We start from the raw sequence: 65,066 nt of genomic DNA on the forward strand, positions 1-65,066 counted from the left end.
CCACGTCACTCAACAATAAATTGGACGAGCTATACGCGAACATACTGGAGTATGCCCCTGACGTTGTTTGCATCTCGGAAGTCTGGCAGGTCGATCAGGACAAGGCAAATTTCCCCGGCTTCAGCTTCTTTCAGCGACCCAGACTGCATCGTCGGGGAGGTGGCGTCGGCTGCTACGTCAGACAGTCTATTCCAGTGAAGCTACTGAATAGCCTCCAACCCTCTGAGGAAGACGTTGAAGTGATATGGCTTCAATTACGGCCTAAACACCTTCCGGCAGGTTCATCTAATATCTGCATCGCCACAGTCTACTTCCCACCAGGCTCGTGTGCAGAGCTGCGAGTGAAATATGAGGAGCACCTTCAGTTCACCATTGATGAGCTCCGTACCCTGTACGACTGCCCTCGATTTATCATCTGCGGTGATTTCAACAGCTTTCCAGTTGAGTCCCTCTGCCGGCTCAATGGTTTGCATCAAATTGTAACAGCCCCCACGCACGGGGACTCAGTTCTGGACCTCATCCTGACCGATCTGGGTGACTATTATCACGAGCCTGTGATGCTGTCGCCCCTCGGGCGCTCCAAGCACGTCATCGTGCACGCTCGACCGCGCACCATCCAGCCGACACCGAGGGAACGAACGACCGTGCGAATGCTGCCGGACTCGGGAGTTAGAGCATTCGGCAGGTGGATCACAGCACATGACTGGACCCCCGTATATGAGGCGTCTTCCCCCGATGAACAGGTGGCGGTGCTGCAGTCAACGCTCTCCACTGCTCTAGACCGGTTTCTGCCTACCAAGACATTGCCAGTGCGACATCGAGGGAAGCCTCACATCACCGCCACTGTCCGACACGCCATTGCCCAGAAGCACAGAGTTTTCCGACTCGAGGGCATGTCCGACCGGTGGCGACATCTACGAAATAAGGCCACTCATCTGTGCCGCAAAGCCAAGGCGGAATTCTACGACAGGAAAATACGAGGAATGAGGACAGCAAAGCCGGCTACTTGGTACCGTCAAATCAAGAGTCTGACCGGCCGAGTAAAGAACGAACAGCTAAACTTCGCTGAGTATGAGACTGGTGGGGCGCTGGCGGAAGCGGTCAACCAGCACTTCGCATCTATCTCATCCCAGCTGCCGGCACTCAACCTGGAGGAATTCCCTGCCTACCTACCGGCGGACGCACCCCCACCGGTCATCCGACGAGCTGACGTCCAGAGGGAACTGAGCAGCATCCGCTCCAACATCTCCACCACACCGAATGAGCTACCAGCACGGCTGGTCAAGGAGTTTGCCTTCGAATTATCGCAGCCACTCACTCACATCTTCAACTCCTCGCTATCCTCCGGAAAATTTCCGTCTGCTTGGAAGCTATCCTTCATCACCCCCATTCCCAAGGTCAACCCTCCAACCTCTTTCAACGATCTTAGACCCATTTCACTCACCCCGCTCTTCTCCAAAATCTTTGAAGGATTTTTGACAACCTGGATCATGGCTGACATTACCCCATCACTTGACCCACACCAGTTCGGAAACAGGCCAGGCTACTCTACGGTACATTACCTGATCTCGCTATATGACTTCCTGGCTAAGAACACAGACAGCTCTTCAAACGCTGCGGCCATCCTGGCGATCGATTTTTCCAAGGCCTTCGACCTGGTTAGCCATGATGTCGTGCTCAGGAAACTACTGGACCAGCAAGTTCGTCCCTCCATCGTGCCTACAGTAGCCAGCTTCCTCAACGAGCGGAAACAGGTCGTTCGACTTGGTGGCTCGAATCCTGTCTCATCAGAGCTCACTACCACGTGTGGAACGCCCCAAGGGACAAAAATCGCCCCGATTGCATTTTTGGCTCATATAAATGACTGCGCAGTTACCGAAGATCATCGATGGAAGTATGTGGACGACCTCAGTATCGGCATCCTGTCTCCTGCAAGAGATGCAAACATTGTCCTTCAGAAAGCCCAGACGGCCGCATCCACTCTGGAAACATGGTCAGAGAACAATCTCATGAAGATCAACGGAAAAAAGTGTCATATACTCATCTGCAACTTCTCTCACAACACGGATATGGACGGCGCAGTAATCATTAACAACGAACCAGTACCTGTCGTCTCTACCATGAAACTTCTCGGAGTCCATATTACTTCTGACTTAAAGTGGACGGCAAATACAAATCATATCACAAAAAACGCCTCTCGCAGGCTGTTCATGCTCACAGTCCTCCGTCAGTTCCATGCAGATCTGAGCGATATCCGCGCCGTCTACATCAGCTTCATTCGTCCATGTCTGGAATACTGCTCTCAGCTGTGGCACACGGGACTGACACAGCAACAAGCACAAGCAATCGAGCAAGTTCAGAAAAGAGCTTGCAAAATCATGATAGGATACGAAAACTACACCGACTACGCCTCTGCCTGCCAGCTCCTCAACCTCGAAACTCTGAGTGAGCGTCGCGATGCTGTCCTCTGCAAGCTGGCGGCCGACATCCTCGCCAACCCCGCCCACCCACTGTACCCGGGCGAGCAGCTGGCAAATGTGAGGCGCCCTCATGCGCCGGCAGCGAAAGTTTGTCGTACCGCGGGCCAAAACTGAGCGGTATAAAAAGTCCACTGTGCCTGTACTCATAGATCTAATGAACAGGATGTGATCCCCACGTAGATATGTTCGGAGCTCTTTTGAAATGCACTGTGTTTTTAATTTTTGTGATGCTTTTCACTTCTTCATGTGGTGCCACCATTGCACAGCTCATGTACGGCCTTTTTACCAGTCGTTGACTGTCACGTGGTCAAATAAACCTTTATGTATGTATGTATGTAACGAGTGCCCATTTACATAAAAGATATAATACCAGCAACAAGAAATTCGGCGCTAACACGACAATTACGCTGTACGCAATACAACAAACGCACTATTCCAGCGTCTCGCTCCGCGTCGTATGCAAGGTCTCTCGTCCCAGCTACGACCAGAACATGGAACGAACTGCCTGACACCATGCGGACAGAACACAGCATCAGACAGTTCAAGACCTCGTTGCACGCATATATAGGAATCACGCCACCGCGTTTTTCTTCAATGTAGGGTCCAAAATAGGAAACATGTTACATACACGAATCAGACTGAGGGCCTCGGATCTACACGAGGATCAACATAAATTTGGAAAAAAACAATACAACAGCTTGTAGATGTGGAGGCGCTAAAGAAAACGTGGAACACTTCTTACTCGTATGCCCACTATTTAATGTAGAACGAACGACATTATACGACAATTTATCAGCAGTGCTTGGAAACAACTTTAGAAATATTCCGCGGGAAGCCCAAATTGAAATTCTAACGAAGGGTCCATCTAAAACAAATAGGGACTCTGAAACTAACGTTGCGCTGGCTGTCCAGCGCTTCATTCTCCAAACGAAGAGATTTTCTCACTAGAATAGACATTAGATAAGCTGACGATCGAAGGGAGAACTGACTAACAAAAACATGCGAAGAAACTATTCTCTGCGCTAGCCGAGGGGCAGGGGGACAGGCGCTTCGGCTACAGGTTTAGGGTCGGCCACTTTTGCGAATGTGACATATAGTAATATGTAACAATGTGTAATGTCCATTGTAGGTACATTATACTTGTACACTGTATTGTGCTTGCAATTAGTAGTAGTAGTAGGAGTAGGAGTCGTAGAAGTTAGTTACCGTCGTTAATTTAGTGTGGTGCGTTTCATATATCGATGCTTTTATAAGTGGTGCAGAGTACAAGTGGCGCGCATTCACGTTTGAACATTTACTGAGGAACATATGCAAATGTGTTGTGTGTGAGTAGTGATGTGTGTGAGGACACAAGAGTGTTTTAGATGCTGTACAAAACTTTTTCTCGAACGGCGTCTCGTATTAGGCGCCTCGGGCGCTTTTACGCCAATCGTGTATGTTATCTTTAAATTTGTGTACATAGATTCAATAAAATTGTCTCTCTCTCTCTCTCTCTCTCTCTCTCTCTCTCTCTCTCTCTCTCTCTCTCTCTCTCTCTCTCTCTCTCTCTCTCTCTCTCTCTCTCTCTCTCTCTCTCTCTCTCTCTCTCTCTCTCTCTCTCTCTGTCTCTGTCTCTGTCTCTGTCTCTGTCTCTGTCTCTGTCTCTGTCTCTGTCTCTGTCTCTGTCTCTGTCTCTGTCTCTGTCTCTGTCTCTGTCTCTGTCTCTGTCTCTGTCTCTGTCTCTGTCTCTGTCTCTGTCTCTCTGTCTCTCTCTCTCTCTCTCTCTCTCTCTGTCTCTCTCTCTCTCTCTCTCTCTCTCTCTCTCTCTCTCTCTCTCTCTCTCTCTCTCTCTCTCTCTCTCTCTCTCTCTGATAATATGCCAGTGCTTATATCGGGGGTCGGCAACCTTTTTGGGGTGCGGGCCAGATTTAAGCGATTCAGAAGCAGCCGGCGGGCCGGAGCATGGCATGGTTGCATTTTGCTACAGTCATAGGTACGCAATATTGGAGAAATATGACAGCGTAATTAATAGACTGGTGTACGGAAAACAAAATCGATTAATGAAGGTACCGCGGGCCGGAACGCAATGTTAGTTGCTGTTACCAGACGCGAGCCGGACGTCAAATGGTCGCGGGCCGGATCCGTCCCGCGGGCGGTAGGTTGCCGACCCCTGGCTTATATAGATCACCATCGATCTGGAATGGTCATCTTTTGCCACCTGAGTAGGAAGTGGGTACGTTCCTGGTCATGCATGGCCTTACCTACGGCAGGTAGGCTCTCCACGTTTCGGTATGCTTTGTAACGCCAGCGCGTCCGGGTCACTTGAAACAATGCACTTTATTGCACGGCTCGAGCCGGGAGTTGGCCGTCTAGGTTACTATAGAGGTCAATGATTGTCCCTACCAGCCGCTAGACCAGGGGTCGGCAAATGGTGGGGCATGCCCCCTTTGGGGGTAATGGAGCCCTTTCGGTGGGGGTAATGAGGGATTCTGAGAAAGCGTATCTTTTTAGAGTTTGTAGCTCCAGTGATGGAGCCATCGTGACTGTTGCATCCCAGGGTTCAAAGATTAGCCCAGGCCAAAGGCACAGCACACATTGATTAGATACCAATTTTCACGCACCTGCTCGCCTCACCATCTCACCCCTCCGTACAGTCGTTCAAAAGCAGCTGCAACTTTTAACCGTCGCCCGTCTGTTGGCGTTTCAACAGCCGCTAACGTAAGGGGGAGGAGTCGATCGGACCCCCGCGGCCTCTCGGACTCTGATATGGAGCTGTGCATAAAAAAGACGAGCGTGCTACCCGTGACCATAGGAAGCCGCTGCTGCCCATTTTTAAGGTCCTTGGTCATTCCGTCTCATTCAAGAGGGCAATGATAAGTGTCGAGAAAATCGGGACCCGCTATAACTTCTTGAAGTGAGATTTTATGGCTCAAGATGATCTCCAGAAAAAGCTCATAAGCCAACGGTCATTATGGGTCCAGAGGCCAGTTTAACCAACAGAAAAATAGCCGCCTGCCGGAATTTTTGCCTAAAGATCGTTTCACATATGGAGCGTAAACGGTAAAGCCCTATCCGCTTACGAGCCCGTCGCGTTTACGCTCGGTATGTGAAGCGGTCTTGAGGCAAAAATTCCGGCAGGCGGTTATTTTTCTGTTGGTAAAACAGGTCTCAGGTCATGATATTTTCCGGGCTGGTGAAAAAAAAATGATGGGCTCGAGGATACAATTTGGTCGTGATCCAATGCCTTTTACGTGAGCTTTTAACGAAAAACCACCCGCCGCCCCTATACGTACAAGGGTTAAATGGGATATAGCATAGGCGGCGGAACGGGGAGGGCACCGGGGCACCGGGCACCCTTTGATTTTTGCATTTTAACATTAGCCCAGCCCTATGGGCGTTGCATGGAAAGAATGGGACCAAAAGTCGGCAGTGTTCCCCCCTCCCTCTTAATTGAAGGTGTTCCGCCGCTACTGGGATATAGGCATTAAATGTTTTGTGGAGGAAGTGTCATGTTTTAAATTTGATGCATTGGAAATGCACAAATACCCAAAGAGTTCCAGGACGGTAAAGAATTTCAGTAAACTTAGTTGTGTCAGCAATGGGGTCTGGTAGGTGGGGGTAATGGCCCTGCCTGGCGCCCAAAAAGGGGGCACGACCCCGAATGACCTGCCGACCACTGCGCTAGACGCACTCAGGGGGGCTACACGGCTATTCGCGCAATGTATTCAGTTATGGGCCGCGCGGGACCTCGCGATGACGCGGCTGGAGGCAACAGCTCAGCGCGCTAGGATACTTCTGGCGGGGCCGGGCGCTGAAAGGTGTGCAATGAATGTGTTATGGGCGGGATGAGGTGTTGAATTTGAATTGACATCAGCAATCGGGTGGGGAAGGAGAACGTTTCTAATCGAGCTTGGGATGGGGAAAGCCGAAAATGTCACGATCTGCTCAAAGCTCCGACAGGGCCAGGTGCCGTACCATGTGTAGCATATTTAGGCGGGCAGACAGAGATGAGTTATTGAATTTAAATTCACCTTACCATCGGTTTCTGGTGGGGTTTGAAGACGTTTTTAGTCAAGCTCGGGATGGGGCAACCCACTGGCGGATCCAGGGGAAGGCATTTGGGGCAAATGTCTTTCCCCACAACCAGGGCAGCGGCCGAAACCGCTTTTCGAGAATTAAAGAAAACTTCACAACTTTTGTGAGGAAATGTTGGTTAATCACACTGCACAGCAGTGCGCAAGGAATCGAAATCCGAGTTTTTAAATTAATTCGGAGAAACATGGGTGGAGAATGTTTGAAAAAGTTACCCCGGCCGGTGACCGAAAGTCAGAAAGACGATGATGCACAAATATTTGTCAACGCAACGGTTATCAACAAACCCCTATTCTGTGGCATGGAACAATGGATGTCTGCCGTTACGAGTTATCCAATGTTTTATTTGCAGTGATTTAGCTCGAATTTTTGAATGGACCGATTGACAGAGCCGGGGGCCCACGCTAAGCAGAGCTTGTTGCGTAGGTAGACCCCGAACCCTACCGTCCGATCGCGCAATTCCGGGTAACGGGATAATTTAGATGCCAAAGTTTAACGTGCCCTTCAAAGCCGGACACGGGCTGTCCCACTCAACTGACTTCAACTGGCTGAGGCTGCTCCCACCAACCGCAGACCATCACCGTCAGGAGTCTCAAATATCGAGCGCCGGAGCGACTCGAACCCGGGCTCTCGGGAGTCCGTTGCCTCTACCAACTGAGCTACGGGACAGGCTTATGTTATGAACTTTGAGAAAAGTCGTTGGAGAACGCTAAAATCAGAGAAATTTGGATTTTATTATCCATGGTGATTTTATGATTGAGCTTGCCTAAAACTTGACCAGATTTCTCTGATCACGTTTGTCCCTCTTTCAAACGTCGTTCCGCTTTTCGCCTCGTAGCCCAGAAGCCGAGTTAGAAGGAGCGTGAAACGCCGACCGCTCGACTCAACGTGTTAGGTACGATAGAGCCACCACCCTGGCGCGGGTTAAGTTGGAGGAGCCTTGAACCCCAGCCCCCAACAGCTCGTCCTTCTATCTCACTGATATTACCCTCGTCCTCTCTTGTGATGATATTGCAGTGCCATCTTACGATAACGGCCCTTAAATATGATTTAGGTTTGTTATATGAAACTTGTCGGGCTGCGCAATGAAAAAAAATGAGAGCATAGAAGCTCCAAAATGAAAATAAAGTAAATTTTAAAAAACCTTTCAAGGTAGATAAGAATAATGAGAGACACTTATAGGTGGCAGTTTTTCGCATGGAGATAGCTTTTAGGATTTACAAAAGTGGACAAAGTTACCCCGGCCGCGCCGGGGTAGGCTGAAAGTTACCCCGGCCACGGCCGGGGTGGCCGGGGCAGGTTCTCCACCCATGCGGAGAAACCTTTTTGGGGTAAGCCCCCGCAGTGTCCAAGACCGCTTCCTGGATCCGCCAGTTTTGGGCGCAAATGACCTTGTAGTCGGCGCGCCCTTAAAGGGACCCTCCCACCTTCAAAAAAGTTAATGAATTGGCATGAAAGTGATGTCGCTCGGTTCAGAAAGAGCAAAAACGAATATCTACCAAATTTCATCGAAAAATATTCACCGGTTTTCAAGATATTAGACTTTTACTTTTGTTTACTTTTTGGGATTCCCGCTGTTCCTAGCGACTTTATTTGAAAGTGCGGCATTTGTTGCGCGCAAAGCAGCGTATACCACCACGTGCTACAAAACGTTTTAGTCAAACATTTAACGGACGTTCGAAAGCTTGATGACGTCATCAGATTCCCGTAATGGTTAAGAGATAGGGACCACGCTGGTCCCACCCTGCAAGTAAAGGGAAGAAATTTCTTGAACACCATAAAGCTGCGGGGGTTGCGACCAGGATAAATGGTGGTTTCTGAGCCTGGCCGCAAACTTGGCTATCTCAACTCAAAACTAATGTTAAGGTGGGAGGGTCCCTTTAAGCCCCAATAAACAAACAAGGATCCGCCAGTTGTGAATAAGTCACGGTCGATACCGAGCTTCGGCGGGACCAGGCGCTGTATACGTTGTACTTACAATGAAGAGGTGGACAGACACCTAGCCCCACATCCTACTGCTATGCCCGTGCTTCTGTGGGTGAAGCACTGAAGCCAGGGGCGGATCCAGGAATTTTCGGGAGGGGGGGGGGGCGGCAAGTTGAAATAGGGGCGACCTGGCAATCCGGGGGCGCCAAACCGTCGTCAAAATCGAGAGTTTAAAACCCACGCCGTGCGTTGTCACGTCCCCCTAGGTTTTTCGCAAATATCTTTAAGACGGCTGCGCGCAGCGCCGCCGTTTTAACCCGCGCCCAGATGGGGTCTGCCGAGCAACGCGGTCTGATGGGGGGGGGGGGCATTTTGGCCCCCCCCTCAGATCTCGAGAACCACGCAACATAGCGACAAGCGGTAAACGGTGTTGGATAACCCCAACGGGGAACTACCTTGTGACCCAATTTCATTGACCTCGGTCAAACCGATGACGTCACAGGTCAGGTCAAAGGTCGAATTTTCACCGTTTACAGGCATTTCAAGAAATGCGTTGTAAAATCGTGTAAAATGCATTTCATTGAAAACCATCGATGGGGCATTGATCGTCAAACACATATTTACATATTTTGCTATTTGAGGTCACTGATACCAGGTCAGGTCACAGAGGTCAGGTCACTGGGGGGGTCACAATATGAAAGTGTCGTGTGATACATGTTTTATGGTCCATTTTACATGACAAATGCGATTATGTGGGTCAGACAGACTTAAGGGCCAGCTTAGGTCACGTTTTGGTCAAGGTCAGGTCAAGGTCAGGTCAAATTAGGTCAAATTTCAAAGTTGATATTTTTGCATAAAATGGGTATCGATTCGATGCAGCTCGTCACGGGGAGTTCAATGGTGGTCTCCGTTTTGCGCTACGAGGTCTAGAATTGCTAAAAATTGAGTTCAAAAATTTGACGTCATCAATTTTTAACAGTTTTTTTCGCTATAACTTGGCCAAAAAAAGAGGTATCGATCTAAAATTTGGTATGTATATCGAAGAGCGCAGGGACTATCACATATATTCCGGTTTTTTTCGAAATTCGATAAAAAAAATTTGGAATTTTTTTGAGTTTTTCTAAAAAAATCATTTTTTTTTGATTTTTGGGGGTCAAAATCCAAAAATTTCGAAAATTCGAGATAGCAGTTTTGTAGCGCCGTCTTTTCTCTACACAACCACATAAAGAACTTTAAAATTGCTTGTTAACTGTAGAATTGGTGAGCGTTTCAAGATGTCATAATTTTTGCTCATTTTTACTCGAACATGACCTCAGTTTGACCTCAATAACTCCTGACCTGAGGTGACCTGTGACTTGAAATTTTGTGTGAAGGTGTCAAATTGATGTCCGGTAAGGTACCCAAAATTTGGCGCCGCTGCGCGCCGCCGTTTTCTCGCTATTTAAGAAAAACCACAGGGGGGGCCAAAATGGCCCCCCCCCCATCAGGGCGCGGGTTAAAGATATTTGCGCCCAACCTCTGCTTGGATCGCCCATCCGTCATGGGGAGGCTCACTTTGCTGAAGTCGCCTCATTTGTTCTAAGAACGACCAATTTGCTGTAGGCGGCCCACTTAACTGGGACGCCCATTTTTTTGCTAGAAGTGTCCCTCTTCTTCTTGATGCGTCCCGCTTCTACTGGGAGTGCACCTTTTCTGTTAGGGCACGCCTTTGCTGCTGGGGAGTCCCCTTTTCTACTGTGAATGGGGCGGACCTTTCCTGTTCGGCGACCCCAAATTCTGCTGGGGGTGCCCCATTTCTGCCCAACCTTTGCTGGGGTGCCCCTCTCCTGCAGGGGCACTTATCTTTTGCTAGAGACGCCTCTTGGGGGGGGCGCCCTTCCACTGCGGGGACGTCTCTCTCCTGCCAGAGGCATCCCTTTTCTTCTAATGGGGCTCCTCTTTTTGCTTGGGCGCCCCTCTTCTGCTCGGAGCGGGGCACCACTCTCCTTTTACTGGGGCACAGCCCCTCTGCTGGGGTTGCCCTTCCGCTGCCTCAGGGGCGCCCCTCTTGTGCAGAATATACTCCTTTTCTTCTTGTAATGAGGCGCCCCTCTTCTACCGGGGGCGCCCATCTGCTGCTGGGGCGTCTCGTCTTCTGACGGATATTGTCAATGGGGCGCCCTTATCCTGCTTGGCGAGCCCAACCTCTGCTGAAGGCTCCCCATCTCTGATCAACTTTTGCTGTGGCGCCTCTCTTCTGCTGGGGCGCCCCTCTTCTGCTGAGGGCGCCCCTCTCCTGCGGGGGCTCCTCTCTTCTGCTGGGGCGCCCCCCTTCGCTGGGGCGCCCGTCTCCTGCTGGAGGCTCCTTTCTCCTGCTGGGCCCCCTCCGCTGCCGGGGGCGCCCCTTTTCTGCCAGTGGCACCCATTTTTTATTATGGGGCTTCTCTTTTTCTTTGTTGGGGTGCCTATCTGCGGTTAGGGCGCCCCTCTTCTTCTTGGAATGGGGGCGCCTCTCTACTTTTGCTGGGGCGTCGCTCCTCTTCAGGGGGACACCTCTCCTGCCAGGAGTGCCCCTCTTGAACAGAAGGCATCTTTTATTCTTGTAATAAGACGCCCCTCTTCTGCTGGGGGCGCCCATCTGCTTCTGGGGCGACTCTGATCTGCTGGGAATGGGCAATTGGGCGTCGCTCTCCTGCTTGGTGAGCCCAACTTCTGCTTGAGGCGCCCTATTTCTGCTCAACCTTTGCTGTGTCGCCTCTGTTTTGCTCGGGGCGCCCTCTCTGCCGCGGGCTATGGGCGCCTTTTTCGGATGTCGGGGGGGGGGGGGCGGCCACCCCCGTCGTCCCCCCCTGGATCCGCGCCTGACTGAAGCATCACGGAATCCCACAGAACCTGCGAGTCGACGAGGTGGCCGCTTTGGCCGCCGGGTACTGCAGCTCCCTAGGGAGTTGCCTGGGACCGATTTCGTTTCGTTTCGTTTATTTAGGGCTTGTCCACAAGTGGCTATTACGGCCCAGTCAAGACCGATGGCAAAACAACAGCTCCGGCGGCGCCCCTATGGGCCGCAGTAATTAGTGAATTCCCGTAATGTAGAGATCATTCCTCAATGATCTCCATTACGATTTATTCCTAAACAATATGACAGACCAATTATGCTTGCCTACGCTAAGGCATTAGCTCTGATGTTATACGCCCAGTACAACATTGTTGTCTGTCAAACAACAATCGATGACGGGATCCCTTCTCATCATCTCTTAAACCATCGGTTGTCAATTCACCCACCGGCACCGACCCCTCTAGATTCGTCAGAGACGGGATCGGGTCGCCGTTATTGCACCCGTCTTAGTGTCTTTAATACATAGACAGCTTCGACCACGGATGTCGGACGGGGTGATCGTTCCACGAATATACGCACCATCCAGGCCTAGGATGCATCGAGGTTTAAAACAATGCAGTCTGTAGATCAATCAACATAACAATGGTGGTATGCAACCACATTGAAATATCTCCCCGGCTCCCGCAACGTTCCAACGCCCCTCCGTTATGCATTCGCCTTGTGTGTCCGCCGAGCCGGCTTGCCTCCAATGACGTCATCGGCCGGCCGGCGGCGTTCAAGGTCAAACGGCTGGTGTCCTTACCTGGGCCCAATCTTATAAACGCCGTGAAATGGATATGGCAGCACTCTAAGGCTGGATATATAGTACGCAATCTTATAAAACTCTGTAAAATCGAAAACACGGCACGCTCCCTACAGCATTGGTAGCCGCCGGTTTTGAGGATGCCCTAGCATGGTTTTAACCGTGAGCAGCTGTGCACATCTCAAAACACCGACAATCATCAGCCATGGGTGTAACTTTGTATACTTTCGAGGTCCCATGTGGGACCCCAATGCGAACATTTGGGACCCCAATTGTCATTTTGGGACCCCAATAGTGGAGGCCCCCGAGACGCATCAGCTACTTTGCAAACGGAGGTCCGATATTCATATAAAAGGTTCTCTGTTTAAATAGGAGGCCCCTTGGACAAATCGGAGGCCCTGTTGGACAAATAGGAGGCCCCCTGAACAAGTAGGAGGCCCCCTGAACAAGGAGGCCCCCTGAACAAGTAGGAGGCCCCCTGAACAAGTAGGAGGCCCCCGGAAAACAGGAAGTCCCCTGGAGAAATAGGAGGCTCTCTGGACAAGTAGGAGGCCTCCTGGACAAATAGGAGGCCCTAGACAAATAAGAGGCCCCTAGACAAATAGTAAGCCCCATGGACAAGTAGGAGGCCCTCTGTACAAATAGGAGGCCCCCCTGCAAAAATAGGAGGCCCCCTGGACAAATAGGAGGTCCTAGACCTAGACAAACAGGAGGCCCCTTTCACAAAAGGAGGCCCCTGGACAAATAGGAGGCCCCATGGACAAGTAGGAGGCCCTCTGTACAAATAGGAGGCCCCTGCAAAAATAGGAGGCCCCCTGGACAAATAGAAGGTCCTAGACCTAGACAAAAAGGAGGCCCCTTTCACAAAAGGAGGCCCCCTGGACAAATAGGAGGCCCCTTTCACAAAAGGAGGCCCCTGGACAATTAAGAGGCCCCCTGAACAAGGAGGCACCCTGGATAAAGAGGAGGCCCCCTAAAAATAGGAGCCCTCTGGATAAATAGGAGGCCGCTTGGAAAATAAGAGGCTACTTTAACCAATAGGAGGCCCCTTGGACAAATAGGAGGCCCCCTGAACATGTAGGAGGCACGCTGGACAAATAGGAGGCCTCTTGGGCAAAGAGGCCCCCTAGAAAAATAACAGGTCCCTTGGACAAGTAGGAGGCCCCCTGGACAAATAGGGGACCTCTTGAACAAATAGGAGGCTCCATGGACAAGTAGGAGCTAGAGGCTCTCTGTACGAATAGGAGGCCCCCTGGACAAATAGAAGGCTCCCTTAACAAAAAGGAGTCCCTTAAAAAAAGGAGGCCCCGGGACAAGTAGGAGACCCTTGGACAAATAGGAGGCCCCTGCACAAATATGAGACTCCTAGTCGAATAAAAGACCCCTGGATAAATAGGAGGCCCCTGGACAAATAGGACACGTAGGAGGCCCCCTAGATAAAGAGGAGGCCCCCTGGAAAATAGAAGCCCCCTGGATAAATAGGGGATCTTCTGGAGAAACAGGAGGCCTCCTGGACAAATAGGAGGTCCCATAGACGAATAGGAGGCCGCTTGGACAAATAGGAGGCGCCGTTAACCAATAGGAGGCCCCCTAGACAAACAGGAGGCCCTCTGTAACAGTAAGAGGCTCTCTGTACGTACAAGAGACCGGCGCTGTAGAAGCTTAGCCGTATGTACGCTAGGAGGCTCTCTGTGCAAGTAGTCGAAGTAGGAGGCTCTCTGTACTGTACCTACAATTACAAATAAGAGGCCCCCTGGGTAACTTAGATGCAACACAAATCGGAGGTCACCTATAAAAAAGCGGGACTCTGTTGGAATACCTGATTTAACAAATTATTTTCCTGATATTCAAATTACTTAGGTAATCCTCGTCCGCACATGGTGGGGGGGGGGGGCAGTAGTTGCCACACCCCCCACCCCGACCTAGGTAGTTTTTTCTGCTCTGCACTAAACATTTTGATTGCTAGAAGTCGGATATTTCGTATAGCTGCTGCTCTATCCTTTTTTAGCGTCCACTGAAAATTTCAAGTTTCTGTGGTTTTTGGTTTCGGAGATATGACCTTATTCTTCAGGTAATGTCATAACCCAAATGACAAATACCCAATATCTTGCGTTGGCGTTGGGTCTTGTGAGCTTTTGACACCTTGATTTCGGCCTTTTTTGTCAGTCTTACCTCCCACCTATCATGGAACATGTTGTTCAATGATGTAGAGATGCCAGGGTCAGGGTCAAGGTCAACCTAGGTCGTCTAAAAATATTGCGTTTTAGGCAAGCTGAATTTACTTTCGTGAAGTTTCTTTGACTGTATTTTTGGCAAAAGCTTCTCAGTTCATGATCTCATGTAATATGGACACATTCACAGTCGGTGCACACATCAGTATACTCGTACACACAGACACACACAGACATACAAACACATGTCATTGACCTTGAGCTAACTTGACCTGAAATGACCACAGCCAGCAAAAACCTAGTCGGATAGTGTGACAAAGAGGTTCTAGCTGGCTTGGCACCACAATACGGCAGCGTCATCGGTACATGATGAGCAGCGCACGTGATATTCCAACGGGCAACGGTGACCCCAAACAGCAACATTCTTTAGTTTGACCTGACCTGGAAGGTCAATGACTGACCTGATGAGGTAAAATTGGTATCATTGGATTCGTCACTTCCCAAAGAATCTGTTGCTCTTGACCGCAAGGCTTAAAATCTTGTAAGAAAAAATTGTGGTGATGTCGAATAATGATCACAAGCAGCGGGCCAACCCATCATATACCGATGACGCTGCCGTATTAGTGCCAAGCGAGCTAGAACAGCTCTTTGTCACACTATCCGACTAATTTGCTGGCTGTGGTCATTTCACGTCAAGTTAGGTCAAGGTCAATGATATGTGTTTGTATGTCTGTGTATGTCTGTGTATGTACTGATGTGTGCACAGATCGGTTTGTGTGTCCCTATTACACTTGATCATGAACTGAGAAGCTTTTACTAAACATACAGTCAAAGAAACTTCACGAAAAGTAAATTCAGCTTGCCTAAAGCGCAATAATTTTAGATGACCTAGGTTGACCTTGACCCTGACTCTGACATCTGTACATCGCAGAACAACATGTTCAATGATAGGTGGGAGGTAAGACTGGCAAAAAAAAGCCGAAATCAGCGTGTCAAAAGCTCACAAGGCCCATAGCCATCGCAAGATATTGGGTATTCGTCATTTAGGACATGACATGACCTGAAGAACAAGGTCATATCTCCAAACCCAAATGCCGCAGAAGCTTGAAATTTTCAATGGACGCTGAGAAAAGATAGAAAAGCAGCTATGCAAAGAAAATCAGGTTTCTAGCTTTAAAAATGTTAAGTGTAGAGCAGAAAAACTAACTTGGGGGTGGCGACCCTCCCCCCAGGTGCCGGCGAAGGTTAACCCTCACACTTTCTGGGGTCGGCTTACGGCTAGATTCCTTGCGCAATGCTGTGCCGTTAATTTTTTTCTATTATAAAAGCATTGTGTTTTATTGTCAAAAGTGAAAAAGCCAGAAATTTTCGTCGATTTCGGATGCCGCGGGGGATATTTACATACAATGTCACCCTGCTGGCCTGGATCCACCAGTAGGGTCAGGTGACCTACCATTTCTTTATCGATATTAAAAAAAAAATCATGGCATCAGAGCTGTGACGAAAAATAAGTGGCCTAAATCCGATGAGAAAACTGGATTTGGGGGTACCCCATGTTTGGCTTCTGAGCCTCTGGTCCCCCAATGAAAATTTCTTAGAGGAGGCCCTGGCGTGGCTCGTAAATTACCGCTTCCGCAATTGGAGGCCCCTAATTGCTTGGAGGCCCCCACGAAATGGAGGCCCCCTTGGACGTTTGGGACCCCAATGGTGATGTCAAAGTTTCACCCATGTCATCAGCTGTTTGCGGCTTCAGCGACGTCCATTTCACTCCAGAATTTGTGGCGTACTTTGACGAGCTTCTCAGAGAGTTTTATTCATTTAAGATAAATTCAATGTTTTTATGATATAAGTATGCAATATTTTACGTTATGATATTTTTAAGATTAAAACATCCTCCACATATTAACTGATGGTTTATTATAATGATGCTTATAATACAGACAACGATCAATTTCAAAATATGTATTTTCAGGAACTAAATGCACACTAAAACACATAAAAACGAGTGTTCATCGTTATATGAATTTATTTTTCAAATTAAAAGGGGATTTTTAAGAGGATTTTAGCACCAGTAACCATAATAGATTTTCGGCAGCCACTGCATTATACAAAGAATCGGTATGGGTCTTTAGCCTATTCTCACGTCTCACGTATGACACAAATAACGGGCACTTCATGGCTTCTGATTAGATATTTAAATTAATGATGATATACCTTAGTTTGTCAAAAAAAATTGTTAATTCCTACTCACTATTCGTATCTCCTCACTTTCTGTCTGGCACAGTTAAGGATCAATGTGTTGTTTCTCTTCCTGCATCTCGATCTGACTTCTGAGCCGAGTATTTTTCTTGATATGCTTTGATATGTAGACTGGGTTCTTCAATCTTTTGAGGAATTGCTTTTTAGCTTTAGGTTAGGTAACAGGTAGGTACCTATGCTTGAATAAGAAGGAAAATAAGCTGTAACTTGACCTAATTCAGTTCATGTACGTAGTCTTCGAATTTTAGTAGTTTATCTTCAAGAAGGAAAATGTCAAGAGCTTGTGACAAGAAGGAAAATAAGCTATATCTTGAATTGATCCAGTTAATGTACGTATCCTAGGATGCTCAAATTGTAGGAGCTTCATTGTCAACGGCATTACTTAAATTACTGAAACAGTAGCCGAGCTATAATTAAATGACTATTTAAATAATTCTTTAACAAATTTATTGCAATGCCTTAACAGCAAATAAATGCAAATGATAAGTAGAAGAAACACTTTATTCACTCGAATTTCTGAGCGCGAGAATGCCCTCGCCGATATTTATTTGGTCGGCAATCCACTTTTCAGGAGAATTCTTCAAGCATGTTTGTGTTTTCCATAGTTTGCTATCACGTTTTCCATAGATAACTTATTCATTACACATATGTGTGTCTCTAAAAGAAATAAATGCCCCATAAAAATTAAAACACATAACATTTGCTGTTCGCAAACAGTACGCATAATTTCCAATAGCGACGGCGACAAGACATTGACCAATCACGTTGCTTGTTTCCTGCTGGCGTTGATTTGTACTGTGGGCAAAATGGCGTGAATAGAATTACCATACTATTCTCTTTATAAGATTGCGTGAATAGGGTGCCGTAAATAGAGTGGGGTGGAATGATAGTACGCCATTTGGTAGCACAACCTTTATAAGATTGGGCCCTGGAATTCTATAGCCTTGGACCACAGGGGAGCACTGCCGCTTCAACCCTATTGGCCGTAGGGTCTAACGGTGGCGGCCATATTGCGCAGACCAGGAACCGGCTGCCGCCTGTGTTGAGGAATAGGGAATTCGGGACCTCGATTTACGTTTGCGGCCGCCGCATCCGTTACGTTCAAGTTACGTAGATACGGAACCCGGCATCTTACGCAGAATTGAGTGGGGAACACGATCGTATCTTCAGAATTCCTCAAATTCACTCGCCGGACCTACATTTGCCCAAGGGCGGCGCCACCGTGGGGGCAGTGGGGGCAGACTGCCCCCACTGACAGGAGGCCGTGGGGGCAAAACTACATTTTTGCCCCCACAAAATTTGGCTGATGTTGAAAAGGGAACAAAAGACCTATGCAATATTCCTGATAGGTAAGACTTGTGATGATGCAAACGAGGCTACACAACTCCAATGCAAGGCTGTGGTGATGTGATGATGGCAAAGAAATTCCTTTATTTGTCATAACATTTCCTTCATGTGGACAATTTTGGATGGCAACGGCTAGGGGCAAGGTGCTCCTGGATTCTACGGATCGGGATGTCAGACAACAGGGGTCACCTCAAGCTTGCTCCCACCGGCGAAAATCCGTGGCGCCGCCACTGCATTTGCCCCGGCCGAGGGGGTTGATTGAACCCACCTCGCTAATGCGCCGCTAATTAAACTAGAATTAAGCGGTAAAGTGGTCGTATGCGGCAAAGTATAATGCAGAATGACTGGTAGGAACCCGCTGTAAAGGTCTCAGGTCAACCGGTGACCTCTGAGGTCAGGTCAAGTGATCTAAGGCACGGGTTCGGTTTTTGGTTAATAACTTCGCCAAAAATGGCCGTAGAGCCGCGATTTTGGCACCATCGTGTTCAGCTAGCTCAGGCGCATCGAGTGATATACTTTTTGTTCGGGTCAGGTCAACTTAGGGTGTTGACCTCAGGTCAAGGTCAGGTCAGCACCCCCAGGTCACGAAGCTGGCCGAAAGAGGTCATGTCGCATATCATTCGATTCGGCAGGTCTTCCTGAGTCCATTGGTGGCTTTCCCGACTCGCTAGCTCAATTTGATCGGGAGTTATTGAAGAAAAATTGTGACACTTGTGACGTCACAAATGACGTCACGCAAGGGCAACAATGCAAATATGAAGCATGGAACCTTGCAAAGAGTGCATGAAATCATGATTCTATATGCTTGAGATAGTTTCAGATCATTCTCGGCGCAAATATAGCAATTTTCATATTTCCCCATTGACTTATAAGGGTTTAACGTATTAGTTCCTTGTATCTTAGGATTTTTTAGGATTCCATCTTGTTCTCCACTCAATTCTGCGTAAGATGCCGGGTTCCGTGTCCACATAGCTTGAACGTAACGCATGCAGCGACCGCAAACGTAAATCGAGGTCCCGAATTCCCTATTCCCCAACACAGGCGGCGGCCGCTTCCTGGTCTGCGCAACATGGCGGCACCGTTGGACACCATCTGGCAGCCGATGCGCATTCCACATTTACCGGGGTTACATGAGCGATCCGTTCCAAATACGCACTACGCTAATGCGCATCAGCTCCCCACAAACGTATCTACGGCACCGGTTACATGAGACTAATTCGTTTTATCTACGTCAAACGGATCTTGTTTGGCTCACCCGGGCTGACTCCTCGACGGCCGGTAATTCGCATCACAAACGGAATAGGATTAGCGTACAGTCATGGCGCAGTTGCGGCATTTACCGGGACGACTGAACTAAATTTTAAATACTTTATCATTTGACAGGCTCAAAAACATTTAAAATTAACATGAAATCAAAAAATGAAAACAAAGTTTTCTTGTTTTAAGTCAGTGGGCACTGATTCGCCATGCAGCGACAGCAGGGTGGTCAGAAAAAATTATCTATCAAAATATTTCATTCATTTTATTTCACATGCAAAGACTAAACCAAAATGCCAACATTTGTTTTGCTATTTTCTACGAGGCAGCCAATAAAAAAATGCTTAGTATTTTGCATTTTGACGCTTCCAGTCAGCAAAGAATAGTTCTTGTGAAATACGGCCCGAATCGAATACCTCGGTTACATGAGCGATCCGTTCCAAATACGCACTACGCTAATTCGCATCAGCTCCCCAAGAACGCATTCAGTGCATGGGTGTAGGAGCGCCAAAAATATTGGTGAAGGATGTCACCTGAACCTTCGGAGAAGTCACCTAAACCTTCGGAGAAGGTGTAGTACCTTACCGCAGTGGAGGGGGGGGGGGGGGGGGAAATTTCGCCAACTCCTGTTTTTTTTTCTCGCAAATGTCTCACGCCATTATCATCTAATTAACGCCCACTTTTCAGTACATGCCTAAAATTGAATTTTTGGTATCCAAGCATACCTTTGGATACCTACCAAAGGTATCCACTATCAAAGCATACCTTTGGAACCTAAAGGTATGCTCCACTGCTCTTTTTTCGTGACCACTCTCATCATTCGTCTTACAACTTTCCCACGAGTAAAAACAAGCCAATATATTTTGATATTCACGGCATTTACTGAGGCACATTTACACGTTTACCAACCTCAATACAGTTTTCGACTTTACCTATCATCACGGAGCGAGCGAAGCGAGCGTAGTCTTTCCTTAGATTAACGGAAATTTCTGAGTATGAGCGGCCGGCCGTGGTCACGATTCTGTGACGCTTATATCTCAGCAACCACTTGACCGATTTACACGCGGTAATTTTTGTAGGGTAGCTTCATTCCTTCTACCAAGTATTGGACTATTCCCGATGCATGTGGGTGACCCCTTATGCACGTGCCACGTGCAAAACGAAGAGGTGTCACTTTTGTAATTGTTGCAATATCTCGGTAACTACTTGGCCGATTGCGCTGAAAGTTGGCATGTAGGTAGGCACCCACTAGGCAATGCATATCCATGTGCCAGAGTTGGGGTGCTGCTGCACGTGCGCACGTGCAGGGGTCGATTCCAGATCTCGAGAATGGCTGGACCGATGGCGCTCAAATTTGGTACACAGTTAGGGACCGGTTAGTAGGGTGCCGTGCAAAAGTCAGTTGGGACCCATTTTGCAGGTGCGCACGTGCAGGGTGCCGCTTCCAGATCTCGAGAACGACTGGGCCGATTGTGCTCAAATTTGGCACATCGCTAGAGACCGGTTAGTAGGGTGCCGTGCACAAGTCAGCTGGAGGTACCCCGTCGAAATTTCGCACGTGCAAAGCTCACCCTCTCGCTCGCTCCGTTAGTCGCCCCAAAAGGCGTTATACTGGTTTATTAAATGGCGTGAATTGTGAAGAAGGTGGGCATAACACTTCATAACTGAAAGGATGGAGTAATTGGGTACCTGTTGCCGTTTTAGCCTTTTTGTTCATCCCATTCGGCATTGCTTTTCTTTTTTAACATTAGATCGACCGTCGAACCCAGTCGTTCTAGCATTGGTGAAGACCCTCACCTGCATTGCTCAAGATTGGTGAAGGATCCTTCACCAATCTAAAACTTTGGTGAAAGGTATCCTTCACCAAAGAGATACGTTGCTACACCTATGATTCAGTGCACCGACTACATGAGCAAATTCGTATCAGTGACGTCAAACGGATCTAGTTTGGCTCTCGGCCCGATGCGCATAACAAACGGAATAGCATACAAATGTGGCGCACTTCCGTAGCAATAGAGGTGACTGAATTAAAAACTTAATATCTTATGTCTTCTTTGCATTTAATCTGCTCTAAACATTCTCAATTAACTTAACAAAAAAAAGTTAAACATAAAGTTGTCTTGCTTTGACTCATTGAGCACTTGCCTCTCTTGATTTGTCTGTAGTGCTGTCAGAAAAATGTTTCAACTGAAAGTAGGTACTTTGATATTTTCTTTTTGGTTTTCACTATATTTATTGACAAAATAACGACACATTTTTTAAATTATTATTTCAAAAGAAGCAAATGAATAAAATACCTATTACTTTGCATTTTAATGTTTCTTTTTGCGAAGAAATAGTTCCTGTAATACGTATCTTGGTCCTATTCGCTTCTAAGCCTCTTTCTCTGCGGATTTTGTTCGGACCGCCGATTCGTATTAGCAGGTGGATACATGAGCCGGTAGTACGCTCCTGATTCGCATTAGCGGTGAATCCGATCGTGATACGTATTTGCTTTGCTCATGTAACCGCGGATCGGATCGCCGATTCGTACTAGCAGGTGGCTACATGAGTCGGTAATGCGTTCCTAATTCGAATTAGCGGCTAAATACGTATTTATTGTGCTCATGTAACCCCGATAATTATAGAGTTCAGTGCCTTGGACGCACTCGTGTACGCTGCTTTGCGCGCAACGTCTGCCGCACTTTAAGGCTGCCAAATTATTGCTTCCAAATAAAGTCGCTAGTAACAGGGGAGATCAACAAAAGTAAAAGCCTAATATCTTGAAAACCAGTGAATATTTTTCGGTGAAATTTGGTAGATATTCGTTTTCGCTCTTTCTGAAACCAAGGGACATCACTTTCATGCCAATTCATTAACTTTTTTGAAGGTGGGAGGGTCCCTTTAAGGGGGTAGGGGCACTGCCGACTTTTGGTCCCATGCTTTCCATGCAACACCCATAGCGCTAATGTTAAAATGCCAAAATCAAAGGGGGCACGGTGCCCCGGTGCCCTCCCCGTTCCGCCGCCTATGCTTCCTGCCCCCTCCCCCCCACGCTCAGCAACCTTGACTTTGCCGGGGATCGGGCCGGCCATGAGTCCCCCACCCTCAAGGCTCAAACTGAAAGTCTGAATCCACCCTGGTGCCCTAGCTAATCGCTAACTAGAATCAGCGCACACAGATGTCGCGGTGTCGCATAGATGTCGCAGCGACATATGCAGTGCAAATGGTAGCAGACAGCAGTAGTTTCCCCTACCAAAGTGGTGGTTTTCTACCACAGATACTCGTCGAGGTCGGAATTTCCAAATACGCCCTGCTATAAGAATACCGAGACTTTTTCATGTTCCAATGACGTCATTTAATTCAACAGTGCTTCCACACCCACATCAATATACTTACAATACACCTACCTTGACTGTTTACACCACCGAGGCCATAGAAATAAAGACCCGAAGCTATCGGTGAGTGCGAGGCCGGTGAGTGGTGAGTCCAAGGTGAGTCGGTGACGCCCTACCTCTACCTGGGTGCCAAGGGTCATCTATAGACTTGCTATTGCTATAGACGCCCAGTGACGCCTGCGCTACCGTTACCTGTATTTTTTTGTTTGTTTTGTTGGGTTAGGCGGTCGAAAACTCAGAAATTTTGATGTCACTTAAACCTCGATATCTAAAAAAAATCTTACCAATTTTTTTAACTATCATAATAAACTTCAATTTATTCCTTATACAGGTACTCAAAGTTTGGCGTGCCGTTTTTTATGCTATAGGTAGCGCTGCAAAAAAGTGGGGGCGTTTAACTCCTCCCTGCGCAACTTGCGGATTCAGAGGATACCTATTGGGAAAAGATGGGAGGAGGAGGTCAGATAGATCCTGCGCCCCTCCTTCTGGTTGGAGCATGGGTTGAATGGTTAGCTTGACAGTTTATTATTTCACGTACTTCAGCCATTCTTTAATTCGGAAACTATGGTCTGAAACACGGAGGTCCCCAAGCGTTTTCGTTTTGGTTATATGAATCCATTTCTACTTTTCTAATGTAAAAAAAATGCCACCAGTTGCTCTGCTGTGTGATTTTTTTACTTCTTCACCTTGGCCATATAGCCTTGGCATGTTTGAAAAATTTCTGTCCAGCAATCATGTTTTGTTTGTTTGTTTGTTTTTGCATCCAACATTAATGTGCCAGAAAATGGTTTGTGGTGGGTTCTCATGCGATCTATGATGGTAAATGTCACGGTGACTATAAAATATAAATGCAACAACAAGTTCGGAGAAGATTTCAAGGATATTTTTTTTTCATATTCTTACGTTATTTGACATCCTGAATGAATCCAAAAATGATACGTGTCTTGCAAATACAAGGGAAAAACATCAAACAAACCTGACCTAACCTTACCTATGTTCTTACCTACCTACAACCTACAGCCTAACAACCTACAACCTAACAACCTACAGCCTAACAACCTACAGCCCAACAACCTAACAACCTACAACTTAACAACCTTCAACCTACAAATTATCAACCTACAAACCTACAACCTAACAACCTACAACCTACAAACCTACCAACCTCAAACCTACAAACCTACAACTTCACCTAACCTACAACTTATAATTTCTACTGCTGCATATTTCTATCAACAGCGCCACAATTGTAGATCAGACCTTATGTTGACGGATACCGCTATGATTCATTACCTTAGTGGCATTCAGATGTTTAACACTAATGAATCACCATTGTGTTGTCCCCAATTTTGGAACCATAGCACCATACCTGGTTGCCTTTTATCTTACCATGGAAGGTCAGCACTGATACATAATGTTTTTCGTGTTTTTTTTTTTTGCAGACTGGTGAAGCATCAATGACTGCCCCTGTCTTGTGAGACTGGTACATCCAAGATGGCTACGGACAGTACTGAAGTGCGCCAGTGGCGGCTTCGAGAAACATTCCTGAACTCTGACAGCGCTACTTTTCTGACACAGCTGCGGCGCGACCCGCACCTCGACATAAATTTTGTGTATGGTGAGCCGGCGTTTGAGCCGCTGCTGCTGACCGCGTGCCGGCGACACGACACAGAGCGTATCGGCTGGCTGCGGAGGGCCGGCGCCGACTTCAACACGCGCGACCTGTCGGGAGACCGGACGGCGCTGCTGTGGGCAGCCGAGGGCGCCGACCGCCAGCTGCTGGCGCACCTTCTGGCCGAGTCGAGCGGCGCGCAGCCAGCCGAGGAGACCAGCTTCATCGGGCCGGCGCTGGAGCTGAACGCGCGCGATAGCGCCGGCCGCACGGCGCTGCATCTGCTGGTGGCGGCCGCTGGCCGGCCGGCCTGCCGGGAGGCGGCAGAGGCCGGCCTGCGCCTGCTCACCGTCCGTGAGGACGTGGATCTGGGGGCGCGCGACGAGCGTGGTCGCACGCCACTGGAGCTGGCACTGGAGCTGGGTCTGCCGGACACGGCGCTGGCGCTGGCTCAGGCGGGCGCCGAGGTGCCGCCGGCTGCCGTACGCCAGCTAGGAACTGACGCGGCGCTGCACCCGCTGACGCCGTTCGTGAGCCGCGCGCCGCGCCCTCGGCCCGCCGACCAGCAGCTCTGGGAGACGGTACACTTGGATGGGACGGCCGACGCCGTCAGCGCTGCGCTCGACCGGCTGCCGACTGATGCGGCGGCGCGGCGCCGCCTGCTCGACAGCCCGTTCGGCCGCTACACATGCCTGCAGTGGGCGGCGCGGAGCGGCCACCTGGAGGTGGCGCGGCGGCTGCTGCGTGCCGGCGCCTCGGCGGCCGCTGCCAGCGCGCTGAACCCGCAGCCGCCGCTGCTGTACGCCGCCGAGCGGGGCGACGCGCCGCTGCTGCGGCTGCTGCTGGAGGCGCATCGCTGCGACGCTAAACCCGTCCAGTTGACACCGTTGCGCGACTCTGGTCTGCGCGGCAGTGACGAGACGGCTCTGCACAAGGCGGCCCGCCACGGCCCGGCGCCGGCCGACGCCGATTTCGACGGCTGTGTGGCGCTGCTGCTGGCTGAGGAGGTGGACGTGAACCGCGCCAACGGCGCCGGCCGCACGGCGCTCCACCTGGCGCTGGCGGCCGGCTTCGAGGGCGGCGCGCTGCGCCTGCTGGCGGCCGGCGCCTCGCTGGCGGCCGCCGACGGTGCCGGCCGGCTGGCCGTCGAGCTGGTCCGACCGGAGACGCTGCGCGCTGCGCTGGACGCCTGCGTGCGGCCAGTGCCGCCGCCGGCGGCCTCTGAGGACGACGAGCCGGCCGCCGAGACCGAGCAGGCGCACAGGGAGCGGGAGCAGAGGCGCCGGCTGCGGGCGGCCAACTGTCAGCTGGAGGTGAGGCGCCAGCCACCAGGCCGCTGGCGGTACCTTGTTTGCCTTAGATCGTTAAATCCCAAAGAAAGGTTATCCTTTGTTTTGTTCATATCGCCCAGAATACACGCTGGACAGAAATAGAGCATGCATCATATGAAAGGTCGTTTTCTAATTTTATTGTGTTAATAAAATTAGTCAACATCTCGCTTCCTAGACGGTAGACCCCACATTTACTGCTTTTCCACATGACTCACGTGTCGGGTTGAGCACATGATACAGTGTGTCCCATAACTTCGTTCTCACCTACATTTTACTTTTAGGCGTTCTCTTGTTTCACGACACGTTTGACGTAATTCGTGAATTAGCTTATGTGGTTGCAATGGCAACTGGCCGTATGCGCAACGATGACACTGCCGGATCCAGGGTGTCAGCGCGGGGGGGGGCATACCAGGTCACGGAGCCAAACCTAGGGTACCCCCAAATCCTGTTTTCTCATCGGATTTAGGCCACTTATTTTTCGTCATAGCCCTGAAACGAGTTTTTTTTTCTAAAAAAAAGAACAAATGGTAGGACACCTGACCCCATTGGCAGATCCAGGAGGAGGAGGCTTTTGGGACAAATACCCGGGCAGCGCCAGAAATCGACGAGAATTGGTGGGGCCGGTGGGGCCCTCAGAATGACTGATGTGTAGAGCCGACCCAAGGGCCGCTGGTGTGGAACCTTAAGAGGTACTGGCGTGGGACCATCAAAGGTATCGGTGTGGGTTCCCCAGAGGCAGTGGTGTGGGGCCCTCAGAGGCACTGGTGCAGAAACCACAAAGGACTCACATGGACGCCGTTGTGGTGCCTCAGACACTGGTGTGGCGCTAAGCCCACACCATTCACAGATGGCTGTGTGTGGGGCCCTTGGAGTTGTTGGTGCGAAATGCGAATGCTTAATAACCCAGTAGGGCCTCTCAGAGACCGACAAAGGGCCCTCAGAGGCCGGTGACGGGCCGTATGATGCCAACAATGGGCCTTCACAGGCCGGCAAGTGAGGGCCTGCAGTATCTTCAGGAGCCCTGTGGAGTCCTTAGAGATCAGCATGGGCCGACTCTCAGACGCCGGCTGGGCCCTCGAGAGTCACCGGTGTAGGACCTACAGAGTTACCGGTGGCTGTGTGCCAGAGGCACCGGTGTGAGGCCCCAGAGGCGCCGGTGTGGGACCCTCAGATTCGTGGATGTGGGGCCTAAATAGCCACTGGTGTCTCAGAAGTGGCGGTGTAGGGCCCTTACAGTTGCCGGTGGACTTTCATTTTTCAAAGGCACCGTTGTGGGGGTCATCACTCCTCAGAGACACAGGCATGGGGGCAAGGGGTCTTCGAGAGGCCAGCAAGGGGTCGGTAGAGGCCTTCAGGAGCCCTGCGGGATCCTGGAGACAGGCGTGGTACTCTCAGGCGTCGCTGGGAGCCCTCAGAGTCATAGGCGTCGCCAGACATTTTCGGTTGGGGGGGGCAAAATCAAGTTTTGTGTTAAATCTTGCCTTTCCCCAGCCGTTACGCACTCGTTTTACATATCATTCGACGCGCAATGGTGCGAGGAATCCGATGGTGGCAAAGTTTTCCTTCCAGCTATAGCATGTGTTTTTTTACAAAAAAAAAAATCAAAATTTTGACATTTCTGGACAAAAACGACCGTTAGAATAACATTGACTGCGATTGCCGACGTACTGCAGAGGGCCCCTGTGCAGACTCTCGTCGCTCATGATCATTACCCAGAAGAAGGTGAAAAACGCTCCATTTGAATCGGATCACCTCGCTAAAACCTCCATTCACGCTTGCATGCCGAGGTTTTACCTGAAATGCATAGGGCTTATCCCAGCCGCCGATTGTAGCTAAGAATTGGGCATTCGGCGGAGACTGAGAGAGAATGTCGGAAGTGTGAATCGGAAGTACATCATTCATCCTTGCTGCAGTGAGAAGAAGTGTTTTGTTCACTCGAGTGTGAACAAAAAGTTTCTGGTTTTTCGAGTGAAGGGAAGCGCTGCAAACGCGACCAAAAATATTTGACGGAACCAAAAGTTACGCACGGCATAGCGGCAAGGGATCCCTTAGAGATAGGATTGCGACTTCCAGGCCATTTCAGGCCACTCAGGGTCAGTGTGGACTCTCAGAAGCCTGCTTAGGATCCGGGAGATCGGCGTGGGTCACCCCAAATATTTACGTGTATGTGGTGCTTTAGGGCTTTCCGAGCCTAAAGTGGGCCCGGAAAGCCCTTTAGGGCACACAAGCTTTCAGAAGCCAGTGTGGGCGGCGGGCGCTAAGAGACTAGGCCCAGGGTGAGCCTGGAGACCTCGAATAACAGTGTGAACCGTCGGGGTCTGTGTCGAATCCTCAAGGACCCTACGTTGGTAGGGACATAAGAAACATGTGTTGCGGCCCTCAGAGGGACACGTGAGTTGTGTCCCTCAGATGCCGGGTTGGGGTTAGTAAAGTCTGTAGCCTCAAAAGTTCGGCTGAACTATCATAGGCCAGTTGAGGTTTTCAGAAATTTTCGAAGGCATCCTCAAAGATTCGTGTGGCCCTTCAGAGGTCTACGCATGTATAATGTCCTCAAAGATCCCTGTATGGGCCCTCTAGAGAACATGGACACCAGTGGGACTCTCAGAGGCCGGTTTGGGCCCTCCGAAAGCTTCTTAGAGCTCAGTGGAGCTCCTTAGGAGCCTGTGTGAAAAGCAGGCTCATGAGCCCTGCGGCACTTGAACGGTACTTGTGCCTGTCGCAGATATTTGACGAGAGTTGAGAAAGGCCCCGAAGATTTCGTGTCACGCTTTGAACGAAAATTATGTGTCAGCACTCCAAAATTTATGAAAATCAGCTACAAAATGTAATAAAGAACCAACTAGGAACATGGCATGAATCATGGCATTGACATTTCCGAGTCTGGAGTCGGAGTCTTGAAGATTTTGGCGACTGCGACTCTGGCTTTGGTTTGAACTGCACGCTCCAACAGAGTCTGACCTCACAGGCATTCTCAGAAAGGTACCCCCATTTTTCCCCGACTCCAAAATCTCATCGGATCTGTATCGATCTCAGGGGGTGCCCGGTCCGAGGTTGGGGGGGCAAGCTGCCCCGCTTGCCCCCCCGTGGCGACGCTAATGCTCAGAGTCACCAGTGTGGGGCCCACAGAGTTGCAGGTATAGGTAGCCGTCAGATGCGCTTGTGTAAGACCTTCAGAGGCGCCAGTGTGGGGCCCTCAGAGCCGCCGCCGATGTAGGGCCTTAAGAAAAATTGGTGTTAGTTCCTCAGAATGGTGAAGTTGGGCTCTCAGAGGCGCCGGTGTGAGGCCCTCACAGGAGCCGTTATGGGCCATCAGAGACACTGGTGTGAAGCCGCTCCATGCGGGTATGGGTCAGGATCCTAATTAGAGCTGACGCTTAATAGGTCAGCAAGGGCACTCAGAGGCGAGCACAGGGCCCTCAGAAGCCGCAGTGGGGCCCTTATGGAGATGTGTGATGTGTGGCGACTCAGGAGCCCGTGACTCCGAGAGGTGCTCTCACGGGTCCTGTGGGTCTTATCCATAGGCGTCGCCAGAGATTTTCGGTTGGGGGGGCAAAATCAACTTTTGTGTTAAATCTTGCCTTCCTCCAGTCGTTACTCATTCATTTTACATATCATTCAACGCGCAATGGTGCGAGGAATACGATGGTGACAAGGTTTTCCTTGTATAAGCTATGACGCCATTTTTTTTACAGAACATTTAATTTTTTTTAAATTTTTGAACAAAAAACGACCGGTAGAATCACAATGGCTGCGCTTGCCGACGCACTCTGGAGAGCCCCTGTGCAGACGCTCGTCGCTCATGATCATAAAAAGGTTAAACGCTCAGCTTAAGCGAATCACCTTGCTGAAACTTTCATTCACGCATGCATGCAGAGGTTCTACGTAAAATGCATAGGGCTTATCCCAGCCGCCGATTGAAGCTAAGTAGGGCTTTCAGCGGAGAGTGAATGTCGGAAGTGTGAATCGGAAGTAATTCATCTTTGCTCCAGTGAGAGGAGGTGTAGTGTGAACAAAAAGTTTCTCGTTTTTCGTGTATAGGGAAGCGCTGCAAACGCGAAGAAAAGACGTTTAACGGAACCAAAATTTCGCACGGCATAGCGGCAAGGGATCCTTTAGCGATAGGCTTGGGACTTCCAGGCCATTTTAGGCCACTCAGGGTCAGTGTGGGCTCTCAGAAGCCTGCTTAGGATCCTGAAAATCGGCGCTGGTCACCCCAAATAGTTACGTGTACATATGTGGTGCTTTAGGGCTTTCCGAGCCCAAGGTGGGACCCTCAGAAGCCAGTGTGGGCGGCGCCGGCGGCGGGTGCTAGGAGACCAGGCCCAGGGTGAGCAGGGAGCCCTCAAATAGCAGTGTGAACCCTGGAGGTCTGTGTCGAATCCCTAAGGACCCTACATAGGGACATAAGAAACATGTGCTGGGACCCTCAGAGGCACACCCGAGTCGTGACCCCTAAACTGCAGGCTTAGGCTCAGCAAAATCTGTCGCCTCAAAAGCTCGGCTGAGCTATCAGAGGCCTAAGGTTCTCAGAAATATTTGAAAGTATCCTCAAAGATCCGTGTGGCCCTTCAGAGGTCTACGCATGTGTAAGGTCCTCAAAGATTCCTGTATGGGCCCTCAGAGAATATGAACACCAGTGGGACTCTCAGAGGCCGGTTTGGGCCCTCTGAAGGCTTCTTAGAGCTCAGTGGAGCTCCTTCGGAGCCTGTGTGAAAAGCAAGCAGTCATGAGCCCTGTGGCACTTGAACGGTACTTGAGTCTGTCGCAGACATTTGACGAGAGTTGAGAAAGGCCCGAAGATTCAGTGTCACGCTTTGAACGCAAATTTTGTATCAGCACTTCAAAACTTATGAAAATCAGCTATAAAATGTAATAAAAAACCAACGAGGAACATGAAATGAATCACAGTATTGACACTTCCGAGTCTGGAGTCGGTGTTTTGATGATGTTGGCGACTGCGACTCCGACTCTGGCTTGAACGAGTCTGACCTCACAGGCATTCTCAGAAAGGTACCCCCATTTTTTCCCGACTCCAAAATCTCATCGGATCTGTATCGATCTCAGGGGGTGCCCGGTCCGAGGTTGGGGGGGGGGCAAGCTGTCCCGCTTGCCCCCCCCCCCCCTGTGGCGACGCTAATGGTCTTTTCTCATTCGAAATAAGGCACGCTTTGACCCTGAGCGGCCTATTGGCTTTGCAGGGCCTCTCGGGCCCATAGGGCACCATGCATCTAATGAGGCGGCACGCGCCCCTTGTGCCCCCTCCCCCCGGTTACGCTGCGCTGGCTGCGGCCATACAGGTAAATCGTATTCTAACCGTCCCTATTCCCAAGCATAGGCGGCGGCCGATTCCTGGTTTGCGCAATATGACTGCCGTCGTTAGACAATACGGTCAATAGGGTTGAAGCGGCATTGCTCCCCTGTGGTAAGAAGCAACATAGTTTTAGACAAAATAAAGGCAATGACAACTAAATTGAGGTTACTAAAACGACTCTGATCACAAAAGTAGTTACTAGGAAGGCTTTCTAATCCATTTTATTTAGTTCCTCGTTATAGGCGTAAGATGTGTAATTCTGAATGGGGGGGGGCATACTTGTACTGAATGCCCCCCGGCTTCTGTCCGGGGGGGGGGCATATGCCCCAAATGCCCCCCCCCCCCCTTGGATCCGCCAGTGAACGATGACTTTTTTCTTGAGACAAATCATTTTCTGCTAGACCGGCCAGTATTTGTAGAGCCGTATGACGCCGCAACATGGAGGTCTCCAATAAGGACACGTCTCGGTATTTAGTCAGCCATGGGCCATTCGCTTTGGTTGAAGGTGGTTTTAGCCAGCCAGTCTGTAGCCAACATCTGTCGCTAATTGGGCGCACAGTCATCAAGTGATGCCGATGATTTGTCGGGGGTCAATCACTGCAAGGGTCCTCACGGGGGTCCTCTTTCCAGTCAACCTTCAGAAATGAGCCAAGTGGCCAAAACTGTGCGGTACCAAAGCTGCCGTTAAAATGTCAAAGCGTTGGGAAGCTGATAACTAGGCTCTTCAGGATGGATTACCAGCTGTTTAACATCATTTTTTCGAGGTAAACAACTTTCGGTCACTTAAGCTTAAAACTAACCGGAGGACTTAAAACGGTCGAAAATGCCTTAAAATGGCCAACAATTAGTTCCATGGCGCCTGACGCTCAAAAACTGGAGCACTGAGGACACTAGTAGATCACCCTGTAGATGACTCAGGTCATCTACAGGGTGATTTTTTTTTACTTGTTAAAAAGTAAGGAGGTCTAGTGGCGTTAAAATGCAAATATATGTAGCAAAATTATATACCAGGATGACGAGCATTCTGGGACATTTTGATTTCATGCAGACACGATGTGAAGGAACGTCCATCGTGTATTTTACTTGTGATTGAAGTTACCCCCTCTCTCACCGACACGAATCAGCCCGCCTGAGCACGTGTTGAACAGCACCATGGACTCCCATACTCATTAGGCGGACTGAAAAGGCTCCTATCGCCCATTTTCAGCTCTGCCAGATATTTCCACTGTTTTCTCGTTATATCTGCCATAGATGGGTCCAAAAACTAGAAGTCTAGGGAGGGCAGGTCGAGGATTTCGATACGGACGGCACTGGTGGTGTCTGATTCGCTGTTTTTCTTTAAGACTGATTCTTCAGAGTCTGCACTTACGCCAGATAGACCGTTTGAAGGTTATTTATGACTACAAGCTTGTTCATGCGTTATTTAACCCGCGCCGTGCTGGTGGCCTGAACTTTCCGCCGAGTGCTGGGGGGGGGCGTTTTCACGCCCCCCCGTCTAACTCGGCTCCTGGGCCACGTAGCGACACGCGGTAAGCGGCAATCGAAAGAGCGTCAAAAATAAGGACGAAAACACTTCGGTCATTTTTTGGGTCAGGTCAAAGGTCAGGTCACCAGAGGTCACCAAAGGTAAAATGTTGACTATTTCAACATTTTGGAAACTGCCAACGGCTATCTCGGGAACCGATAGAGCTACAGCGCCGCGGAAAAGCGCATTCGATAGCCCTTTTACAGACCTTTCTGAGTAATGTTCTCAGATTTGACCTCAGGTCAACGGTTTAGCCTCCAGAGGGCAAAAACTCCAAAAATAGCCGTTTTTACGAAAAACGTTTTTTCGTCAATAACTTTTGACTCATAAGCGCCATGACATTACTTTTGCCAGCATCGTGTTCCTCTCGTCGAGACGCGTCGAATGAACTATTTGTTGACCTTGAAAGGTCATTTTGAAAATTTGACCTCAGGTCAAGGTCATGACCTGACCGAAAAGGGTCATGTTGCATATCAGTCGATCCGTATCGTCGAGCTGAACACATCTGACGTGTTTTCACCGCTCTAGCACGTCTCTATCAAAAGTTATAGCAAAAAAACTGCTGGCGACCGTTCATGACCTGAGATGACCTCAGGGGCACACAGAGGGGTCACAGGTGCATTTTTCCTATTCAGTGTGTCATGTTTACCTATGAACCGATGTTTGAGAGCGTTTTGAACGATATTCGTCCAAAAGAGGCGCATTTCAATTTTCTCCCATTGACTTATAATGGAGAGGTCGCAAAATTGACCTGACCTTAGGTCACAGATATCAAAAATCCGAGATATACATTTTATACATACTGTTACTCATATCAATCGCTGAAAGTTTCAAAGTGATCGTTCGGTCGGTGTAGCTATAGCGAGCCTTTGAACTTTTTCTGAGGTAAGGTCACTTGACGTGACCTGGTGACCTGACCTTGAACGGCCTAGGTCTGAAATTTTCACAACATGTGCGGAAATGATGTAGGAACACGTGTACCAAAAACGGCGGCGCTGCGCGCCGCCGTTTTTGAGATATTCGCGAAAAACCTGAGGGGGGGGCGTAAAAACGCCCCCCCCCAGCACGGCGCGGGTTAACGTCTTTCTGAGGTATCTCCTCGATCATCGTATGCTTCGAACTGCCTCAATGCTTCAAAATCATCGTTTTGTGTCGTTCCTTACTGAACGGCAGTGGACCATGCGTGCCCGATTGGTGGGACATTTTCAGGCTCCATTGGGGCCGAGGCCGTCGATGAAAAGGGATAAATGATGACACCATACAAAATGTCCCAGATTTATCTATCACGTGCATTGCTTTTTTGCACGCGATTTTTCGATTTAGGGACCACCATTGACGTTTACTTTTTAACAGTTAAAAAAAAAATCACCCTGTAGACTATCTAGCTCATGATCGAGATGAAACACTCGTCCAAACCCCAAAACCTTATCATAAGGGCGAAGGAGAAGGCCTCCGTTTCGCCCCGCTTGGTTCCTATGCAAAAGGCCAGGGCCACGGTGTTGTGGGGTTATAGGCGCCCAGGTGCTGACTATCCAAGTTGCACGAGGTAGTCCCAAAATAGTTTTTGGACGCAAACTGATTCACCACAGAGATCTAGAAGTATCTACCCTCTAGCTAAACCCTCGCCCGTATTGGTGTTATTCCAGCCGCGAACGTATAAGGGGGGGGGGGGTCCGTTGGACCCCCCCCCCCTTGCCGTTTCGCCCCTGATCGAGCTAGAGCTTCGCGGAAAAAAACGAGCGTGTTGCCCGTGACGAGAGGAAGCCGATGATACCTAATTTTAAGGTCCTAGGTCATTGGTTGACCTTGCAGGTCAGGTCAATGACCCAAAAGTCGGGAAAATCGGGACCTGTTAGAACGTCGTAAAGTGTGGCTGCTATGGGGTTTTTCGGGGCGCTGATCACGAATATCATGTTAGTTTTGATCACAGATGATGTCTATATGCATTTAGTCCAGGTCGGGTCAGGTCAGGTCAGGTCAACCAGTAGGGGTCCTGCCGGGTATTCCTAGTAGGTGCCAACCGACTCTGACAGCTTCGTAACATGTTACGAAGGCACCAAAAATACTTCGTAAATGTTCATATGGTTGCTAAATTCGAATTCAGCTCCAAAAACTGGCCTAGAAACATGTAAAACTCGAAAAAAGTGAACCGAGGTCACCAAAGGTCAATGACCTGACCTGACCTTCAGGTGACCTTGACACCCACCCTAATGCATGGGGGCAACATCATATCACATGTTTGAACGCTTGAAACCACGAAAAGACTGCAAACGCGCGGCCAATGCGAGCCGACATACGCCGAATCGCGATTCCGGCCAAACATGGTCTCGAAAACTAGGTCACAGGTCAAAGGTCATTAGAGTCAGGGTCACGAAAATTTCAGGGTAGGTGTAAAATTGATTAACGCGAGGTTACTGAAAGTTTCGTCGCAATCGGTCGCTTTTTACGCGAGTTATTCGCGAAACAACATGGGGGGGGGGGTCCGTTCGACCCCCCCCCCCCTATACGGGCGAGGGTTAACTCGAACCGCCAGTATGGACTCAGTTTTGGAGGAGAAAATGGCATCAGGAAGGTCGCAAGTCCGTCTTCAAGCGAAACAGAGCATCCGAACAAAGGTCAAGAAAAGCTCAAAGTGGTTACAGGGGACTGAAACAGGCTTCTGTGGCACTGGCAAGACCACAGCCTGTGGCGCGGGAACTTCTTCTAGACTGGGGGGGGGGGGGGCTGAACCATAACAGATCAACTTGGGGTACCCCCAAATCTAGTTTTCTCACCGGTTTTAGGCCACTTATTTTTTCAGACCTTGGCCTTTTCAACGAAAAAAAAAACACGAAAATATTATATTTCCAAAAAAGTGAGGTATTCCGTCTCAGCTGAGTGAAGAAACTACCGTTTTGGCAACCTGGAATAATGGTTTTAATCTGCCAAATGAGTTGCCGAGACACAGAAAGAGGTGGATTTTTCACTTAGGTACATGCTTTCTTCCGTTATATTGTGACCCACGACCCCTAATTTGGGGAGGACAAGTTGCCCAACGGTTTCTGGCCTCATGAAAAGTTGTGGGGCACAGCCCCCCCCCCACGGCCGCAGAGTTGTGGGGGTAAGCTTCTCCCACTGCCCCCTCCCCCGGTTCCCGCGCCTATGTATGAATCTATGAAATTATGTTGGTAGATTTCCGATTTCGATTCCTCCAGCTGGGGGGGGGGGGGGCGGGCTCAAATACATTACGAGCCCCCCAGCCGAAAAGCTGGAGGGGCTCAGCCCCTGCTAGCCCCCTCCCCCCGGTTCCCGCGCCACTGACCACAGGTCAGGCAACAATTATCGGATCCAAATTCCATAAAAATATGTTGGGAATGCTGAAATCAGAGCTCGTCGAAGCGAAGCCCTGTTCCAGCCTCCAGGAGCTCACGGCGCATGCCATGTCAGCCTTGGCTAAGTTCAAGCCTGCTAAGCTGCGAAACATGGCAACTGACATGGCAGATCGTGTATCCATATGTTTGCCCATGAAATGGGGAGCACGTTGGGTCGTTGCAACTATATTAAAATGTAATGTACTCTCTTATACATGCAAATATAATGTGAGAACGAACTTATGGGACACCCTGTAGACGGCGCTGGACTTCCTCCGACTTTCTGGAGCAGGCGTGCGGCGAGACGTCGCTTATGTTTGATTAACTAATTCCTTATTTCAGTTTTCATTTCATTTCATTTCATTTATTTCATGCCATGAGGCACATATTCATGGTAGAATAAAACGCGACAATGATAATGATACACACACATTCCCAAACACACACAGTACACACATAGAGAGATATAAACGACAAAAACTATTGGTATCAGACTCTTATGCCTCCCATTTCGTTTCGTGTGCGAACAAAGCGTTTCAGTCGACCGACGAACATGTTCGTTAAATCGCGTCCACTCACTGCATGGAGGTTCAGTCCCAGCAGGTCGTAGGAGCGTCTGATCTGCACATGTGTGGTAGCAAGCAGGCCATGTGCATCAATGCCGCTGGCAAGAAGCGCTCTCACGATTGAGTTGTCACACGAATGTAGCCTCCGCCAGAACGACAATTGTCTGCAAGCTACCAACATGCTTTGTCACAATCTGTACAATCTGTACAGATTATCTCTCGATTCAGGAAGGAAGTCTCTCGATTTAGGAAACGATTTCACAGCTATATTTCTCGATATCTCAAAGTACTTTGATAAAATTTGGCACAAAGGACTAATCTACAAATGCGAAAACGAATTTGGAATTACAGGACTTCTTTTGGCTTGGATTGAATCTTACCGTCAAAATCGTAAACATCGCGTCAAAATGTCTCGTCATTTTCTAAGTTTCGAAAAATAGTTGCTGGCTGCCCCCAAGGTTCAGTCCTGGGGCCCCTTCTCGCAATTCTTTATCTCAATGAACATTGAACTATCAAAAATAACTTAGAACAACACCCAATTTTTTGCCGACGACACTTCTTTGCACGCGTCTCATACCTCCACTAACATAGTTAACGTTCAAAAATCACTCCAGAACGACCTCAACAAAATAGAGCAATACGGCCAGAAATGGATAATAGCATTCAACTCTGAAAAGACTATCAAAATTACGCTTTCAAACTCTTCAAATCCGGTTACATCACCACATCTTATCTTTAGCGGAAAACCAATTCCAATATCTCTTTCCTATAAGCATCTCAGTATTACCCTTTCTCAAGATTTGCGTTTTTATCAACATGTAAATGACATAATTTTGAAAGTCAATAGATCCTTAAGCCCTCTCTACTCCACAGCATCACTTTTACCAAGACATGTGCTTGATCTCATTTACCGTATATATGGTACAGGCAATGTGTGGAATCAGGCATTCTATAGAATGCCTAGGCATTTTATAGAATCCCTAGGCATTCTATAGAATCCCTGACTGCTTAGGCATTCTATAGAATGCCTAGGCATTTTATAGAATCCCTAGGCATTCTATAGAATCCCTGACTGCTTAGGCATTCTATAGAATGTCTGGCTTAAAGGGACTATCCCACCTTCAAAAAAGCACAGTTTATGATTCGAAAATGTTACTCATGATATTGTGACGAATTCTGCAAGTTTTTACGCGTTCTGATTGTATACTTTTTGAGGTGTTGCGACTTTTATGTTTCATCGTGACGTCATTTAGATCGAATCTGTGACGTAATGAAGGATTTACTTCATGTCAATGTTGTAGGGTGGTCCGGTTTGCATCACTTTTTTGAAAAGTCACGGTCTCACCCCCCTATCTGGTGCATTTTGGGGCGCTGATTACGATAAGCACATAAAAAATGCAAATTTCGATTTTTTTTTGTAGGCCCCGTTCGATCAAAGATTTTGAAAATTTGGCGAATTCGCACATTTTTTACCATATATCAGAAAAATGAAGAATAAAGTTATTAAAATGATATTTAACAGATGCAGCAAACATATTCCTAGGCGTATGTGCGCAAATTAGTGAGCTAGGGCCAGCCAAATTATTTTTGGACTGAAATTACTGAGGCCATTTCCGTGTTTCCGCTCCCGGCCGCTAGGTGGCGACCGCCAGGGCGGTCGCTACCGGTAGAGGACGGGCCATCGCTCTCATGTGTTTTGACGCACTGCGACGACATTTTGAGTGACGATACTGATATTTACAAACTAATGACACAAGCGGTGTATTATTCTGCCTATTTCAATAGAATTGGGTATGAAATACCCACAAAGGAGTACGCACCACACCCACACAGCCTGGCGATTTTGCCGGCACTAGTCACAACCACTAAACCTTACGCAACGGCATAAAACGAACAAAGCAACAACATGTGATATTTAGCACATCTCGCACAAGGAGATTATGTCCTCTTATCCTGGTGTCCATCTAAGCTAGGTTACAGCGCCCGCGACTATAGCGCCACTTGGAGTCCGACTACTGACTACTGCCCGCGAAAGTGACGCCGAAAGGCTATCTTATTCAAGCTATAGCCGTCCTGGCGCACCGCGCCCGCCACCGCTCCAGAGGACTGGGTGGTAAGCTTGACGGCGCGCTCTGTGGACTGGGTGTGACATGGCACCCTAGTCCGCAGCGGCTCGTCCACCTGTGCCTCCAGGTCGCCGTCACTGAGAAAGCGAACACAAGGTGGCTCTACATCAGCCACTCGAGCGTACATGGTGACGTCGACAAGCTCCGTGTACTGGTGAGCAGACACATTCACCGACGCGCTTTGCACACGGAACTGGCGAACTGGCCCAGGCTGCCGGCGAGCTCGTGCCTCGCCGGTGGCGCGCTGGTACACGGCGCAGAGCCGTCTCCTCCGGGCGTACATGTCGCAGCCGGCTCCCAGCGCTGAGGACGATGGCATGGTGACGGACAGACACCGGCGTCTGACGACACTCGCCCTCTACATCGTGGCAGTGTACCTTCCGACCGTTCTGGCCATCAAGCACAAACCGGACCTGGTGGAGGCGCCCCGATATCTGTTCGACCAGCTGCAGCGACAGAGGCAACACATGGGAGGCCCAGACCTGCAAACTGTTCAGGGTAGCTTGTGCGGCAATGCGTTGATGGCTCATCCTGAGAACGTGGTGCTCGGTATGCTCGGTGACGAGCGCCGTGACGTCAGAGCACGAGCCGTGCAGATGGTGCGCGAGGCACGAGCTCGCCGGCAGCCTGGGCCAGTTCGCCAGTTCCGTGTGCAAAGCGCGTCGGTGAATGTGTCTGCTCACCAGTACACGGAGCTTGTCGACGTCACCATGTACGCTCGAGTGGCGAGTGGCTCGAGTCCACAGAGCGCGCCGTCAAGCTTACCACCCAGTCCTCTGGAGCGGTGGCGGGCGCGGTGCGCCAGGACGGCTATAGCTTGAATAAGATAGCCTTTCGGCGTCACTTTCGCGGGCAGTAGTCAGTAGTCGGACTCCAAGTGGCGCTATAGTCGCGGGCGCTGTGACCTAGCTTAGATGGACACCAGGATAAGAGGACATAATCTCCTTGTGCGAGATGTGCTAAATAACCGAAGGTTTGTTGTCAATAGTTAAAACACTATTCTTTAGAATTGTGTTTTTCTATTGAAAAACAAATCTGAGTTCCCTGACAATTTGGCAAAAGCTGCCTGAGATCAGTACAACTTGATGCTCTTGAAAACGGCTGGTCCAAAAATTCTGATTTTTTCAGGATTTCTAGTGGGCCAGGTGATCTACGTTCTGGTATGGGTCTCCCCTCCGCGGACCATCTGGTGCACGTGCCACGTGACTTTAAAAATTCCCGTGTTAAGCCAATGGGGAAAATGAAAAAATGCGTTCCACGGCAGATTGCTCGAAAACGATCCAAACGACCCCCCATTTTCTTACATGCAGATCAACCACCATTCGGTGCACTACCCATGGGTATGTCGCAAAGTGGCCGGAAAAGTCCAGAACCACGTGCCACGTGCCGTTGAAAATGACCCTGCACACCGGAAATTGGGACTTTTGGTCATTTCGGCGCACCCATGATGCATACTATGGCGTGGGTGACCAAACAATGGGTGTCATCCGGTCGGCAACTGTTTAAGGTGTCGTCCAGTGGGCCAAAGTGGTAGTTTCAAACTTTTGGGATCCACCATTCTGGGGATTCTTTTTGACAATATACTTACGTTTCTTGGCGCAATGTTCATTCCACCCAGCCGGTCGTCAATGCGTACTAGATGACCCAAATGACGATTGACCTGAAGGAAGTTGGGGGCGAGGAACACGCACGTGCCATCCGTTTTTTAATCGGGCGCTTTCATCTAGGAGATTTTTGCAGAAACGTCAATGCGTTAGATGACCCAAATGACGATTGACCTGAAGGAAGTTGGGGGCGAGGAACACGCACGTGCCATCCGTTTTTTAATCGGGCGCTTTCATCTAGGATATTTTTGCAGATATCTTTTTGATTTGTGAAAATGACCAGCCTAGCGGTATGCCAGCCGCTGATAAATTATTATCTTGCTGCGGCCGGGCGCTTATTTGCGGTGTTTGCGTTTGGCGGCTGGCGGGCGACTTTTAGTCGTTTTCGGTTAGCAGTTAGCGTCGGTGCGGTGCGGGCGGTTTTATTTTTTCGGCGTTTCGGCGTTTTTTTCTGTGTGGTTTGCGGCGGTCGGGTGATTTTTTTGCCGTTTGCGTTGGCTTTTCGGGCGTGCGTTTTACACGTTTTGCGGTGTTTACGTTTTGCGGCGGGCGGGCGTTTTGTGTTTTTTGCGGTGTTTGTCTTTGGCGCCGGGCGGGCGGGCGGGCGATGCGGGCGGTTTTCTTTTTTTTTGCATCGTTTGCGGTGTTAAATTTGTTTGCGGTTGGCGGCCGCTTTTTCGTTTTTTGCGGTGCTTTTTTTTTGGCGGCGGGCGGGCGATTTTCAGGCGTTTTCGGTTGGCGGTTAGCGGGCGTGCGATGCGGGCGGTTTTATTGTTTTGCGGCTTTTTTGCGTTTTTTTTATTTGCGGTTTGCGGCGGGCGTTTGTTTATTTTTTGCGACCTTTGCGTTGGCGTTTCGGGCGTGCGTTTTGCGGTGTTTGCGTTTTGCGGCGGGCGGGCGTTTTTCACAATTCAAAGTTCAAACCTTCGGGCCACAGCGCTCCTCGAAGAGCGCTGCCCTCGAGTATCACATGCTGTTGCTTTGTTCGTTTTATGCCGTTGCGTAAGGTTTAGTGGTTGTGACTAGTGCCGGCAAAATCGCCAGGCTGTGTGGGTGTGGTGCGTACTCCTTTGTGGGTATTTCATACCCAATTCTATTGAAATAGGCAGAATAATACACCGCTTGTGTCATTAGTTTGTAAATATCAGTATCGTCACTCAAAATGTCGTCGCAGTGCGTCAAAACACATGAGAGCGATGGCCCGTCCTCTACCGGTAGCGACCGCCCTGGCGGTCGCCACCTAGCGGCCGGGAGCGGAAACACGGAAATGGCCTCAGTAATTTCAGTCCAAAAATAATTTGGCTGGCCCTAGCTCACTAATTTGCGCACATACGCCTAGGAATATGTTTGCTGCATCTGTTAAATATCATTTTAATAACTTTATTCTTCATTTTTCTGATATATGGTAAAAAATGTGCGAATTCGCAAAATTTTCAAAATCTTTGATCGACCGGGGTCTACAAAAAAAATTCGAAATTTGCATTTTTTATGTGCTTATCGTAATCAGCGCCCCAAAATGCACCAGATAGGGGGGTGAGACCGTGACTTTTCAAAAAAGTGATGCAAACCGGACCACCCTAAATTGTTGGGGAAAATTTGGCAGCAAATATTTTTGCACTCAAATATGACGCGGTTCATACACCAACAAAAGTGTCTCTGATTGGCTTATTTATAAATCAAGTGATACTTCACTTGACTGCGTGACAGGCGTTCAAAAGGCAAATGACGTCATCAGATTGCCGTTAATGGTTAAGAGATTGGGACTTGTACAGGGAATATTTTCAAATGAAGGGAACGAATTTTTCAACACCACGAGGCTGCGGGGGTTCAGACCAAGATAGATAGTGGTTTCTGAACCTCGCCGCAAACTTGGCTATCTCAACTCAAACCTAATGTAAAGGTGGGATAGTCCCTTTAAGCTCCCAGGCATTCTATAGAATATGATTTCAAGCTTTTCCGACTAGACATCTTAATTCAAGGTAGGTATGTTTTTCGGCTACTAGTCGTTTATTAGTCGTTTCGGCTACTAGTCGTTTATAACAGAAACGAAAACAATAAACGACTAGTAGCCGAAAAACGTACCTACCTTGAATTCTATTGAATGCCTAAGTATTTTGATTGGCCTAGGCCGGTCGTCACCTCAAACCATTTCAGGGCAATGAGATGAGAGGAAGCGAGGGAGAAATTGGGCTCTGCCGACCACCAAATGGTGCGCGCCGCAAGCAGCAACTGATGCAATCCCGTTGGCACGGGAGAGCCACGGCGCAAGGGACAGGCCAAGCAGTCGCTAAACCCGCGCCCGCGGGGGGGGGGCCCTCCCGTTTTTCGCCAATAACTTCTAAACGCGTTACGCCAGCGACGTCAAACTTTCAGTAGGTACCTTATCATATATCAATTTAACACGTTCCCTGAAAATTTGAGCGAAATCCGTCGGATTTTTTTTGTGTGACAAAATGACGTTTTAGTGACGTCATGTTCGCAATTTTCGCCTCAAAAACGGCAAAATTTCAAACGCCGATAAAATCTTCATTTTTAAAGGAATCAAGACGTTACAAAAAAGGTTATACGTGATTCTGCTTTGTCTATCAAATGGCTATCTCGTTTTTTTTTGAAAATTTTTGATTTTGGCCCAATTAAAAAAAACTGACTGGGAAAATAATGATAAAATCCAAAATTTTGAGTGTATCGAAAAAACGGAATATATGTCAGAGAAGTGGTCTATGTGCACCTACATACCAATTTTTAGAAGAATCGGTTCAAAAATGTGGGAGTTATTCACAATTTTATGACGTCACGACACAAATTTTTTTCGAAAAATAATTTTTTTTGGAAGTTCTAGACCTCGTACGGAAACAAAAATAGCACCATTCGATTCGCCGTGAAAAACTGCATCAAATAGACACATTTTGAGGCCTTAACAACCAACTTCAAAATTTGACATCACTTGACCTGACCTCGACCTGAAATTCATCCAGATGTGGTCCATATCACTTATTGAGTGTGCCTATTGAATTCTATGAATAAAATGACCCATAAAACATGTGTCGCACATGCCCTTTTCTATATTTCGTTTTTGGTGACCTGACCTGACCTTGACCTTGACCTATGCATGATATTGCATGCAACGAATATTGTCTTGGAAGCCAAGGAATACGTTTTGAGCAATCAGTCTCAGTCCATTCTTCGGCAACTACGGTGCAAGGCCGATACTGTAGAAACTTGCATTTTGTACCCTTGACCTGACTTTGACCTGACCTCTGACCTACTTAAGCAAAAAATGGGCTCTTAAGATCCGCCTTGTTGAGAGCTTTCGGTTGCCGTTTTCCCCGTCTTTCTACGACCATCGGTTCGGAAGTTAGACAGGGGGGCAGAATCTGCCCCCCCCCCCAGCAGGGCGCGTATGGCTGAATAGCCCAGCGGGTTAAACGGTTACCCTTACCTTAAACGGAGGATTATGCTGCTACAGATACGAAGCTGCACTACTAGAGTGTTGGCTGGATGGGTGGACCGTAGGCTTGAATCGAAAGTGATTGCCAATTACGATGGCTTTATTCTGATATTAGAAATGGCGGTGAATAATATAACCAGTAAAACGCCTTTTGGGCGAAGAACGAGCGAGCGAGATAGTGAGCCCTGCACGTGCGAAAGGGCGAGAGGGTACTTCCAACGGGCTTGTGCAAAGCACCCTTCTAACCGGTCGCTAGCGGCGTACCAAATTTGAACGCAATCGGCCCAGCCGCACACTGGGCCGGGGGCCCGGAAAAGTGCTAGAAATTATTTGTGATTCAGTTGTTGATCTCAGCGACAAGCAAACATGCAAAAAACGAAGTGGGGCTGCTTAACCCTCGCCGGACCTGTTGTCGGACCCCCCACCCCCTCGGCCGGCCGAGGGGGGAGGGTTGGTACGACCCCTTTTCGCCGTTTCGCCCCTAATGGAGCTAGATCCTCGCGGAAAAAACAAGCGTGTGCGCCGTTTCAAGACGGAACGATTGATACCCGATTTTAAGCTCCCATGTCAACCGGTAACCTCTGAGGTGAGGTCAAAAAGCCCAAGGTAGGGTTTGGTTTTTGGTAAATAATTTCGCATAAAATGGTCGCAGAGCAGCGATTTTGGCACCATCGTGTTTGCCTGGCTCAGGCGCGTCGAATGGTATACTTTTTGTTCGGGTGAGGTCAACTTAAGGTGTTGACCTCAGGTCAAGGTCAGGTCAGCACCCCCAGGTCACGAAGTTGGTCGAAAGAGGTCATGTCGCATATCATTCGATTCGGGAGGTCTTCCCGAGTCCATTGGTGGCTTTCCCGAGTCGCTGGCTCAATTTGATCATGAGTTATTGACAAGAAACTCCTATGACCGTAGTGACGTCATAAATGACGTCACGGAAGGTCAAAAATGCAAAAGTAAAGCATCGGATCTTGCAAGGAGTGCATGAAATCACGATTCCGTGTGCTTGAGATAGTTTGAGATCATTCCATGCGCAAAAACAACAGTTTCCTTATCTCCCCATTTACTTTTAATGGTGATGTCACGTGACCTCGAAGAGTAGCAGGCATTAGCAAAAATTGCGAGTAGGGCATGACAGAAAGATGATTAGTGGTTTGTATGGCACGGTCATTTTTAGCGGCTCGAAATAACATTTCTCAAAAAGTCTAACTTAAGAGCAAGTTGTTGTTGATTATCACTTACTTGTGTTTGGGGGTTAATAATGACTGATTTTTTTAGTTTGGCCTAAAAATTTTGACAGCATTGTGTGCGTTGATCAATTCTGAGCTCAGGGACATATATTTTATTCAGATTATAAGCCTTAGTTTTTCACAACTTCCAGCGCTATAAAGAGCGCCGGGCATTCAGTAGAGCGGCGAGGTGACAATCGCCCCTACATCATGTGGTTTACTGGCGCATATCTCGAAAAGTAGCAGGGAAAAGCAGCAAAGTACCTATATGGAACGAAAGATGAGTAATCAGCGGCTAGTATAAGCTGTTTTTTTTAGCGGCTCGAAATAACGTTTTTTTTAAAGTCTATTTAAAAATTTAGATATGATTTTTATTTAGGTCTTGCAGCTGCTTGCAAAAAGCTAGCTTATCTTGCAGAAAAGCGATGCAATATGTAAGAATGTTGTTGGTACAGTGAACAACAGTGCCCTGAACTAGTCTGACAGAAAATTGCGTTCAAAACGACAACTGGTCAACTAATAAATATCAACTAAAGATTAGCATTAAAATCGGCAAATGTGGTGGCCACTAGCGAGTCTAAATAGTCTTGTGTTTGGTGACAACTGACCACCTCAATTTCGACCTTAGGGCAAAAATGGCATCGGAATCGTATTCTGCGATCAATTTGGGATTAAATGATACCTATTTTGTTCATATTGCGGACAGTCAGTTTGGGGGAATTTCTAGCGCTTTTTCGGGCTGCCGGCCTACAGTGAGCCGTTCCTGAGATCTGGGAGCGGCATTCTGCACGTGCGCACGTGCAAACGGGGTCCAAACTGACTTTTGCACGGCACCCTACTAACTGGTCCCCAACCGTGTACCAAATTTGAGCCCAATCGGCCCAGCCGTTCTCGAGATCTGGAAGCGCCCCCTGCACTTGCGCACGTGCAGTAGCACCCTAACCGCAACACATGGGCATGCATTGCCTGGTGGGTGCCTACCTGTATGCCAAGTTTCAGCAAAATCGCCCCAGTAATTACCGAGTTATTGAAATGGGAACAAATTCGGCACCTCTTCTTTTTGTATTTTGCATGTGCAGTGGGGGTCACTCACATACATCAAAAGTATCCGACCTTTGGTAGAAGGGATGCAGCTACCCTACAAAAATTACCGCAAGACAATCGCCCAAGCGGCTGCTGAGATATGAGCCTCTCAAAATCACTACTTTCGCAAAACAGCTTGAACACCATAGACTTTTCACGTGGCACGTGGCACGACGGTCACTGAGATGTATCAAAAGTAGTCAATTACGGGGTAGAAGGGATGGGGCTACCCAGCAAAAAGACCGCAGGTCAATCGGTCTAGCGGTTGCTGAGATATAAGCCTCTCAAAAGCGTTACAGGCCGGGCCGGGCCAGGCCGGGCCGCTCATACTGAGGGTTTTCCGTTATATTAAAAAGACTCCTTCACTCGCTGCGCTCGCTCGCTCGTAACAAAAGGTCACATCTTATGTCGTCATAAGCACTTCGTGTAACTACTCTCAATATACATTGACAGCTCAACCTACACTGTAATGTCAGGGAATAACCCGAATAAATGGTTCATTATTCCACGCCGGGGCGGTGGCCCGGCCGTGACAAGAGCCAGATTAAGTGTTGTTCGTTCTCCCCTTCCAGCTTGACTCCTGGGCCATGCGGTGTTCGAAAGGTCGTCAGAATTATGAAATGTTACTCTAGTAATGCTTTGACAATGTTCGAAAGGATGCCAAAACTAAAACAAATAACTAAGCTATTTTTAGGTCAGGCCACTTTTTGGCCATTTTTGGCTCGTAGCTGTTTTGTCCGGTTTGACCTTAAATCGATGCTTTAGATGGCAAATGCCTCCAAAAATGGACGATTTATCAAACTTTTTACGTGCAAACTGTTTACCAAAGGCGTTTCCGATATTTACATTACCACCATCGTCTTTTTAGCGTTAAGATAAATACTCTATACTCTCAGAAATAAAACCTGAAAGATAATCTACAGTTTGACAGAATAAGGTTAGATTGAATAACTGACCGGATAATTTCAATGCATTAACATGAATGACTGAATGAACATTTGACTGAATGAACATAGATAATTGACAGCAAGGTAGGCTGGCAGAAGATAATAATGTTATTGTTACATATCGGTCTGTGCTCATAGTACATACAAATTACAATAACTTCTTGGAAATATTTTCTTTTTCCTAGGCATTCTATAGAATGCCTGAAAATTAGACAGTCTATAGAATGCCTAGGGATTCTATAGAAAGGCATTCTATAGAATACCTAGGGATTCTATAGAATGCCTGGTCGTTCAGGCATCCTATAGAATGCCTGATTCCACACATTGCCTGTAACATATACATCCAACCCTACTTTGACTACTGCGACATTATTTATGACGGAAATATAACAGTGACTGACTCTTTACGACTGGAAAGGCTTCAATAGCTAGACTAGTTCTGCCGTGTCTTGTGATCGAGTGTTGGGAATAATGAAAGTGATATATGTGGGAAGTTGTGATTGTGGTTGTCTGAGTGCATAGTACATTGTGAGTTTATGAATGCTACGTCTCGTTTTGAGGGTTGTCCATCCTAATTCCTGTCTCACTTTGTCAGTCGATGTCCTTCGTAGTGTTCCTGTCTCTAAGTGCAAAACCTATCGCTTAATCTCGCTAGGGCCATACCTACCTGGGGCAGGTTCGTGCAAACGTTCAAGGTTTTTAAAAGTCATTTTTTCTAATAGAAGCGATAATTTTAGAGGATGACTTTTAACCCTCGCCGGCCGAGGGGGGGGGGGGGGGGGGCGGGTGCCGCCCCCCCCCCCATAGGGTTTTTTCGCGATAGCTCCGAACACGCTGGCGATAGAGAGCTGAAACTTTGCATACCTGACCTTTGATTCAAGCCGGATCTTTTGACACCAACTGCATTTTCAGGTCAGGTCAGGTCACTGACCTATGACGTCATAAGTGAACCTCTGCACGATCTTCAGATGTCGCAACTTCGCAACGCCCTCACTGCCAGAGGAGCTTTCGCAGGGAAATGAAACTTGCAGGATCTAGTATCCATTACGAGTCTCACAGCTTGTATATCTCGGATTTTTCCTAAAGGTCATATGAGGTCAGGTCATTTTCGTGACCTCACCATTATAAGTCAATGGGGAAAATGAAAACTGCTATTCTGGCGCCGGGAACGATCTCCAACTATCTCAAGCACACATAATCGTGATTTGATGCACTCCTTGCAAGGTTAGATGCGTCACTTTTGCAATGTTGACCTTGCGTGACGTCATTCATGACGTCATCAAGGTCATATTAGTTTTTCGTCAATAACTCCCGATCAAATTGAGCTAGCGAGTCGGAAAAGCCACCAATGGACTCAGGAAGACCTGGTGAATCGAATGATATGCGACATGATCTCTTTCGACCAACATTGTGACCTGGGGGCGCTGACCTGACCGTGACCTGAGGTCAACAGTAACACCCTAAGTTGACCTGACCCAAACAAAAACTATATCATTCGAAGCGCCTGAGCGAGGCGAACACGATGCTGCCAAAATCGCGGTTCTGTGGCCATTTTTGCGAAGTTATTCACCAAAAACTGAACCGTACCTTGGGGCACTTGACCTGACCTCAGAGGTCACCAGTTGACCTAGGACCTTAAAATCGGGTACCAATCTCTGTGTCTCGTAACGGCGCACACGCTCGTTTTTTCCGCGACGCGTTAGCTCCACCAGGGGCGAAATGGCGAGGGGGGTCGTACCCGCCCCCCCCCCTCGACCGGCGCGTATGTAGAAAACCAATAGGTCCGGCGAGGGCTCAGGAGGAAAAATATCTGCAATGGTTCCTTTCCATACTACAATCAACAATTTTGCCATTGCACCAACCAAAGAACAGATACATGGATTTATCTTTTTTTTCACAAATGTGCCCCGCTCTCCCCTAAATGTCATGGGGTACGCACGGACAAGGTCTACAATTTTTACTAAGGTCATTTTCAGGTCAGGTCAGAGATGACGTCACATGGGTCAAAAAGGTCAAGATGGCGGCGCTAGATATGAGGAGAGTTTTATCTCGAATAACTTTCGAAGTGGCAAAGCTAGGAACAAACTAATGGCACCATCGTGATGCTCTCATCAATCTACATCAAATCATATGTGTTGACCTCGAACGATGTAGTTCAAAGGTTGACCTCAGGTCACGTGACTTCAAGGTAATCATGTACATCATTCGATGCACCTTGACGAGCTGAACAGAATGAGACCATCCGCGCGGCTGTATCTCATTCCTGTAAAAAGTTATCAACAAAAAAAAACCTGCGGTGACCTTTGATGCCATCATATGACCTTACAGCTGCCCAACAGCAAAACAGGCCTCAAGGTAGTCAAGGTTGATCGTATATGGAGTCATGTTTGGCATATTGGGTCATTCCGACGCGTTTTAGTGAAAAAAAACGGAGTTTATTTTCCCCATTGACTTATAATGGGGAGGTCAAGAAATTGATCTGACCTTAGGTCATCGATATCAAAATTCCGAGACACACAAATTGTAGCTATCAATGACTTCATTACATCCTGCGACTTTCAAAGGCCTCCGTCATCTACTGTAGCTCTGACACGGTGACAAAGTTGCAAAAAAGTGATTTGAGGTTGGGTCGTTCGAAGTGACCTGGTGATCTGACCTTGAGAGGTAGGAAGTTCAAACTTGCACACATATGTAAACATATGTATTTTTCATTTCTTCAAACATATGTAAAATTGATGAGGGAGAAATCATCCAAATTTCGCGGCGCGCCGTGGTTTTCCCGCTATTTACGAAAAACCACGGGGGGGGGGCGGATATCCGCCCGCCCCTCCCCCCTCCGTCGGTGCGAGGTTTAGTGAGGTGACTGCGGAGTGCGGGTGTCATGAAATGGCGGCACTCACACTGTCTGGCGTATACTCTGGGAGACACGGGCACGGCGGGGTCTGAAGGACATTCTGCATGCTGAACCCACTGCTGGCTGATAGTGAGCTCTGTCACAGCGATGCTGCTGCGAGCTGAATAGCCGCTGGAGGACCCTTGGCCACCTCTCTTGGTTTACCGTCACCGCATTCCGGCTGTCATCCTCGGAAGAACGTTGGGCCCATGATAGATACCTTGTGCACACTTCATACTCTGTTCTGGTGCGGTGCCGGTTGTGAGGAACTTATGAATGTGTCTGGAGATGAGACAAGCTGAAGGGGTTTTCTTAGGGTTGGCACTGGTTGGCATTTACGCTTTGTTGTCTGAAGCTGAAAGTTCATCACTTCACTTTTCTGCATCCTGCTTAGTCCTATTACCTATTATCTAAAGTGGTTTCAATATGCCAGAAAATAAGTTTATGCATGTACCTTGCAATTGCTAAAATTTGAAGACATTCCAACTTTTATTTCTCGAGATATCCCAATTTTAAATGATAACCTTATTTTTGGGACAATCTGTATGCTCCCCTCCCCCACCGACCGAGGGCGCACACAATGATTAGTCATAGGTACCGAGTCTGAGTCGCAGTTGAATAAAACATGCCAGCGTAAAAAATATTATACCTTAATGTTTTGAAAATTAAGCTGGTACCGAAATAATTGTTTTACCATGCGCTAACCGAAATGTAACCCGGTAGGCCGTATTTTTTTTCTTTGGCGGGGGGGGGGGGGGGGGGCGTTCGGCATGGGGGGGGCCCAGTTCGCTGGTCGTGCCCCTCCCATTCAAAAATCCTGTGTGCGCGCCTGCCACCGACCATGGTGAAGCTGACTGAAACTCCCACCCGGGATCGGGCTATGTACCCCAGTGTCCCGTGTACCCCACTTTTCTGTGTACCAGGTACCTACCCAGTGTCCTTTAGTTACGTCCTGATTGTCTGTGCAGGTGGACTTCTCGTGCCTGGCGCCGCCACTGCGGCCGCAGAAGGCGCCAGAGATGCCGGTGCTGATGCGGCTGCGCGCCGACCCTCAGCTGCGCGCACTGCTCCAGCACCCGGTGCTGACGGCGCTGCTCTACCTCAAGTACGACCGCGCCCGCTGGTTCCACTACTGCAACGTGCTGCTGTTCCTGGCCTTCACCGTGCTGCTGACGGTGTACGTGTTTGGGCTGGACGGGCGCGCGGCGCTGGGCGGCTGGGCCACGGGCGGCGCGCTGCGTGCTGCGCTCACCGCCGGCCTGGCGCTGCTGACGGCGCGCGAACTGCTGCAGATGCTCATCACGGGCCCGCTGTACCTGCTCAGCGCCGAGAACTGGGCTGAGCTGGCCGTGCTGGCGCTGGGCTACCCGCTGCTGTGGGCGCCGTTGACGCTGCCAACGGCGCGCCACCTCTCCGCCTGGGTCATGGTTGCCGCCTGGCTGGAGGTGGCCATGAACGTCGGTAGGACACCCGCACTGGCTCCCTACAAGACCATGATGGAGAGCATCGCGCTCAGCTTCGGGCGGCTCATCTTCCTCTACTTTGGCCTGGTGATGGCGTTCGCGATCGCCTTCTACCTGGTGTTTCACGGCGTCAGCAGTTTCGCCACGTTCGGCGTCTCGATGCCGAAGGTAATCGCCATGGCCACCGGCGAGTTCGACTACGGCGATCTCAGCGAGGCGATGGTGGTGGACGAGGCGTCCGGCGTCCGCGCCGGGCACGTGCTCTCGGGCGGGCTGCTCTTCATCTGCTTCCTGTTCCTCATCTTCATCGTGCTGATGAACCTGCTGACGTCGCTGGCGGTGGACGACACGCAGGCCATCTCGCGGCAGGCGGCCGTCATGGCCGCCGACAACCGGATCGTTTTGCTCGGCTACCTGGAAAACTTTCTCCTGTTGTCGTACCTGCCGTCATCGCTGAAACGTCCTGGCGGGCCGCTGCGGGCTGCCGGTCAGGGCGCCTGCTCGGGCCTCAAGGAGCGAGTGCGTCGGCGCGTGCTGCTCTTTCACACGGCGCTCAGCTCGGGCCGCTACCGGTTTCTGCCGAACGGGCGAGAGCGGCCGCTCGCCTGCCGGGACGTGGCGCACGCGTGCGGCAAGCGCCAGTGTGGCAGCGCCGCGTCACTCTGCGCCCGCTGGCTGACTCTGGACGGCTGCGTGGGCGAGCGGCGCCAGCAGCTGTCTGAGCTGCCGGCCGCGACGCGCCAGCAGCTGCTGGACCTGGTGCTGAAGCCGCAGTCGCTGGAGGAGCAGCTGGAGCGGCTGCAGGCCGACGTGGGCCGCCTGAGCGCGCAGCTATCCGACCTGCTCCAGAGGCCCGCCGGCGACCGAGGAGCGGGGCAGAGAGCGCCGTCCGGCGGCCGGGCCAGCCCCTGAGCGCCGGCGCCACCGGAGGCCGCCTGTCGCCTCAGCCGGGGCGACCTCGCCGACATCTAATGGCTAGTGCTTTTAACCAGGCTCTCTGCGCCCTGCTTTTGACCAATGGTCCGTTTGCTTATAGGTGGAAGAATGCTAGGTGCCTTTGCTCATTGCTCCAGCGTTGTGGGATGCGTGAGTGACGTCGGGGGTGGGATTTTCCACAGGCGGATTCGATGGCGACCCCAGTCGGGCCTGGGAGCCAGGCGCTGTGGAGACCGTGCAGTGTCGGCTCCGCTCAGCTGAGCAGCTCGCCGAAGCTGCACGTCAGCTGTTTGTGCGCTCCACCGCCTACGAGGTGGCCGATACGCTCATCTTTAGTATATATGTACGCAATGTATTTAAGTACCGCCGTCGACAGTGTTATTATTGCACTCATCTTGTATATGTTTCCTCGCGCACTGCCGCCAGCGGCAGTTGCATGATGGCAGAACGGAGCTTTAACATGGATCGCTGCATCCGTGACTGAGTGAAAGGCTGACGGCGGCTTAGCAGCGCGGTCCATGTGCACCAGTGCTCGTGCTCGTGTGGTACCCGCCGAACAGAATCTCACTAGCTCAGCCCTCAATTTGGACCTACACTTTACGCCACTGCCCGCGACTTTTCGTCGAATGTCTGGCCAACCATGTGCCTCCTGTATGATTGTTTGTGTACACAATACAATGATTGTTTGTGTCTATGACTTCGTGTATTGTGTACTCTAGAAGACCGTACTTGCTAGGTACTGGTGCCTGATGCTGCTGGTGCGACCTGGGCCGATTGACACAGTGGCAGGGTTTCGGAGTCGTGGTAGTGCTCTTCCTACTCCGACTCCGGGCTCCTGACCGACTCCGACTCCGACTCCGACTCAGGGTCTGATACAAAGGTGAAAGGGCAATGGTGGCTGCCAAAATTACGCGTGATATGACGCGCCATGTTAGGTCTACAGGGTATCCGGAAAGTCCTGGCGCTTTTCAACATTTTTAAAATAAATGCCTTTGGTCCATAAATACTCAACAAGAGACAAAACAATGACCAGGGGCCGTATTCACGTCGATCATTTTCGCAAGAATTTTCTTAAGTTTGACCTACTTCTTAAGCAAATTTTTTTATTCACGTGAACTCCGTCGATAAAAACTTAAGAAGTGTCGACGTGAATACCAAATTATACTTACGAAAGAAAATCGACTTACGAAGTCGACGTGAATACGGCCCCAGAAACACCAAGCCACATGCTTCTGCTAAGTGCCCATTCATTGTAACCACCGTCTGTGCCGACGACGGCCTCGACGCAAGGGCGGAAACGCCTGCGGGTTTTGACGATGCAGGACATTTCCTGTCCTCCCATGATCCAGGCTGGGATGAGAGGTGGCCTAGAGCTTATTCTGCAAAACGCGTAGCATGCCTTATGTTGTAGACGGGCGAATACGGTTCGGGGATCGGTGCGCGGGAGCGGGCCGCGGCCGCTGTGCCGTCGAGGCTCCGCCCTAATCACGTGATGGCCCGGAGGTGTGCGTCCGGCCGGGCAGAATACAGTTCATGCCGTTCGTGCCGAGAGACGAGCGTGTGTGGATCCGCAAGATGCCACTCGGCCGGTTGGAAGTTTTTGAAGCGGCAGAAGACAACTGGGAGGAGTACATCGAACGGTTGGTCCAATTTTTTGTTGCAAACGAGATACAGGAGGATGTAAAGAAAAGGGCAATTTTGTTGAACAACTTGGGAGCCCGAACCTATGGCATCTTGCGTTCAATTTTGTCCCCGGTGAGACCCGATGAGGTTTCATATGACTAGGTATGTATTGAGAGAGCACATCCATCCGCGACCGTCGGTCACTGTGGCGCGGTTCAGACTTTTCTCTTGCTCCCGTAGCATAAATGAACCGGTGCAAGACTATATAGCCCGACTGAAACAGCTGTCACGGGATTGTCAATTTGGCTCGTTTTTGGAAGAAATGATTCGTGATCGGCTAGTGTGCGGAATCAATTCAGATTTGATTCAGAGCCTTCTGCTGTCGGAGCCTGAATTATCGTTACAGAAGGCGACTGAAATGGCCGTGCACTGAAAACAAATGGGCACAGTGAGGGCATGTTCTGTACTGGTAACACATCAGTCATGAGTTAATCACACCCAAAACACAATAATGCTGAGTATTTTCACGCTTGGCGGGACCTTCGACACGTTTGATAACACATAAAACAGAATGACACAATTTTCTCGTGCCAAGCACGCTGGACGAATGTAATGCATCAGTGTATCGAAATCATGTGTTGTTAGATATGGTAGACGTGTACCCTTACACAAATACACCGTGCCATCCACCAGTGAGCGACCTCTGAACCTTAACTTCAGATGGGGATAACAGAGGGCGTTTTTCGAGCACCGACTTTTATGCTGCGTTTTTGTAAAAATTTGCCAAAGTGTTTTGAGAAAGGTCAAAATGCACAATACAGCCGAGGGAGTCGATACATGATAAATTGTCTAAAGCAATATGCGCTGATTACATCAAGTGCAAGCTGAAGCATAGCTACAGGGTCCTTCAAATGAATGTTACTTTTGAAAGAGCTATTTCTCAGTACATATATGTTCCTCATGTAATATGTACCATCACATGAAACAGAAACACATTAGCGTTTTTGCACACACAACTTTCATTTTAATGCTCCTCAGGAATTTTCCACTGTATCGCCCTTAATTAAGGCACAGGTTTCGGCCCTCTGACGAAGGTGTCGCACCCCGCGCCTCACAACGTCTGGGTCCAGGCTTCCAGCAAACCTCTCCACTGTGGTTCGCAGTGGATGGCTGCAGGGGGATTTTGTCTCAGATCTGCCAATGCGACTCCCCAAAGCCAGTAGTCCAGCGGGGAGAGGTCAGGACTCCGTGGTGGCCATGGTCGCTCGGTGAGGCGGCTGATAACGCGCTCTTCGAAATTCTCGATCAGCCACTGGCGCAACAGCTGCCGTGGTGTGCACCGTGGCGCCATTCTGCTGGAACCACAGGCCGTCTCTTTGAAACTTGTCCCTGGCCTGAGGCAGAATCATTCCTTGAGCAATGAGCAGCCTGAGGTAAGCCACCCCGTTCAGTGTTGACCCAGGGAAGAGCCAATGGATGAAGACTTGTCCGTCGACCGTAATCCGCTAATGCGTTTTAGTGGTGTTGACACACTGTTTTTGCGTGAAGGAAAATTGGTGTTGTGAATTTTTTATTTTTTGGGACAAACCCTTATCAATTTGCAACAATACGCACATAAAATTCACGTGGAAGTGATAAAATAAGAGCTCCTAACTAAATGTTCAAAAGCAACATTCATTATAAAAGACCCTGTAATTAACGTCTGCTTGGAGGAAGAAACTCCTCGGTCTATATAGGATATATTTGAAAAATCGGTGGCCGAAAATTCACCGTTCCGTGCTTCTATCCTCAGGATACTGAAATCCTTCTCCTCCACGCCGCACCCCCCTCCGGGCTGGACAGGCAACTTTATCTCATGCGGGCTGCTCCCTTGGAGCGGCACCGCTGCTCCCGAGGGAGCGCACCCCGTAGCCGGGTGCAGTGAGTGCCTTGGGGCTGGGTGGCCTGTCCTCTGGACGGGCTCAGCCCCGGCGACTCACTAGGGTGCCTGCCCAGACCAATGTCTCCCCCTATATCCTATCATCCTCCCGGCTCTGAAATGGTCTCATTGGACCGAAAGGGCCTAACCCAACAAAACAAACAAACAAACAAGGCCGAAAATTTATCCCGGCTGTCTGGACAACTGTATTGGGCAATAGCCCTCCAATTTGGGGCATCGTCACTTGGTGCTCTGATTGAGCCGTCCACGTGACGCGTTCACCCTTCCGCTCTGAAGCGGCCGACCGGGCGCAACTCCAGCTCGTGTATGGGTCGGCCGGCCGCGTGCTCAGCCCTGACCGCGCTCTGTCCGTATGGGCCGGCCGGCCGGGTGCTCAGCCCTGACCGTACCACAGTGATGCAAATGGGGTTCACGAGTGGCCATAAATACCCAAAAGTCAAGTTTACCAAATCGAGTTAATTGCGATATGGCCCAGTAAACAAATGTTTGGGGCATCTGAAATCACATGGTTTTCATGTTTTTGTCAAAACCGGCCTCGTGTATAATCGTCAGAAGTCGTGACATTTTTTAGGTCGTAAAATGACGGTCAGACGCTCGCAAGTTCAAACGCCGCTGGTTTGCGTTCATTTCGTACAAATTGAAAAATTATGCATGGGAATGATCCCCAAAGCCTTCTGCTTCTAATGCCGGGTCACGAAAAGCCGTATCTCATTCGTTTTGGCGGTAATCTGACTATTTATCATCATGTTGCAATCGCAGTTTTTTACTAAGAAAAAAAAAATGATTTCGTTTCACCTACAGCACTTAACACAGTGTGTGCCCGTTAGTCCACCATACCATAGCCTTCCCTAATCATTTCTGAGTCGCATCGTGAAAGAATTAAGGCACTAGCACAGGGCTGACCGGCGCTACAGAGGTTTTTGTCCGGGCCGTCGGGTGCCGCAGTGGGCGCGCAGTGGGCGGGTGGGTGCCGCCGCGCGGCGCGGCGGAGCGGCCGCCCGGGCCGCCCGCTGCGCCGCGGCACCCGACCGTACCGGACGAAAACTTCTGTAGCGCCGGTCAGCCCTGTGATAGCGCCTTAATTCTTTCACGATGCGACTCAGAAATGATTAGGGAATGCTATGATATGGTGCACTAACGGGCACACACTGTGTGAAGTGCTGCAGGTGAATTGAAAGCAAATATTTTTTGTAAAAAACTGCGGTTGCAACATGATTACAAATAGTTAGCTCACCGCCAAACCAAAATAGATACGGCTTTTTATGACGTGGCATTAGAAGCAGCAGGTTTTGGGGATTATTTTCATGTATAATTTTTGCAGTTTGTATGACATGAACGCACGCTAGCGGCACTTGAATTTCAAGTACCTGACAGTCATTTTACGACATCGAAAATGTCTCGACTTCTAACAATCCTACACGAGGCCGGTTTTGACAAAAACATTAAAATCATACTTTTTCAGACACCCCAAACATTTGCCTGACTGACCATGTTGCGATTTATTCGATTAAGTGAACTTGAATTTTGGGCCTTTTTCGTATTTATGGCCACTCGTGAACCCCATTTGCATCACTGTGCGTACCCATGCACCCGATTCCACTCGGGGCCCGGCTTTGGCAATCAGCCTGTCCAGCCAAAGCCAAAGTCCCTTTAACTGCGCCCCGGCAACAAACTACATAATCACCACGTGTTTCCTTCTTTCACTTGCGATTTGTGTTAAATTTAGTAACACATTTACCTTGTATTCTGCAAATGTATTCACACAAGCCTTATGTGTTGAAGACACAATGATATTGTGTTTTAGGACACAACACGACTGGGTTAATACATTTGTAAGTTGACACGTCTGCGACGGGTCAAAAAATGCATGATGCAGGGTACACAAGAAAGCCTAGTTAACATGCTCTGCCTGTGCGTTTTTAGTCGTTTTTTGTGTCATTTTGTTTTCAGTGTACCTTTTATTCTTTTATTCTGCAAATGTACCTATTCACACAAGCCTGATGTGTTGAAGACACAATGATATTGTGTTTAGGACACAACACGACTGGGTTAACACATTTGTAAATTGACACGTCTGCGACGGGTCAAAAAATGCATGATGCAGGGTACACAAGAAAGCCTAGTTAACACGCTCTGCCTGTGCGTTTTTAGTCGTTTTTTGTGTCATTTTGTTTTCAGTGTGGCGCTGGAGACAGCCAGCCGGAACCAGCAGGAGCTGGCAGGAGCAGGGGGCGTCGAAGTCTAGTAGGAAAATCTGGCAATCCCCGGCGTGAAGTAGCGTCGGGGATGACCGACGGCACCTTGCACTGAAAGATACGGCAGAACGGCTATTTTTGAAAAATGATTAAAAATACTTTTGTGCTGGTATGACACATAAAACGCTTATCAGCATGTTCCTCATCATCTGATAAAGCCATATCCGTATCCGAAAATAGCCAAGCCCCTCCCAATTTCCAACCATCGACCTTATAAGCAAAGGATGTAAGCGTAATCCTTAAGGGCGACTTTCCGTTACATATCCGTACATATGCGTCCTTATGGAAATCGGAAGTGTGGCGATTGGCGACTCGCGCGACATCTGTTCGGCGACTATAGCGACACCTGGTGGCTGCTTTTCTGCTGTATGTAGGTATTGGGATTTTGCCAGATATGGTTCCTACTGCAACACCAGTATGTTGACCCAATACTAGAAAGTTATTTTGCTTGTAAAAGGCAAGCAAATTGAAAGTTAACCCGCGCCCTGCTGGGGGGGGGTGTTTGAACACCCCCCTTGTGGTTTTTCGCGAATATCTCAAAAACGGCGGCGCGGAGCGCCGCCGTTTTTGGTACACCTTATCATACATCAATTCTACACATGTTGTGAAAATTTCAGACCAAGGTCATTCAAGGCCAGGTCACCAGGTCACTTGAAGTGACCTCACCTCATAAAAAGTTTCAATGTCTGTCATAGCTACACCGAGTGACCGATCGCTTTGAAACTTTCAGCGATTGATAAGGGTAACAGTATGTATAAAATGTATATCTCGGAATTTTGATATCGGTGACCTAAGGTCAGGTCAATTTTGCGACCTCCCCATTATAAGTCAATGGGAGAAAATTGAAATGCGCCTCTTTTGGACGAAAGACATTATAAACACTCCCAAACACTGAATTACAAGAGGTTTAGACACACTGAACATGAAAATAGTGTCCGTGACCCTTGTTTATGCCCTGAGGTCATCTTAGGTCACGAATGGTATCTAACAGTTTTTCGCAAATAACTTTTGATAGAGGCATGCTAGAGCGATGAAAACGCCTTAGATGTGTTCAGCTCGACGATACGGATCGACTGATATGCAACATGACCTTTTCCGGTCAGGTCATGACCTTGACCTGAGGTCAAATTTTCAAATTGACCTTTCAAGGTCAAGTTATAGTTCATTCGATGCGTCTAGACGAGAGGAACACGATGCCGGTAAAAGTAAGCTCGTACAAGGCTTGGGTCAAAAGTTATTGCCGAAAAACTGTTTCCGAAAAAATCGGCTATTTTTGCAGTTTTTGCCCCCTGCAGGCAAAACCGTTGACGTTAGGTCAAATCTGAGAGAATTACTCAGAAAGGGCGTTAATAGGGCTATCGAATGCGCTTTTCCGCAGCGCTGTAGCTCTATTGGTTCCCGAGTTATGCGTTGGCTTCTTGGAAATTTTCGATATTAGACCTGGAAATCGGCGAAATTTTGCCTTAAATGACCTCTGGTGACCTAACCTTTGACCTGACCAAAAAATTGACCGAAGTGATTTCGTCATTATTTTTGACGCTCTTTCGAACGCCGCCTTCCGCGTATCGCTACGTGGCCCAGGAGCCGAGTTACAAGGGGGGGTGTTCAAACACCCCCCCCCCCCAGCAGGGCGTGGAAAACCAGGACCCCCAGCCGGGCGCGGGTTAATTTATGAGATATGAGATTGCCCTACGCGCTGATTTCAACGATCTTGAGTCTCAGCTGCAACGGATCCTGATCGACCACCCCAAGGTTCCGTTTGTCATCTGCGGCGACCTAAACTGCGATTTGCTGAAACACCGGAGTTTCCGCGCGCGTATTCACCTAAGCGACTTTTTATCGGACTACTCTCTCGATCAACTTGTAACTGCACCCACGTACAGCTCCGGCTCGCTCCTAGACGTATGTATTGTCAAAACCCGTGAACTCGTGCTCGACTGTCATGTAAAACACTGTCACTTCAGCCCACACAAGTTGGTAAACGTGCTAGTTAACGTACCTAAACAGCGTAAAACTGCAACTGTCATCACTACCCGCTCAATCAACCGTGTCGATGTCGCGTCCCTAAATCATGACTTGATGTCCATCGAGATTCGAGTGGGACGAAGTGTTCACTGCAATGACCGTGCATGACAAATGGCAAGCTTTTCTGACTAATTTCTTGCCCGTCCTAGATGACCATGCCCCTTTAACCCGCGCCCTGCTGGGGGGTGTTTGAACACCCCTCCCTGTGGTTTTTCGCGAATATCTCAAAAACGGCGGCGCGGAGCGCCGCCGTTTTTGGTATACCTTATCACACATCAATTCTACACATGTTCTGAAAATTTCAGACCAAGGTCATTCAAGGTCAGGTCACCAGGTCACTTGAAGTGACCTCACCTCACAAAAAGTTTCAATGTCTGCCATAGCTACACCGAGTGACCGATCGCTTTGAAACTTTCAGCGATTGCTAAGAGCAATAGCATGTACAAAATGTATTTCTACGCTTCGTTCGAGCTCGCAAAGGCGTTGTTGTGATTATGGGTCTATGTATTGTGCACTCCAACAATGCCTTTGGGTGAGGAAAAGCCCACAATACATAGCCGAAGACGAGGGTATGTACATTGCACAACGCATCAAGCATGTACGCGAAGCTGCACAATTACACGAATGATAAAATACAGTCGCGTCGGTGGCGGAGGGGAGGTGGATGGCGAAAAGCAGGAAGCGCCGCGCTCAGCCCACGGCTCAGTGGCTGACTGCTCTCGACGGCGCTGCGAGCGCGAATGACCCGGGCTCGGGTCATGCGGACCTGACGAGCGGGCGGTATGACGCAATCACATGTGCGGCGCTCGCCCTCACCGCGGAGAAAAAACATTATCAGTTGACTTATAATGTTACATTTCTACGCTTCGTTCGAGCTCGCAAAGGCGTTGTTGTGATTATGGGTCTATGTATTGTGCACTCCAACAATGCCTTTGGGTGAGGAAAAGCCCATTACCCCCACGAACCCGAGAACGATGCGTAGGCAGGTAAGCTTAGCAAAATTAAGTGCAGATAAAAATTTGCATAAAAGTAAAACAAATGCATTCACCCGGCGCATGTCCGGCACACAACATACAATAGCCGCAAACGGTAACTGAGGAGCGCGTGAGACGCAGCTCGCTTCAACCCCAGCACATGGTCCGCAACACACGCAGCGTGCTTGCAAATTAGCAAAACTACATCTGCTGCATACACGGAAGCCCCAGCGAGTTACATTACGTTGAGAGTAATGCGCTGCTATAGCACGGGGGAGATCAGCAGAACAGGGACTACAGAACATTCGTGTCGCGAATTTCGGCTGGCGTAACTGGCACCAAACTTGGACCAGCGCGCAGCTGCATGAGCGGTGTAGCGGCGTAACTGGCACCAATCTTGGACCAGCGCACGGCTGAGCATTACAACGAAAAATCGGCCGGCGTAACTGGCACCAATCTTGGACCAGCGCACGGCTGAGCAGTGTAGCGGCGAGACTGGCACCTTTCTTGGACCAGCGTACGGCTGAGCAGTGCAATGAAAAATCGGCCGGCGAAACTGGCACCAATCTTGGACCAGCGCACGGCTGAGCAGTGCAACGAAAAATCGGCCGGCGTAACTGGCACCAATCTTGGACCAGCGCACGGCTGAGCAGTGTAGCGGCGAGACTGGCACCTTTCTTGGACCAGCGTACGGCTGAGCAGTGCAATGAAAAATCGGCCGGCGAAACTGGCACCAATCTTGGACCAGCGCACGGCTGAGCAGTGCAACGAAAAATCGGCCAGCGTAACTGGCACCAGCGCACAGCTGAGCAGTGCAACGAAAAATCGGCCGGCGTAACTGGCACCAATCTTGGACCAGCGCACGGCTGAACAGTGCAAAGAGAAAGTTCGGCTGGCGGAACTGGCAACCTTTCCTTTCGGACCAGTGCACGGCAAGAGAGCCAGGAGAATCACTTACATGAATCCTCTGGCCAAACTGGCACAACGACCAACGCTCAGTGGAGCATGGCGACTAACACGCACCGGAAAGAGAGCACGGGAAGAAGCACGGAACACTACAACTGCGTCGTGGCCAGGACTCTATGGCACTGCAAGTGCACCAGTATGTTCCTGTAGCCCGCAACGGACCATTTCGCCGCGACGGAGAGGGGCAAAAAAAAAGCAGCGTGAAAATGGCATGGAACGTTGAGCAATTTGAACGAAACATGGTGACTTGCCGGCGAGCGTTACATAGCTGTCCCAGCTCTAGCAAAAGCATTGCAGTACGCAAAACTCCGCTTGGCCAAAGGTTGTCAACATTTGTGACGCTGACTAGAAACAGGCTGTCAGAAGCCGACTCCCGAGGAAAGTTCTGCTCCTTTCAGACAGCGTGATAGGCTCGTGTCGTAGCAGGAGCCAGCGCCACTGCCATGAACACTTCTATGGATTACTGGGACGTGGTAGCCCCAGTCCCATGGCCTGGGCAAAAAGGACCAACATCATCGGCCATGCCCTGAGCTCCAAACGTGTTGCCTTCTGATCGCCATGCGATGGTACGGACGGAACGTGCCTTGGTGCAGATCATACGTTCGGCGTAGGAAAACACTCCCAAGGCCGATCCACCCACGCACGCAAGTTATGAAACCAATGTAAGATTTGAACGTCGCGATAGGGGAGATTTTTAAGCGTTAATAGCGAGCCTAATCCGTCCTACCCCGGTGATCACACTGGAGCTTCACTTTCTGCCCGCTGGACGCACTCATGCTGATGTATCTACAGTACTCATTAAGAACTTGGAATGTAAAACATTCTTTACGTGGGAATGTGAGGATACGGTAGGGCTCCTTTGCCTTGCTAGAGCAAAAAGGAACGTGGAGCTCGCTGCACATGCGCTGAAGCGAATTCAGAGACGTCATGAATGCCGTCTTTGAAAAAAATATCAGCACAGAAACCATCCGTCCGAGAGGATTGTCTATGAGTCAGCTATATTTGGGGGTCGCTATTTCTAAGTGTCTGTGTTCTAACTTATAAGGTGGGGATAAATTCATTAACAGGTCGGCCTCCGGAAGGGAGAGGTAGCGGTTAAAGTGTTACATCTCCGGCGTTTTCGGGAATAAGTCTGCTCGGGAAAAACTTTCTTATCCATTGACTGCTTGAGGAAGCAGGACCGGCAATGCGACCCGCGCGTCTATCGCAATTGACATATGCATCCACTATAATGGGCGACGGATCACACGAATGAAAATAGATTTTGCCGCTTGCTACTGAGAGCAGCCCCCAAACATCCAATTATGAAGCAGTTTTCGAAGTCTTACACCAACATAGGGCGCAAGAAATAAGTTATAGCTACTAAGAAGCTCACGAAGAACGACATGTGGCACGCTGATGGCGAGCATTCTGCCAACGGGTAGTCTGCTATTCCCGAGGAGCGAGTAGGGCGGCGTGAGGGGTGACCGGCCGCTGGCTGCGAATGGCGTTGCGGCGGGGGGCAGCGGAGAGCGCCGTGATTTCCGCGGCAGACACGCCAGGAGTGGCTGTAGTGGCAGCGACCGTGCGTGCATCCACCGGAAACACAGGAGTTGAGAACTCCGCACCCCGAACGCCCCAGCTCCTACCTTGCTGATACGCTGGTGAGTGGTGATGCCGCGGCCAGTGGAGTTGAGCCAGATTGGCGAAATAGCATCAGATTCGCCCCACTTTGTACACTGTACAGGTGTGGAGGGAGCTCACTAGCGCGTGTTAACCACTTGTCATATTCCCTCCAGGAGAGCCCCATGCCGGGAGCTGAGAGAAAGCTGACTTGACGCATGTGAGCGACATTCTCAGGATGGGCTCAAGTAACCACCCGTATATCGGACAAAAACTACTGACTGCGAATGTCTGGATGACGCGTATGGATGGCTTGGCTGCAGAAGAACACCCACAACGCTGAAGGTGCCGACACTACAGACTCCTCATAGCGAGGATCAGAGGTACAAAACCAGTTGTCAAGATTGACAAAACGGTGGCTCTCGATGTTGTATCTGATAGCTGATACACTAAAAGTGATGTCCGCGGACACACATTGTAATTGTTATTTTTTATATCTAATTTTAAAGGCATGTCGCTGAACCTGAGGTATTATACCTGGGTGTTCGTCTCCTCCGGTACTGCGCCGGCTACTCGAGACCTAGAGATGGTCCCGACGACGTGTGCTGCGTAGATGGGACGGGGATGACAGCTGGTGCAGCGGCCGCGATGGCTGCCTGAACCATCCCGACGACTATCCCGTGCTGCTGCCTTGTGCTGATCGCGATGGTATCGGCAGGGGCTGCTGGTGTAGCGGACGAGTGTAGCTGGGCACTGAGCAGTCCTCAGAGATGCTACTGCGTCAGCCAGTGCAGGATCTCTGCTTGGCCGGACAGGAGAACGTCGGGGCATAGCGGCGACGGAGTTGCCTCTGGGCGCTGTGCAGCCCCTGAGGGCGCCCCTTGTGCTCTGCGGAGCGACGCTGGACGAGGTGTGCTTGTCAGGCCGGCTGCTGCGTGTTGACGCCGAGGCTTTGGGTGTGTCGATCAGGCGGACTCGTGGCAGGCATGAAAAAGACAGAAATCATGCTCACATCATATGTTCCACATCATGCGCACTGCAACACACCTCACGAAAGTAGCACACACTGCTCACTGTCATGTTCCTCTGCTAGCTCATTGCCTGTGCCCAATCTTAAATTCAACAAGGGTAGGTAAGAACGCTTCCAGAGCCCTTCGCCCCATATCTTCGAAGGGTGCAAGGCCCTAAATACAAGGTTGCACGGACTTATTTCTACTAAACATACCAGAATATAGTTTCACGGTTGATTATTTAAATAACTATTCAATCAAAATGTATTTATTAATATCTCGTTATCATTTATAAGCAATTTTATTAACCCGCGCCCTGCTGGGGGTCCTGGATTTCCACGCCCTGCTGGGGGGGGTGTTTGAACACCCCCCCTTGTAACTCGGCTCCTGGGCCACGTAGCGATACGCGGAAGGCGGCGTTCGAAAGAGCGTCAAAAATAATGACGAAATCACTTCGGTCAATTTTTTGGTCAGGTCAAAGGTCAGGTCACCAGAGGTCATTGAAGGCAAAATTTCGCCGATTTCCAGGTCGAATGTCGAAAATTTCCAAGAAGCCAACGCATAACTCGGGAACCAATAGAGCTACAGCGCCGCGGAAAAGCGCATTCGATAGCCCTATTAACGCCCTTTCTGAGTAATTCTCTCAGATTTGACCTAACGTCAACGGTTTTGCCTGCAGGGGGCAAAAACTGCAAAAATAGCCGATTTTTTCGAAAACAGTTTTTCTGCAATAACTTTTGACCCAAGCC

At 49.4% G+C, this 65,066-nt stretch overlaps 1 protein-coding gene across 2 annotated transcripts; it reads left to right on the plus strand.

Moving 5' to 3' along the window:
- The first annotated feature begins 22,520 nt into the window (after positions 1 to 22,520).
- On the plus strand, positions 22,521 to 52,617 carry LOC122387905. 2 transcript variants are annotated; one of them, XM_043378552.1, is made up of 3 exons: positions 22,521 to 22,601; positions 23,948 to 25,430; positions 50,493 to 52,617. In XM_043378552.1, exons 2-3 carry the CDS (start codon positions 24,000 to 24,002, stop codon positions 51,897 to 51,899), a joined length of 2,838 nt encoding a protein of 945 aa, XP_043234487.1. In that variant the 5' UTR covers positions 22,521 to 22,601; positions 23,948 to 23,999; the 3' UTR covers positions 51,900 to 52,617. The 2 variants fall into 2 exon arrangements, with proteins under 2 accessions (XP_043234487.1, XP_043234488.1); XM_043378553.1 differs by lacking the exon at positions 22,521 to 22,601 and adding an exon at positions 22,636 to 22,699.
- The last annotated feature ends 12,449 nt before the right edge of the window (positions 52,618 to 65,066 follow it).

This window comes from Amphibalanus amphitrite, unplaced genomic scaffold (genome assembly GCF_019059575.1).
Source record: "Amphibalanus amphitrite isolate SeventyFive unplaced genomic scaffold, NRLGWU_Aamphi_draft 000302F_arrow, whole genome shotgun sequence".
NCBI lineage: Eukaryota > Metazoa > Arthropoda > Thecostraca > Balanomorpha > Balanidae > Amphibalanus > Amphibalanus amphitrite.

Excerpts from the sequence above, each read along its gene's own strand:
- LOC122387905 (XM_043378552.1), top strand. The coding sequence starts at position 24,000 with ATGGCTACGGACAGTACTGAAGTGCGCCAGTGGCGGCTTCGAGAAACA. Across the intron at positions 25,431-50,492 it reads CGGCCAACTGTCAGCTGGAG|GTGGACTTCTCGTGCCTGGC; the intron begins GTGAGGCGCCAG and ends TTGTCTGTGCAG.